Raw genomic sequence first — 60,948 nt, forward strand, 5'->3', positions numbered from 1 at the left:
GTAGAGTCCAGTGTGTGGGTAGAGTCCAGTGTGTGGGTAGAGTCCAGTGTGTGGGTAGAGTCCAGTGTGTGAGTAGAGTCCAGTGTGTGGGTAGAGTCCAGTGTGTGGGTAGAGTCCTGTGTGTGGGTAGAGTCCAGTGTGTGGGTAGAGTCCAGTGTGTGGATAGAGTCCAGTGTGTTGGGTAGAGTCCAGTGTGTGGGTAGAGTCCAGTGTGTGGGTAGAGTCCAGTGTGTGAGTAGAGTCCAGTGTGTGGGTAGAGTCCAGTGTGTGGGTAGAGTCCAGTGTGTGGGTAGAGTCCAGTGTGTGGGTAGAGTCCAGTGTGTGGGTAGAGTCCAGTGTGTGAGTAGAGTCCAGTGTGTGGGTAGAGTCCAGTGTGTGGGTAGAGTCCAGTGTGTGTGGGTAGAGTCCAGTGTGTGGGTAGAGTCCAGTGTGTGTGGTAGAGTCCAGTGTGTGGGTAGAGTCCAGTGTGTGAATAGAGTCCAGTGTGTGGGTAGAGTCCAGTGTGTGGGTAGAGTCCAGTGTGTGGGTAGAGTCCAGTGTGTGGGTAGAGTCCAGTGTGTGGGTAGAGTCCAGTGTGTGGGTAGAGTCCAGTGTGTGAGTAGAGTCCAGTGTGTGGGTAGAGTCCAGTGTGTGGGTAGAGTCCAGTGTGTGAGTAGAGTCCAGTGTGTGGGTAGAGTCCAGTGTGTGGGTAGAGTCCAGTGTGTGGGTAGAGTCCAGTGTGTGAGTAGAGTCCAGTGTGTGGGTAGAGTCCAGTGTGTGGGTAGAGTCCAGTGTGTGGGTAGAGTCCAGTGTGTGGGTAGAGTCCAGTGTGTGGGTAGAGTCCAGTGTGTGGGTAGAGTCCAGTGTGTGGGTAGAGTCCAGTGTGTGGGTAGAGTCCAGTGTGTGGGTAGAGTCCAGTGTGTGGGTAGAGTCCAGTGTGTGGGTAGAGTCCAGTGTGTGGGTAGAGTCCAGTGTGGGTAGAGTCCAGTGTGTGGGTAGAGTCCAGTGTGTGAGTAGAGTCCAGTGTGTGGGTAGAGTCCAGTGTGTGGTAGAGTCCAGTGTGTGGGTAGAGTCCAGTGTGTGGTAGAGTTCAGCGTGGGTAGAGTCCAGTGTGTGGGTAGAGTCCAGTGTGGGTAGAGTCCAGTGTGTGGGTAGAGTCCAGTGTGTGGGTAGAGTCCAGTGTGTGGTAGAGTCCAGTGTGTGGAGTAGAGTCCAGTGTGTGGGTAGAGTCCAGTGTGTGGGTAGAGTCCAGTGTGTGGGTAGAGTCCAGTGTGTGAGTAGAGTCCAGTGTGTGGGTAGAGTCCAGTGTGTGGGTAGAGTCCAGTGTGTGGAGTAGAGTCCAGTGTGTGGGTAGAGTCCAGTGTGTGGGTAGAGTCCAGTGTGTGGGTAGAGTCCAGTGTGTGAATAGAGTCCAGTGTGTGGGTAGAGTCCAGTGTGTGGGTAGAGTCCAGTGTGTGGGTAGAGTCCAGTGTGTGGGTAGAGTCCAGTGTGTGGGTAGAGTCCAGTGTGTGGGTAGAGTCCAGTGTGTGGGTAGAGTCGAGTGTGTGAATAGAGTCCAGTGTGTGGGTAGAGTCCAGTGTGTGGGTAGAGTCCAGTGTGTGGGTAGAGTCCAGTGTGTGGGTAGAGTCCAGTGTGTGTGGTAGAGTCCAGTGTGTGGGTAGAGTCCAGTGTGTGAATAGAGTCCAGTGTGTGGGTAGAGTCCAGTGTGTGAGTAGAGTCCAGTGTGTGGGTAGAGTCCAGTGTGTGTGTAGAGTTCAGTGTGTGGGTAGAGTCCAGTGTGGGTAGAGTCCAGTGTGTGAGTAGAGTCCAGTGTGTGAATAGAGTCCAGTGTGTGGGTAGAGTCCAGTGTGTGAATAGAGTCCAGTGTGTTGGGTAGAGTCCAGTGTGTGGGTAGAGTCCAGTGTGTGGGTAGAGTCCAGTGTGTGAATAGAGTCCAGTGTGTGGGTAGAGTCCAGTGTGTGGGTAGAGTCCAGTGTGTGGGTAGAGTCCAGTGTGTGGGTAGAGTCCAGTGTGTGGGTAGAGTCCAGTGTGTGGGTAGAGTCCAGTGTGTGGGTAGAGTCCTGTGTGTGGAGTAGAGTCCAGTGTGTGGGTAGAGTCCAGTGTGTGAGTAGAGTCCAGTGTGTGAGTAGAGTCCAGTGTGTGAATAGAGTCCAGTGTGTGGGTAGAGTCCAGTGTGTGGGTAGAGTCCAGTGTGTGGGTAGAGTCCAGTGTGTGGGTAGAGTCCAGTGTGTGGGTAGAGTCCAGTGTGTGGGTAGAGTCCAGTGTGTGGGTAGAGTCGAGTGTGTGAATAGAGTCCAGTGTGTGGGTAGAGTCCAGTGTGTGGGTAGAGTCCAGTGTGTGTGGGTAGAGTCCAGTGTGTTGGTAGAGTCCAGTGTGTGGGTAGAGTCCAGTGTGTGGGTAGAGTCCAGTGTGTGAATAGAGTCCAGTGTGTGGGTAGAGTCCAGTGTGTGAGTAGAGTCCAGTGTGTGGGTAGAGTCCAGTGTGTGGGTAGAGTCCAGTGTGTGGGTAGAGTCCAGTGTGTGGGTAGAGTCCAGTGTGTGGGTAGAGTCCAGTGTGTGAATAGAGTCCAGTGTGTGGGTAGAGTCCAGTGTGTGGGTAGAGTCCAGTGTGTGGGTAGAGTCCAGTGTGTGGGTAGAGTCCAGTGTGTGGGTAGAGTCCAGTGTGTGGGTAGAGTCCAGTGTGTGGGTAGAGTCCAGTGTGTGGGTAGAGTCCAGTGTGTGGGTAGAGTCCAGTGTGTGGGTAGAGTCCAGTGTGTGGGTAGAGTCCAGTGTGTGAGTAGAGTCCAGTGTGTGGGTAGAGTCCAGTGTGTGGGTAGAGTCCAGTGTGTGGGTAGAGTCCAGTGTGTGGGTAGAGTCCAGTGTGTGGGTAGAGTCCAGTGTGTGGGTAGAGTCCAGTGTGTGGGTAGAGTCCAGTGTGTGAGTAGAGTCCAGTGTGTGGGTAGAGTCCAGTGTGTGGGTAGAGTCCAGTGTGTGTGGGTAGAGTCCAGTGTGTGGGTAGAGTCCAGTGTGTGTGTAGAGTCCAGTGTGTGGGTAGAGTCCAGTGTGTGAGTAGAGTCCAGTGTGTGGGTAGAGTCCAGTGTGTGAGTAGAGTCCAGTGTGTGGGTAGAGTCCAGTGTGTGGGTAGAGTCCAGTGTGTGGGTAGAGTCCAGTGTGTGGGTAGAGTCCAGTGTGTGAATAGAGTCCAGTGTGTGGGTAGAGTCCAGTGTGTGGGTAGAGTCCAGTGTGTGAGTAGAGTCCAGTGTGTGGGTAGAGTCCAGTGTGTGGGTAGAGTCCAGTGTGTGGGTAGAGTCCAGTGTGTGGGTAGAGTCCAGTGTGTGGGTAGAGTCCAGTGTGTGGGTAGAGTCCAGTGTGTGGGTAGAGTCCAGTGTGTGGGTAGAGTCCAGTGTGAATAGAGTCCAGTGTGTGGGTAGAGTCCATTGTGTGAGTAGAGTCCAGTGTGTGGGTAGAGTCCAGTGTGTGGTAGAGTCCAGTGTGTGGGTAGAGTCCAGTGTGTGGGTAGAGTCCAGTGTGTGGGTAGAGTCCAGTGTGTGGGTAGAGTCCAGTGTGGGTAGAGTCCAGTGTGTGGGTAGAGTCCAGTGTGTGGGTAGAGTTCAGTGTGGGTAGAGTCCATGTGTGGGTAGAGTCCAGTGTGGGTAGAGTCCAGTGTGTGGGTAGAGTCCAGTGTGTGGGTAGAGTCCAGTGTGTGGGTAGAGTCCAGTGTGTGGGTAGAGTCCAGTGTGTGGGTAGAGTCCAGTGTGTGGGTAGAGTCCAGTGTGTGAATAGAGTCCAGTGTGTGGGTAGAGTCCAGTGTGTGGGTAGAGTCCAGTGTGTGGGTAGAGTCCAGTGTGTGGGTAGAGTCCAGTGTGTGGGTAGAGTCCAGTGTGTGGGTAGAGTCCAGTGTGTGAATAGAGTCCAGTGTGTGGGTAGAGTCCAGTGTGTGAGTAGAGTCCAGTGTGTGAGTAGAGTCCAGTGTGTGGGTAGAGTCCAGTGTGTGGGTAGAGTCCAGTGTGTGGGTAGAGTCCAGTGTGTGGGTAGAGTCCAGTGTGGGTAGAGTCCAGTGTGTGGGTAGAGTCCAGTGTGTGAGTAGAGTCCAGTGTGTGGGTAGAGTCCAGTGTGTGGTAGAGTCCAGTGTGTGGGTAGAGTCCAGTGTGGGTAGAGTCCAGTGTGTGGGTAGAGTCCAGTGTGTGGGTAGAGTCCAGTGTGTGAGTAGGAGTCCAGTGTGTGGGTAGAGTCCAGTGTGTGGGTAGAGTCCAGTGTGTGGTAGAGTCCAGTGTGTGGGAAGAGTCCAGTGTGTGGGTAGAGGTCAGCGTGTGGTAGAGTCCAGTGTGTGGGTAGAGTCCAGTGTGTGGGTAGAGTCCAGTGTGTGGGTAGAGTCCAGTGTGTGGGTAGAGTCCAGTGTGTGGGTAGAGTCCAGTGTGTGGGTAGAGTCCTGTGTGTGGGTAGAGTCCAGTGTGTGGGTAGAGTCCAGTGTGTGGGTAGAGTCCAGTGTGTGGGTAGAGTCCAGTGTGTGGGTAGAGTCCAGTGTGTGGGTAGAGTCCAGTGTGTGGGTAGAGTCCAGTGTGTGGGTAGAGTCCAGTGTGTGGATAGAGTCCAGTGTGTGGGTAGAGTCCAGTGTGTGGGTAGAGTCCAGTGTGTGGGTAGAGTCCAGTGTGTGGGTAGAGTCCAGTGTGTGGGTAGAGTCCAGTGTGTGGGTAGAGTCCAGTGTGTGGGTAGAGTCCAGTGTGTGGGTAGAGTCCAGTGTGTGGGTAGAGTCGAGTGTGTGAATAGAGTCCAGTGTGTGGGTAGAGTCCAGTGTGTGGGTAGAGTCCAGTGTGTGGGTAGAGTCCAGTGTGTTGGTAGAGTCCAGTGTGTGGGTAGAGTCCAGTGTGTGGGTAGAGTCCAGTGTGTGAGTAGAGTCCAGTGTGTGGGTAGAGTCCAGTGTGTGGGTAGAGTCCAGTGTGTGGGTAGAGTCCAGTGTGTGGGTAGAGTCCAGTGTGTGGGTAGAGTCCAGTGTGTGGGTAAAGTCCAGTGTGTGAGTAGAGTCCAGTGTGTGGGTAGAGTCCAGTGTGTGAGTAGAGTCCAGTGTGTGAATAGAGTCCAGTGTGTGGGTAGAGTCCAGTGTGTGGGTAGAGTCCAGTGTGTGGGTAGAGTCCAGTGTGTGAATAGAGTCCAGTGTGTGGGTAGAGTCCAGTGTGTGAGTAGAGTCCAGTGTGTGGGTATAGTCCAGTGTGTGGGTATAGTCCAGTGTGTGAATAGAGTCCAGTGTGTGGGTAGAGTCCAGTGTGTGGGTAGAGTCCAGTGTGTGTGGGTAGAGTCCAGTGTGTGTGGGTAGAGTCCAGTGTGTGTAGAGTCCAGTGTGTGGGTAGAGTCCAGTGTGTGTGTGTAGAGTCCAGTGTGTGGGTAGAGTCCAGTGTGTGGTAGAGTCCAGTGTGTGTGTAGAGTCCAGTGTGTGGGTAGAGTCCAGTGTGGGTATAGTCCAGTGTGTGGGTAGAGTCCAGTGTGGGTAGAGTCCAGTGTGTGGATAGAGTCCAGTGTGTGGGTAGAGTCCAGTGTGTGGGTAGAGTCCAGTGTGTGAGTAGAGTCCAGTGTGTGGGTAGAGTCCAGTGTGTGGGTAGAGTCCAGTGTGTGAGTAGAGTCCAGTGTGTGGGTAGAGTCCAGTGTGTGGGTAGAGTCCAGTGTGTGGGTAGAGTCCAGTGTGTGGGTAGAGTCCAGTGTGTGGGTAGAGTCCAGTGTGTGGGTAAAGTCCAGTGTGTGGGTAGAGTCCAGTGTGTGGGTAGAGTCCAGTGTGTGGGTAGAGTCCAGTGTGTGAGTAGAGTCCAGTGTGTGAATAGAGTCCAGTGTGTGGGTAGAGTCCAGTGTGTGGGTAGAGTCCAGTGTGTGGGTAGAGTCCAGCATGGGTAGAGTCCAGTGTGTGGGAAGAGTCCAGTGTGTGGGTAGAGTTCAGCGTGTGGTAGAGTCCAGTGTGTGGGTAGAGTCCAGTGTGGGTAGAGTCCAGTGTGTGGGTAGAGTCCAGTGTGTGGGTAGAGTCCAGTGTGTGGGTAGAGTCCAGTGTGTGGGTAGAGTCCAGTGTGTGGGTAGAGTCCAGTGTGTGGGTAGAGTCCAGTGTGTGGGTAGAGTCCAGTGTGTGGGTAGAGTCCAGTGTGTGGGTAGAGTCCAGTGTGTGGGTAGAGTCCAGTGTGTGGGTAGAGTCCAGTGTGTGGGTAGAGTCCAGTGTGTGGGTAGAGTCCAGTGTGTGGGTAGAGTCCAGTGTGTGAATAGAGTCCAGTGTGTGGGTAGAGTCCAGTGTGTGAGTAGAGTCCAGTGTGTGGGTAGAGTCCAGTGTGTGGGTAGAGTCCAGTGTGTGGGTAGAGTCCAGTGTGTGGGTATAGTCCAGTGTGTGGGTAGAGTCCAGTGTGTGAATAGAGTCCAGTGTGTGGGTAGAGTCCAGTGTGTGGGTAGAGTCCAGTGTGTGTGGGTAGAGTCCAGTGTGTGTAGAGTCCAGTGTGTGGGTAGAGTCCAGTGTGTGGGTAGAGTCCAGTGTGTGAGTAGAGTCCAGTGTGTGGGTAGAGTCCAGTGTGTGGGTAGAGTCCAGTGTGTGGGTAGAGTCCAGTGTGTGGGTAGAGTCCAGTGTGTGGGTAGAGTCCAGTGTGTGGGTAGAGTCCAGTGTGTGAGTAGAGTCCAGTGTGTGGGTGTAGTCCAGTGTGTGGTATAGTCCAGTGTGTGAATAGAGTCCAGTGTGTGGGTAGAGTCCAGTGTGTGGGTAGAGTCCAGTGTGTGGGTAGAGTCCAGTGTGTGAGTAGAGTCCAGTGTGTGGGTAGAGTCCAGTGTGTGGGTAGAGTCCAGTGTGTGGGTAGAGTCCAGTGTGTGAGTAGAGTCCAGTGTGTGGGTAGAGTCCAGTGTGTGGGTAGAGTCCAGTGTGTGGGTAGAGTCCAGTGTGTGGGTAGAGTCCAGTGTGTGGGTAGAGTCCAGTGTGTGGGTAGAGTCCAGTGTGTGGGTAGAGTCCAGTGTGGGTAGAGTCCAGTGTGTGGGTAGAGTCCAGTGTGTGAGTAGAGTCCAGTGTGTGGGTATAGTCCAGTGTGTGGGTAGAGTCCAGTGTGTGGGTAGAGTCCAGTGTGGGTAGAGTCCAGTGTGTGGGTAGAGTCCAGTGTGTGGGTAGAGTCCAGTGTGTGAATAGAGTCCAGTGTGTGGGTAGAGTCCAGTGTGTGTGTAGAGTCCAGCGTGGGTAGAGTCCAGTGTGTGGGTAGAGTCCAGTGTGTGGGTAGAGTCCAGCATGGGTAGATTCCAGTGTGTGGGTAGAGTCCAGTGTGGGTAGAGTCCAGTGTGTGGGTAGAGTCCAGTGTGTGGGTAGAGTCCAGTGTGTGGGTAGAGTCCAGTGTGTGGGTAGAGTCCTTTGTGTGGAGTAGAGTCCAGTGTGTGGGTAGAGTCCAGTGTGTGGGTAGAGTCCAGTGTGTGGAGTAGAGTCCAGTGTGTGGGTAGAGTCCAGTGTGTGGGTAGAGTCCTGTGTGTGGAGTAGAGTCCAGTGTGTGGGTAGAGTCCAGTGTGTGGATAGAGTCCAGTGTGTGGGTAGAGTCCAGTGTGTGAATAGAGTCCAGTGTGTGGGTAGAGTCCAGTGTGTGAGTAGAGTCCAGTGTGTGGGTAGAGTCCAGTGTGTGGGTAGAGTCCAGTGTGTGGGTATAGTCCAGTGTGTGGGTATAGTCCAGTGTGTGGGTAGAGTCGAGTGTGTGAATAGAGTCCAGTGTGTGGGTAGAGTCCAGTGTGTGGGTAGAGTCCAGTGTGTGTGGGTAGAGTCCAGTGTGTTGGTAGAGTCCAGTGTGTGTGTGTAGAGTCCAGTGTGTGGGTAGAGTCCAGTGTGTGAATAGAGTCCAGTGTGTGGGTGAGTCCATTGTGTGAGTAGAGTCCAGTGTGTGGGTAGAGTCCAGTGTGTGGGTAGAGTCCAGTGTGTGGGTAGAGTCCAGTGTGTGGGTAGAGTCCAGTGTGTGAATAGAGTCCAGTGTGTGGGTAGAGTCCAGTGTGTGAGTAGAGTCCAGTGTGTGAATAGAGTCCAGTGTGTGGGTAGAGTCCAGTGTGTGGGTAGAGTCCAGTGTGTGGGTAGAGTCCAGTGTGTGAATAGAGTCCAGTGTGTGGGTAGAGTCCAGTGTGTGGGTAGAGTCCAGTGTGTGGGTAGAGTCCAGTGTGTGGGTAGAGTCCAGTGTGTGAATAGAGTCCAGTGTGTGGGTAGAGTCCAGTGTGTGGGTAGAGTCCAGTGTGTGGGTAGAGTCCAGTGTGTGGTAGAGTCCAGTGTGTGGGTAGAGTCCAGTGTGTGGGTAGAGTCCAGTGTGTGGGTAGAGTCCAGTGTGTGGGTAGAGTCCAGTGTGGGTAGAGTCCAGTGTGTGGGTAGAGTCCAGTGTGTGGGTAGAGTCCAGCGTGGGTAGAGTCCAGTGTGTGGGTAGAGTCCAGTGTGTGGGTAGAGTCCAGTGTGTGAATAGAGTCCAGTGTGTGGGTAGAGTCCAGTGTGTGGGTAGAGTCCAGTGTGTGAGTAGAGTCCAGTGTGTGGGTAGAGTCCAGTGTGTGGGTAGAGTCCAGTGTGTGAATAGAGTCCAGTGTGTGGGTAGAGTCCAGTGTGTGAGTAGAGTCCAGTGTGTGGGTAGAGTCCAGTGTGTGGGTAGAGTCCAGTGTGTGGGTAGAGTCCAGTGTGTGGGTAGAGTCCAGTGTGTGAATAGAGTCCAGTGTGTGGGTAGAGTCCAGTGTGTGAGTAGAGTCCAGTGTGTGAATAGAGTCCAGTGTGTGGGTAGAGTCCAGTGTGTGGGTATAGTCCAGTGTGTGGGTAGAGTCCAGTGTGTCGGTAGAGTCCAGCATGGGTAGAGTCCAGTGTGTGGGAAGAGTCCAGTGTGTGGGTAGAGTTCAGCATGGGTAGAGTCCAGTGTGTGGGTAGAGTCCAGTGTGGGTAGAGTCCAGTGTGTGGGTAGAGTCCAGTGTGTGTGTATAGTCCAGTGTGTGTGTAGAGTCCAGTGTGTGGGTAGAGTCCTTTGTGTGGAGTAGAGTCCAGTGTGTGGGTAGAGTCCAGTGTGTGGGTAGAGTCCAGTGTGTGGAGTAGAGTCCAGTGTGTGGGTAGAGTCCAGTGTGTGGGTAGAGTCCTTTGTGTGGAGTAGAGTCCAGTGTGTGGGTAGAGTCCAGTGTGTGGATAGAGTCCAGTGTGTGGGTAGAGTCCAGTGTGTGAATAGAGTCCAGTGTGTGGGTAGAGTCCATTGTGTGAGTAGAGTCCAGTGTGTGGGTAGAGTCCAGTGTGTGGGTAGAGTCCAGTGTGTGGGTATAGTCCAGTGTGTGGGTAGAGTCCAGTGTGTGGGTAGAGTCCAGTGTGTGGGTAGAGTCCAGTGTGTGGGTAGAGTCCAGTGTGTGGGTAGAGTCCAGTGTGTTGGTAGAGTCCAGTGTGTGTGTGTAGAGTCCAGTGTGTGGGTAGAGTCCAGTGTGTGAATAGAGTCCAGTGTGTGGGTAGAGTCCATTGTGTGAGTAGAGTCCATTGTGTGGGTAGAGTCCAGTGTGTGGGTAGAGTCCAGTGTGTGGGTATAGTCCAGTGTGTGGGTAGAGTCCAGTGTGTGAATAGAGTCCAGTGTGTGGGTAGAGTCCAGTGTGTGAGTAGAGTCCAGTGTTTGAATAGAGTCCAGTGTGTGGGTAGAGTCCAGTGTGTGGGTATAGTCCAGTGTGTGGGTAGAGTCCAGTGTGTGAATAGAGTCCAGTGTGTGGGTAGAGTCCAGTGTGTGAGTAGAGTCCAGTGTGTGGGTAGAGTCCAGTGTGTGGGTAGAGTCCAGTGTGTGAATAGAGTCCAGTGTGTGGGTAGAGTCCAGTGTGTGGGTAGAGTCCAGTGTGTGTGGGTAGAGTCCAGTGTGTGTAGAGTCCAGTGTGTGGGTAGAGTCCAGTGTGTGGGTAGAGTCCAGTGTGTGGGTAGAGTCCAGTGTGTGAATAGAGTCCAGTGTGTGGGTAGAGTCCAGTGTGTGAGTAGAGTCCAGTGTGTGGGTATAGTCCAGTGTGTGGTATAGTCCAGTGTGTGAATAGAGTCCAGTGTGTGGGTAGAGTCCAGTGTGTGGGTAGAGTCCAGTGTGTGTGGGTAGAGTCCAGTGTGTGGTAGAGTCCAGTGTGTGGGTAGAGTCCAGTGTGTGGAGTAGAGTCCAGTGTGTGGGTAGAGTCCAGTGTGTGGGTAGAGTCCTGTGTGTGGAGTAGAGTCCAGTGTGTGGGTAGAGTCCAGTGTGTGGATAGAGTCCAGTGTGTGGGTAGAGTCCAGTGTGTGAATAGAGTCCAGTGTGTGGGTAGAGTCCAGTGTGTGAGTAGAGTCCAGTGTGTGGGTAGAGTCCAGTGTGTGGGTAGAGTCCAGTGTGTGGGTAGAGTCCAGTGTGTGGGTATAGTCCAGTGTGTGGGTAGAGTCGAGTGTGTGAATAGAGTCCAGTGTGTGGGTAGAGTCCAGTGTGTGGGTAGAGTCCAGTGTGTGTGGGTAGAGTCCAGTGTGTTGGTAGAGTCCAGTGTGTGTGTGTAGAGTCCAGTGTGTGGGTAGAGTCCAGTGTGTGGGTAGAGTCCAGTGTGTGAATAGAGTCCAGTGTGTGGGTGAGTCCATTGTGTGAGTAGAGTCCATTGTGTGGGTAGAGTCCAGTGTGTGGGTAGAGTCCAGTGTGTGGGTAGAGTCCAGTGTGTGGGTAGAGTCCAGTGTGTGGGTAGAGTCCAGTGTGTGGGTAGAGTCCAGTGTGTGAATAGAGTCCAGTGTGTGGGTAGAGTCCAGTGTGTGGGTAGAGTCCAGTGTGTGGGTAGAGTCCAGTGTGTGGGTAGAGTCCAGCATGGGTAGAGTCCAGTGTGTGGGAAGAGTCCAGTGTGTGGGTAGAGTTCAGCATGGGTAGAGTCCAGTGTGTGGGTAGAGTCCAGTGTGGGTAGAGTCCAGTGTGTGGGTAGAGTCCAGTGTGTGTGTAGAGTCCAGTGTGTGTGTAGAGTCCAGTGTGTGGGTAGAGTCCAGTGTGTGTGGGTAGAGTCCAGTGTGTGGGTAGAGTCCAGTGTGTGGGTAGAGTCCAGTGTGTGGAGTAGAGTCCAGTGTGTGGGTAGAGTCCAGTGTGTGGGTAGAGTCCTTTGTGTGGAGTAGAGTCCAGTGTGTGGGTAGAGTCCAGTGTGTGGATAGAGTCCAGTGTGTGGGTAGAGTCCAGTGTGTGAATAGAGTCCAGTGTGTGGGTAGAGTCCATTGTGTGAGTAGAGTCCAGTGTGTGGGTAGAGTCCAGTGTGTGGGTAGAGTCCAGTGTGTGGGTATAGTCCAGTGTGTGGGTATAGTCCAGTGTGTGGGTAGAGTCGAGTGTGTGAATAGAGTCCAGTGTGTGGGTAGAGTCCAGTGTGTGGGTAGAGTCCAGTGTGTGTGGGTAGAGTCCAGTGTGTTGGTAGAGTCCAGTGTGTGTGTGTAGAGTCCAGTGTGTGGGTAGAGTCCAGTGTGTGAATAGAGTCCAGTGTGTGGGTGAGTCCATTGTGTGAGTAGAGTCCATTGTGTGGGTAGAGTCCAGTGTGTGGGTAGAGTCCAGTGTGTGGGTATAGTCCAGTGTGTGGGTAAAGTCCAGTGTGTGAATAGAGTCCAGTGTGTGGGTAGAGTCCAGTGTGTGAGTAGAGTCCAGTGTGTGAATAGAGTCCAGTGTGTGGGTATAGTCCAGTGTGTGGGTAGAGTCCAGTGTGTGGGTAGAGTCCAGTGTGTGAATAGAGTCCAGTGTGTGGGTAGAGTCCAGTGTGTGAGTAGAGTCCAGTGTGTGGGTATAGTCCAGTGTGTGGTATAGTCCAGTGTGTGAATAGAGTCCAGTGTGTGGGTAGAGTCCAGTGTGTGGGTAGAGTCCAGTGTGTGTGGGTAGAGTCCAGTGTGTGGTAGAGTCCAGTGTGTGGGTAGAGTCCAGTGTGTGGGTAGAGTCCAGTGTGTGGGTAGAGTCCAGTGTGTGGGTAGAGTCCAGCATGGGTAGAGTCCAGTGTGTGGGTAGAGTCCAGTGTGTGGGTAGAGTTCAGCATGGGTAGAGTCCAGTGTGTGGGTAGAGTCCAGTGTGGGTAGAGTCCAGTGTGTGAATAGAGTCCAGTGTGTGGGTAGAGTCCAGTGTGTGAGTAGAGTCCAGTGTTTGAATAGAGTCCAGTGTGTGTGTGTAGAGTCCAGTGTGTGGGTAGAGTCCAGTGTGTGAATAGAGTCCAGTGTGTGGGTAGAGTCCAGTGTGTGAGTAGAGTCCAGTGTGTGGGTAGAGTCCAGTGTGTGGGTAGAGTCCAGTGTGTGGGTAGAGTCCAGTGTGTGGGTAGAGTCCAGTGTGTGAATAGAGTCCAGTGTGTGGGTAGAGTCCAGTGTGTGAGTAGAGTCCAGTGTTTGAATAGAGTCCAGTGTGTGGGTAGAGTCCAGTGTGTGGGTAGAGTCCAGTGTGTGGGTAGAGTCCAGTGTGTGGGTAGAGTCCAGCGTGGGTAGAGTCCAGTGTGTGGGAAGAGTCCAGTGTGTGGGTAGAGTTCAGCATGGGTAGAGTCCAGTGTGTGGGTAGAGTCCAGTGTGGGTAGAGTCCAGTGTGTGGGTAGAGTCCAGTGTGTGTGTAGAGTCCAGTGTGTGGGTAGAGTCCAGTGTGTGGGTAGAGTCCTTTGTGTGGAGTAGAGTCCAGTGTGTGGGTAGAGTCCAGTGTGTGGGTAGAGTCCAGTGTGTGGAGTAGAGTCCAGTGTGTGGGTAGAGTCCAGTGTGTGGGTAGAGTCCAGTGTGTGGGTAGAGTCCAGTGTGTGGGTAGAGTCCAGTGTGTGGATAGAGTCCAGTGTGTGGGTAGAGTCCAGTGTGTGAATAGAGTCCAGTGTGTGGGTAGAGTCCATTGTGTGAGTAGAGTCCAGTGTGTGGGTAGAGTCCAGTGTGTGGGTAGAGTCCAGTGTGTGGGTATAGTCCAGTGTGTGGGTAGAGTCCAGTGTGTGGGTAGAGTCGAGTGTGTGAATAGAGTCCAGTGTGTGGGTAGAGTCCAGTGTGTGGGTAGAGTCCAGTGTGTGTGGGTAGAGTCCAGTGTGTTGGTAGAGTCCAGTGTGTGTGTGTAGAGTCCAGTGTGTGGGTAGAGTCCAGTGTGTGAATAGAGTCCAGTGTGTGGGTGAGTCCATTGTGTGAGTAGAGTCCATTGTGTGGGTAGAGTCCAGTGTGTGGGTAGAGTCCAGTGTGTGGGTATAGTCCAGTGTGTGGGTAAAGTCCAGTGTGTGAATAGAGTCCAGTGTGTGGGTAGAGTCCAGTGTGTGAGTAGAGTCCAGTGTTTGAATAGAGTCCAGTGTGTGGGTATAGTCCAGTGTGTGGGTATAGTCCAGTGTGTGGGTAGAGTCCAGTGTGTGAATAGAGTCCAGTGTGTGGGTAGAGTCCAGTGTGTGAGTAGAGTCCAGTGTGTGGGTAGAGTCCAGTGTGTGGTAGAGTCCAGTGTGTGAATAGAGTCCAGTGTGTGGGTAGAGTCCAGTGTGTGGGTAGAGTCCAGTGTGTGTGGGTAGAGTCCAGTGTGTGGGTAGAGTCCAGTGTGTGGGTAGAGTCCAGTGTGTGGGTAGAGTCCAGTGTGTGGGTAGAGTCCAGTGTGTGAATAGAGTCCAGTGTGTGGGTAGAGTCCAGTGTGTGAGTAGAGTCCAGTGTGTGGGTAGAGTCCAGTGTGTGGGTAGAGTCCAGTGTGTGAATAGAGTCCAGTGTGTGGGTAGAGTCCAGTGTGTGGGTAGAGTCCAGTGTGTGGGTAGAGTCCAGTGTGGGTAGAGTCCAGTGTGTGGGTAGAGTCCAGTGTGTGGGTAGAGTCCAGTGTGTGGAGTAGAGTCCAGTGTGTGGGTAGAGTCCAGTGTGTGGGTAGAGTCCAGTGTGTGGGTAGAGTCCAGTGTGTGAATAGAGTCCAGTGTGTGGGTAGAGTCCAGTGTGTGAGTAGAGTCCAGTGTGTGGGTAGAGTCCAGTGTGTGGGTAGAGTCCAGTGTGTGGGTAGAGTCCAGTGTGTGGGTAGAGTCCAGTGTGTGGGTAGAGTCGAGTGTGTGAATAGAGTCCAGTGTGTGGGTAGAGTCCAGTGTGTGGGTAGAGTCCAGTGTGTGTGGGTAGAGTCCAGTGTGTGGGTAGAGTCCAGTGTGTGGGTAGAGTCCAGTGTGTGGGTAGAGTCCAGTGTGTGAATAGAGTCCAGTGTGTGGGTAGAGTCCAGTGTGTGAGTAGAGTCCAGTGTGTGGGTAGAGTCCAGTGTGTGGGTAGAGTCCAGTGTGTGGGTAGAGTCCAGTGTGTGGGTAGAGTCCAGTGTGTGAATAGAGTCCAGTGTGTGGGTAGAGTCCAGTGTGTGAGTAGAGTCCAGTGTGTGAATAGAGTCCAGTGTGTGGGTAGAGTCCAGTGTGTGGGTAGAGTCCAGTGTGTGGGTAGAGTCCAGTGTGTGAATAGAGTCCAGTGTGTGGGTAGAGTCCAGTGTGTGAGTAGAGTCCAGTGTGTGGGTAGAGTCCAGTGTGTGGGTAGAGTCCAGTGTGTGAATAGAGTCCAGTGTGTGGGTAGAGTCCAGTGTGTGGGTAGAGTCCAGTGTGTGTGGGTAAAGTCCAGTGTGTGTAGAGTCCAGTGTGTGGGTAGAGTCCAGTGTGTGGGTAGAGTCCAGTGTGTGGGTAGAGTCCAGTGTGTGAATAGAGTCCAGTGTGTGGGTAGAGTCCAGTGTGTGAGTAGAGTCCAGTGTGTGGGTAGAGTCCAGTGTGTGGGTAGAGTCCAGTGTGTGAATAGAGTCCAGTGTGTGGGTAGAGTCCAGTGTGTGGGTAGAGTCCAGTGTGTGTGGGTAGAGTCCAGTGTGTGTAGAGTCCAGTGTGTGGGTAGAGTCCAGTGTGTGGAGTAGAGTCCAGTGTGTGGGTAGAGTCCAGTGTGTGGGTAGAGTCCAGTGTGTGGGTAGAGTCCAGTGTGTGGGTAGAGTCCAGTGTGTGGGTAGAGTCCAGTGTGTGGGTAGAGTCCAGTGTGTGAATAGAGTCCAGTGTGTGGGTAGAGTCCATTGTGTGAGTAGAGTCCAGTGTGTGGGTAGAGTCCAGTGTGTGGGTAGAGTCCAGTGTGTGGGTAGAGTCCAGTGTGTGGGTAGAGTCCAGTGTGTGGGTAGAGTCGAGTGTGTGAATAGAGTCCAGTGTGTGGGTAGAGTCCAGTGTGTGGGTAGAGTCCAGTGTGTGGGTAGAGTCCAGTGTGTGGGTAGAGTCCAGTGTGTGTGTAGAGTCCAGTGTGTGGGTAGAGTCCAGTGTGTGGGTAGAGTCCAGTGTGTGAATAGAGTCCAGTGTGTGGGTAGAGTCCATTGTGTGGGTAGAGTCCAGTGTGTGGGTAGAGTCCAGTGTGTGGGTAGAGTCCAGTGTGTGGGTAGAGTCCAGTGTGTGGGTAGAGTCCAGTGTGTGGGTAGAGTCCAGTGTGTGAGTAGAGTCCAGTGTTTGAATAGAGTCCAGTGTGTGGGTAGAGTCCAGTGTGTGGGTAGAGTCCAGTGTGTGGGTAGAGTCCAGTGTGTGGGTAGAGTCCAGCGTGGGTAGAGTCCAGTGTGTGGGAAGAGTCCAGTGTGTGGGTAGAGTTCAGCATGGGTAGAGTCCAGTGTGTGGGTAGAGTCCAGTGTGGGTAGAGTCCAGTGTGTGGGTAGAGTCCAGTGTGTGTGTAGAGTCCAGTGTGTGGGTAGAGTCCAGTGTGTGGGTAGAGTCCAGTGTGTGGAGTAGAGTCCAGTGTGTGGGTAGAGTCCAGTGTGTGGGTAGAGTCCAGTGTGTGGAGTAGAGTCCAGTGTGTGGGTAGAGTCCAGTGTGTGGGTAGAGTCCTTTGTGTGGAGTAGAGTCCAGTGTGTGGGTAGAGTCCAGTGTGTGGATAGAGTCCAGTGTGTGGGTAGAGTCCAGTGTGTGAATAGAGTCCAGTGTGTGGGTAGAGTCCATTGTGTGAGTAGAGTCCAGTGTGTGGGTAGAGTCCAGTGTGTGGGTAGAGTCCAGTGTGTGGGTATAGTCCAGTGTGTGGGTATAGTCCAGTGTGTGGGTAGAGTCGAGTGTGTGAATAGAGTCCAGTGTGTGGGTAGAGTCCAGTGTGTGGGTAGAGTCCAGTGTGTGTGGGTAGAGTCCAGTGTGTTGGTAGAGTCCAGTGTGTGTGTGTAGAGTCCAGTGTGTGGGTAGAGTCCAGTGTGTGAATAGAGTCCAGTGTGTGGGTGAGTCCATTGTGTGAGTAGAGTCCATTGTGTGGGTAGAGTCCAGTGTGTGGGTAGAGTCCAGTGTGTGGGTATAGTCCAGTGTGTGGGTAAAGTCCAGTGTGTGAATAGAGTCCAGTGTGTGGGTAGAGTCCAGTGTGTGAGTAGAGTCCAGTGTTTGAATAGAGTCCAGTGTGTGGGTATAGTCCAGTGTGTGGGTATAGTCCAGTGTGTGGGTAGAGTCCAGTGTGTGAATAGAGTCCAGTGTGTGGGTAGAGTCCAGTGTGTGAGTAGAGTCCAGTGTGTGGGTATAGTCCAGTGTGTGGTATAGTCCAGTGTGTGAATAGAGTCCAGTGTGTGGGTAGAGTCCAGTGTGTGGGTAGAGTCCAGTGTGTGTGGGTAGAGTCCAGTGTGTGGTAGAGTCCAGTGTGTGGGTAGAGTCCAGTGTGTGGGTATAGTCCAGTGTGTGGGTAGAGTCCAGTGTGTGAATAGAGTCCAGTGTGTGAATAGAGTCCAGTGTGTGAGTAGAGTCCAGTGTGTGGGTAGAGTCCAGCATGGGTAGAGTCCAGTGTGTGGGAAGAGTCCAGTGTGTGGGTAGAGTTCAGCATGGGTAGAGTCCAGTGTGTGGGTAGAGTCCAGTGTGGGTAGAGTCCAGTGTGTGGGTAGAGTCCAGTGTGTGTGTATAGTCCAGTGTGTGTGTAGAGTCCAGTGTGTGGGTAGAGTCCTTTGTGTGGAGTAGAGTCCAGTGTGTGGGTAGAGTCCAGTGTGTGGGTAGAGTCCAGTGTGTGGGTAGAGTCCTTTGTGTGGAGTAGAGTCCAGTGTGTGGGTAGAGTCCAGTGTGTGGATAGAGTCCAGTGTGTGGGTAGAGTCCAGTGTGTGAATAGAGTCCAGTGTGTGGGTAGAGTCCATTGTGTGAGTAGAGTCCAGTGTGTGGGTAGAGTCCAGTGTGTGGGTAGAGTCCAGTGTGTGGGTATAGTCCAGTGTGTGGGTATAGTCCAGTGTGTGGGTAGAGTCGAGTGTGTGAATAGAGTCCAGTGTGTGGGTAGAGTCCAGTGTGTGGGTAGAGTCCAGTGTGTGTGGGTAGAGTCCAGTGTGTTGGTAGAGTCCAGTGTGTGTGTGTAGAGTCCAGTGTGTGGGTAGAGTCCAGTGTGTGAATAGAGTCCAGTGTGTGGGTGAGTCCATTGTGTGAGTAGAGTCCATTGTGTGGGTAGAGTCCAGTGTGTGAGTAGAGTCCAGTGTGTGGGTATAGTCCAGTGTGTGGTATAGTCCAGTGTGTGAATAGAGTCCAGTGTGTGGGTAGAGTCCAGTGTGTGGGTAGAGTCCAGTGTGTGTGGGTAGAGTCCAGTGTGTGTAGAGTCCAGTGTGTGGGTAGAGTCCAGTGTGTGTGTGTAGAGTCCAGTGTGTGGGTAGAGTCCAGTGTGGGTATAGTCCAGTGTGTGGGTAGAGTCCAGTGTGTGGGTAGAGTCCAGTGTGTGAATAGAGTCCAGTGTGTGGGTAGAGTCCAGTGTGTGAGTAGAGTCCAGTGTTTGAATAGAGTCCAGTGTGTGGGTATAGTCCAGTGTGTGGTATAGTCCAGTGTGTGAATAGAGTCCAGTGTGTGGGTAGAGTCCAGTGTGTGGGTAGAGTCCAGTGTGTGTGGTAGAGTCCAGTGTGTGTAGAGTCCAGTGTGTGGTAGAGTCCAGTGTGTGGGTAGAGTCCAGTGTGTGGTAGAGTCCAGTGTGTGAGTAGAGTCCAGTGTGTGAATAGAGTCCAGTGTGTGAGTAGAGTCCAGTGTGTGGGTATAGTCCAGTGTGTGGTATAGTCCAGTGTGTGAATAGAGTCCAGTGTGTGGGTAGAGTCCAGTGTGTGGGTAGAGTCCAGTGTGTGTGGGTAGAGTCCAGTGTGTGTAGAGTCCAGTGTGTGGGTAGAGTCCAGTGTGTGGAGTAGAGTCCAGTGTGTGGGTAGAGTCCAGTGTGTGGGTAGAGTCCTTTGTGTGGAGTAGAGTCCAGTGTGTGGGGTAGAGTCCAGTGTGTGGATAGAGTCCAGTGTGTGGGTAGAGTCCAGTGTGTGAATAGAGTCCAGTGTGTGGGTAGAGTCCATTGTGTGAGTAGAGTCCAGTGTGTGGGTAGAGTCCAGTGTGTGGGTAGAGTCCAGTGTGTGGGTATAGTCCAGTGTGTGGGTATAGTCCAGTGTGTGGGTAGAGTCGAGTGTGTGAATAGAGTCCAGTGTGTGGGTAGAGTCCAGTGTGTGGGTAGAGTCCAGTGTGTGTGGGTAGAGTCCAGTGTGTTGGTAGAGTCCAGTGTGTGTGTGTAGAGTCCAGTGTGTGGGTAGAGTCCAGTGTGTGAATAGAGTCCAGTGTGTGGGTGAGTCCATTGTGTGAGTAGAGTCAATTGTGTGGGTAGAGTCCAGTGTGTGGGTAGAGTCCAGTGTGTGGGTATAGTCCAGTGTGTGGGTAAAGTCCAGTGTGTGAATAGAGTCCAGTGTGTGGGTAGAGTCCAGTGTGTGGGTAGAGTCCAGTGTGTGGGTAGAGTCCAGTGTGTGAATAGAGTCCAGTGTGTGGGTATAGTCCAGTGTGTGGGTATAGTCCAGTGTGTGTGTAGAGTCCAGTGTGTGAATAGAGTCCAGTGTGTGGGTAGAGTCCAGTGTGTGAGTAGAGTCCAGTGTGTGGGTATAGTCCAGTGTGTGGTATAGTCCAGTGTGTGAATAGAGTCCAGTGTGTGGGTAGAGTCCAGTGTGTGGGTAGAGTCCAGTGTGTGTGGGTAGAGTCCAGTGTGTGTAGAGTCCAGTGTGTGGGTAGAGTCCAGTGTGTGTGTGTAGAGTCCAGTGTGTGGGTAGAGTCCAGTGTGGGTATAGTCCAGTGTGTGGGTAGAGTCCAGTGTGTGGGTAGAGTCCAGTGTGTGAATAGAGTCCAGTGTGTGGGTAGAGTCCAGTGTGTGAGTAGAGTCCAGTGTTTGAATAGAGTCCAGTGTGTGGGTATAGTCCAGTGTGTGGGTATAGTCCAGTGTGTGGGTTGAGTCCAGTGTGTGAATAGAGTCCAGTGTGTGGGTATAGTCCAGTGTGTTGGGTAGAGTCCAGTGTTTACACAGAGTCAGTGCAAGAGAGTTACTTAAAAAAAGGTTCAATGCAGTTAGTCTGGGTAGCCATTTGATTAGCTATTTAGCAGTCTTGTCTAGCTTTACAGTGAAATGCCTACTTACAAGCCCTTAACCAACAATTCAATTTTATGAAAAATAGCTACAAATATAAGAAATAAAAGTAACAAATAGTTAACCTCTATGGGCTAGGTGGGACGCTTGCGTCCCACCTACGTAACAGCCACTGCCAGCCTGTGGCGCGATTTTCAAAACCTTAAAAATCCTATTACTTCAATTTCTCAAACATATGACTATTTTACAGCCATTTAAAGACAAGACTCTCGTTAATCTAACCACACTGTCCGATTTCAAAAAGGCTTTACAACGAAAGCAAAACATTAGATTATGTCAGCAGAGTACCAAGCCAGAAATAATCAGACACCCATTTTTCAAGCCAGCATATAATGTCACCAAAACCCAGAAGACAGCTAAATGCAGCACTCACCTTTGATGATCTTCATCAGATGACAACCCTAGGACATTATGTTATACAATACATGCATGTTTTGTTCAATCAAGTTCATATTTATATCAAAAACCAGCTTTTTACATTAGCATGTGACGTTCAGAACTAGCATACCCCCGCAAACTTCCGGGGAATTCGCTAACATTTGACTAAATTACTCACGATAAACGTTCACAAAAAGCATAACAATTATTTTAAGAATTATAGATACAGACCTCCTCTATGCACTCGATATGTCCGATTTTAAAATAGCTTTTGGTGAAAGCACATTTTGCAATATTCTAAGTACATAGCCCAGGCATCACGGGCTCGCTATTTAGACACCCGGCAAGTTTAGCACTCACCATAATCATATTTACTATTATAAAAGTTTGATTACCTTTTGTTGTCTTCGTCAGAATGCACACCCAGGACTGCTACTTCAATAACAAATGTTGGTTTGGTCCAAAATAATCCATCGTTATATCCGAATAGCGGCGTTTTGTTCGATGCGTTCCAGACTCTATCCGAAATAGTAAAGAAGTGTCGCGCGCATGGCGCAATTCGTGACAATAAAATTCTAAATATTCCATTACCGTACTTCGAAGCATGTCAACCGCTGTTTAAAATCAATTTTTACGACATTTTTCTCGTAGAAAAGCGATAATATTCCGACAGGGAATCTCCTTTTCGGCAAACAGAGGAAAAAAATCCCAAAGGCGGGGGCGGTCGGGGTCACGCGCATAAGCCCAGTGTCCCTTGATCGGCCACTTGAGAAAGGCGATAATGTGTTTCAGCCTGGGGCTGGAATGACGACATTCTGTTTTTTCCCGGGCTCTGAGCGCCTATGGACGACGTGGGAAGTGTCACGTTAGAGCAGAGATCCTTAGTAAATGATAGAGATGGAAAAGAAGTTCAAGAAATGGTCAGACAGGCCACTTCCTGTAAAGGAATCTCTCAGGTTTTGACCTGCCATTTGAGTTCTGTTATACTCACAGACACCATTCAAACAGTTTTAGAAAATGTAGGGTGTTTTCTATCCATATGTAATAAGTATATGCATATTCTAGTTACTGGGTAGGAGTGGTAACCAGATTAAATCGGGTATGTTTTTTATCCAGCCGTGTCAATACTGCCCCCTAGCCCTAACAGGTTAAAGAGCAGCAGTAAAATAACAATAGCAAGGCTATATACAGGTGGTATTGTACACAGTCAATGTGCGGGGGCACCGGTTGTTGAGGTAATAGAGGTAATACGTACACGTAGGTAGAGTTATTAAAGTGACCACAGATAATAACAGAGATTAGCAGCAGCGTAAAAAAGGGGGGGGGGGGGGGGGCAATGCCAATAGTCTGGGTAGCCATTTAATTAGGTGTTCAGGAGTCTTATGGCTTGGGGGTAGAAGCCGTTTAGAAGCCTCTTGGACCTAGACTTGGCGCTCCGGTACCAAGAGAACAGTCTATGACTAGGGTGGCTGGAGTCTTTGACAATTTTTAGGGCCTTCCTCTGACACCTCCTGGTATAGAGGTCCTGGATGGCAGGAAGCTTGACCCCAGTGATGTACTGGGCCGTACGCACTGCCCTCTATAGTGCCTTGCGGTCGGAGGCCGAGCAGTTGCCGTACCAGGCAGTGATGCAACCAGTCAGGATGCTCACGTTGGTGCAGCTGTAGAACCTTTTGAGGATCTGAGGACCCATGCCAAATCTTTTCAGTCTCTTGAGGGGGAATAGGTTTTGTAGCGCCGTCTACGACTGTCTTGGTGTGCTTGGTCATGTTGGTTTGTTGGTGATGTGGACACCAAGGAACTTGAAACTCTCAACCTGCTCCACTACAGCCCCGTCGATGAGAATGGGGGCGTGCTGAGTCCTTCTTTTCCTGTAGTCCACAATCATCTCCTTTGTCTTGATCACATTGAAGGAGAGATTGTTGTCCTGGCACCACACGGCCAGGTCTCTGACCCTAAAGGCAGTGATCAGGCCTACCACTATTTTGTCATCGACAAACTTAATTATGGTGTTGGAGTCGTGCCTAACCATGTAGTCATGAGTGAACAGGGAGTACAGGAGGGACCTAAGTACACACCCCTGAGGGGCCCCAGTGTTGAGGATCAGCGTGGCGGATGTGTTGTTACCTACCCTTACCACCTGGGGGCGGCTTGTCAGGAAGTCCAGGATCCAGTTGCAGAGGGAGGTGTTTAGTCCCAGGGTCTTTAGCTTAGTGATGAGCATTGGGTGCACTATGGTGTTGAATGCTGAGCTGTAGTCAATGAATAGCATTCTCACATAGGTGTTCCTTTTGTCCAGGTGGGAAAGGGCAGTGTGGAGTGCAATAGAGATTTCATCATCTGTGGATCTGTTGGGGCGATATGCAAATTGGAGTTGGTCAAGGGTTTCTGGGATAATGGTGTTGATATGAGCCATCACTTGCCTTTCAAAGCAATTCATGGCTACAGACGTGAGTGCCACTGGTCAGTAGTCATTTAGGCAGGTTACCTTGGTGTTCTTGGTCACAGGGACTGGTGTGATCACGCTCTCCGTAGCCAATGTGAGTAAGACCTTTAAACAGGTCAATATTCACAAGGCCGCATGGCCAGACGGATTACCAGGATGTGTACTCTGAGCATGACCGTACCAACTGGCTAGTGTCTTCACTGACATTTTCAACCACTCCCTGTCCGAGTCTGTAATACCAACATGTTTCAAGCAGACACACAGTCATCCGGAACAGCTGATGCTCTCATGTATGTTTCAGTGATACCTGCCTCAAAGCGAGCATAGAAGTGATTTAGCTCATCTGGTAGGCTCATGTCACTGGGCAGCTCTCGGCTGTGCTTCCCTTTGTTGTCTGTAATAGTTTGCAAGCCCTGCCACATCCGACGAGCGTCGGAGCCGGTGTAGTACGATTCAATCTTAGTCCTGTATTGGAGCTTTGCCTGTTTGATGGTTCGTCGGAGGGCATAGCTGGATTTCTTATAAGCTTCCGGGTTAGAGTCCCGCTCCTTGAAAGCGGCAGCTACCCTTTAGCTCAGTGCGGATGTTGCCTGTAATCCATGCCTTCTAGTTGGGGTATGTACACCACTGATGTGGTGTACACCACTGACCTCACAGATACACACCACTGATGTGGTGTACTCCTCAATGCCATCAGAAGAATCCTGCAACATATTCCAGTCTGCGCTAGCAAAACAGTCCTGTAGCTTAGCATCTGTTTCAACTGAGCAGCTTGTTATGTTGCTTTATATATGTTGGTTCCAGACTTGGTGCACTGGAACCGCTTGCCGTGCGGTAGCAGAGAGAACAGTAGCAGAAAGAACCGTCTATGGCTTGGGTGGATGGAGTCTCTGACACCGCCTGGTATAGAGGTCCTGGATGGCAGGGAGCTTGGCCCCAGTGACATACTGTGCCGTACTCACCACATTCTGTAGCGCTTTGCGGTTGGGTACCTTGCAGTTGCCATACCAAGCTGTGACGCAGCCAGTCAAGATGCTCTCAATGGGGCAGCTGTAGAATTCTTTAGGGATCTGATGGCCCATGACAATCTTTTCAGCCTCCTGTGTTTTAATTCCATAGTGGACAACTAGGATCTTGACACTCTCGACCCGCTCCACTACAGCCCCATCCATGTGGATGGGGGCGGGCTTGCCCATCCATGTGGATGGGGGCGGGCTTGCTCATCCATGTGGATGGGGACGGGCTTGCCCATCGATGTGGATGGGGGCGGGCTTGCCCATCCATGTGGATGGGGGCGGGCTTGCCCATCCATGTGGATGGGGGCGGGCTTGCCCATCCATGTGGATGGGGGCGGGCTTGCCCATCCATGTGGATGGGGGCGTGCTTGCCCATCCATGTGGATGGGGGCGGGCTTGCCCATCCATGTAAGAGGCATGTTATGTTGCTTCGTTTATGAGGCTTGATATGTTAGTCACTAAGGACATGCCCCACTTATACACCACTGACCTCACAGATACACATAGTCACCACTGCTCTAACCCTCACAGATACACACAGTCACCACTGCTCAAACCCTCACAGATACACATAGTCACCACTGCTCTAACCCTCACAGATACACACAGTCACCACTGCTCTAACAGATAGACAGTCACCACTGCTCTAACCCTCACTGATACACACAGTCACCACTGTCTTCACAGATACACATAGTCACTACTGCTCTAACCCTCACAGATACACACAGTCACCACTGCTCTAACCCTCACAGATGCACACAGTCACCACTGTTCTAACAGATACACACAGTCACCACTGCTCTAACCCTCACAGATACACACAGTCACCACTGTCTTCACAGATACACATAGTCACCACTGCTCCAACCCTCACAGATACATACAATCACTACTGCTCTAACAGATACACACAGTCACCACCGTCTTCACAGATACACACAGTCACCACTGCTCTAACCCTCACAGATACACACAGTCACCACTGTCTTCACAGATACACACAGTCACCACTGCTCTAACCCTCACAGATACACACAGTCAACACTGCTCTAACTCTCACAGATACACACAGTCACAACTGCTCTAACAGATACACACAGTCACCACTGCTCTAACCCTCACAGATACACACAGTCACCACTGCTCTAACCCTCACAGATACACACAGTCACCACTGCTCTAACCCTCACAGATAAACACAGTCACCACTGCTCTAACCATCACAGATACATGCAGTCACCACTGCTCTAACCCTCACAGATACACCCAGTCACCACTGCTCTAACCCTCACAGATACACACAGCCACCACTGCTCTAACAGATACACACGGGATGTAGTTTGAAAGGAGGGTTTAGTTAGACTATAATATAGTCAAATCAAATCAAATTTTATCGGTCACATACACATGGTTAGCTGATGTTATTGTGAGTGTAGAGAAATGCTTGTGCTTCTAGTTCCGACCATGCAGTAATATCTAACAAGTAATCTAACAATTTCACAACAACTACCTTATACACAAGTGAAAAAGAATTATAAAAATGTGTACATATAAATATATGGATGAGCGATAGCCGAACGGCATAGGCAAGATGCAGTACATGGTATAGAGTACAGTATATACAGTCTTGGCCAAAAGTTTTGAGAATGATACAAATATTAATTTTCACAAAGTCTGCTGCCTCAGTTTGTGTGATGGCAATTTGCATATACTCCAGAATGTTATGAAGAGTGATCAGATGAATTGCAATTAATTGCAAAGTCCCTCTTTGCCATGCAAATGAACTGAATCCCCAAAAAACATTTCCACTGCATTTCAGCCCTGCCACAAAAGGACCAGCTGACATCATGTCAGTGATTCTCTCGTTAACACAGGTGTGAGTGTTGATGAGGACAAGGCTGGAGATCACTCTGTCATGCTGATTGAATTCGAATAACAGACTGGAAGCTTGAAAAGGAGGGTGATGCTTGGAATCATTGTTCTTCCTCTGTCAACCATGGTTACCATCAAGGAAACACGTGCCGTCATCATTGCTTTGCACAAAAAGGGCTTCAGAGGCAAAGATATTGCTGCCAGTAAGATAGCACCTAAATCAACCATTTATCGGATCATCAAGAACTTCAAGGAGAGCGGTTCAATTGTTGTGAAGAAGGCTTCAGGGTGCCCAAGAAAGTCCAGGAAGCGCCAGGACCGTCTCCTAAAGTTGATTCAGCTGCGGGATCGGGGGACCACCAGTACAGAGCTTGCTCAGGAATGGCAGCAGGCAGGTGTGAGTGCATCTGCACGCACAGTGAGGTGAAGACTTTTGGAGGATGGCCTGGTGTCAAGAAGGGCAGCAAAGAAGCCACTTCTCTCCAGGAAAAACATCAGGGACAGACTGATATTCTGCAAAAGGTACAGGGATTGGACTGCTGAGGACTGGGGTAAAGTCATTTTCTCTGATGAATCCCCTTTCCGATTGTTTGGGGGCATCCTGATACAAGTTTGTCCGGAGAAGACAAGGTGAGCGCTACCATCAGTCCTGTGTCATGCCAACAGTAAAGCATCCTGAGACTATTCATGTGTGGGGTTGCTTCTCAGCCAAGGGAGTGGGTTCACTCACAATTTTGCCTAAGAACACAGCCATGAATAAAGAATGGTACCAACACATCCTCCGAGAGCAACTTCTCCCAACCATCCAGGAACAGTTTGGTGACGATCAATGCATTTTCCAGCAGTGTCTCGGGGAACAAAACATCTATATTTTGGATCCACGAAACTCCCCAGACCTTAATCCTATTGAGAACTTGTGGTCAATCCTCAAGAGGCGGGTGGACAAACAAAAACCCACAAATTCTGACAAACTCCAAGCATTGATTATGCAAGAATGGGCTGCCATCAGTCAGGATGTGGCCCAGAAGTTAATTGACAGCATGCCAGGGTAGATTGCAGAGGTCTTGAAAAAGAAGGGTCAACACTGCAAATATTGACGCTTTGCATCAACTTCATGTAATTGTCAATAAAAGCTTTTGACACTTATGAAATGCTTGTAATTATACTTCAGTATTCCATAGTAACATCTGACAAAAATATCTAAAGACACTGAAGCAGCAAACTTTGTGGAAATTAATATTTGTGTAATTCTCAAAACTTTTGACCACGACTGTACATATTACCTCAGTCAATCACCAAACCTACATGTACATAGTACTTCAATCAATCACCAAACCTACATGTACATAGTACTTCAATCAATCACCCCAACTGCCCCAGTACACTGACTCGGTACCAGTACTCCTTATATATACGCTGTATATAGCTTCGTTGTCTTTATTTTATTGTTATTTTATTTGTATGTATTTGTTAATTTTCTTACTGCTTAACTGCATTGTTGGGAAAGGGCTCATAAGTAAGCATTTAACGGTAAAGTCTACACTTCTTGTATTCAGCGTGTGACAAATACAATTTGATTTCACTATCTAGCAGTCAGAACATCTGCTGGGGTGTTTCCACAGACTTCATATGGATCCATCACCCTGCTGTCTTTCTTATCATACACTTCCCCCATGCAGGGAGTTCTCAGGGACTGTCACACAATGGTTGCATCCTAAATGCTACCCTATTCCCGATGTAGTGTACTTCTTTTGACCAGGGCAAGTGGACTATATAGGGAATAGGGTGTCATTTGGGATTAAACCAATGGGATTAAACAAGACATTTACATTTTAGTCATTTAGCAGACGCTCTTATCCAGAGCGACTTACAGTAGTGAATGCATACATTTCATACATAAAAAAAATTCATACTGGTCCCCCGTTGGAATCGAACCCACAACCCTGGCGTTGCAAACACCATGCTCTACCAACTGAGTCACACGGGACTAGACCTTTCTGAGATCTAACATATAATAGGACTAACTTTGGAAATACTTTGTATTTACAGTATAGTGTATGTGGACACCCCTTCAAATATGTGGATTTGGGTATTTCAGCCACACCTATTGCTGACAGGTGTATAAAATCGAGCACACAGTCATGCCCTGCTAGAGCTGCCCTGGTCAACTGTAAGTGTTGTTATTGTGAAGTGGAAACATCTAGGTGCAACAATGGCTCAGCCGTAAAGTGGTAGACCACACAAGCTCACAGAACGGGACCGCAAAATACTGAAGGGCGGAGTGCTGTCCTCGGTTGCAACACTCACTACCGAGTTCCAAACTGCCTCTGGAAGCAACGTCAGCACAATAACTGTTCGCCGGGAGCTTCATGAAATGGGATTCCATGGCCGAGCAGCTGCACACAAGTCTAAGATTACCATGTGCAATGCCAAGCGTTGACTGGATTGATGTAACGCTCGCTGCCATTGCTGTGGAAATGCATTCTCTGGAGTGAGGAATCACACTTCACCATTTGGCAGTCCGATGGATGAATCTGGGTTTGGCGGATGCCAGGAGAACACTACCTGCCCGAATGCAGTGCCAACTGTAAAGTTTGGTGGAGGAGGAATAATGGTCTGGGGCTGTTTTTCATGGTTCGGGCCCCTTAGTTCCAGTGAAGGAAAATCTTAACACTACAGCATACAATGACATTCTAGACAATTCTGAGCTTCCAAGTTTGGGGAAGGCCCTTTCCTGTTTCAGCATGACAATGCCCCCGTGCACAAAGCAAGGTCCATAATGAAATGGTTTGTGGAAGAACTTGACTGTCCTACACAGTTCCCTGACCTCAATTCCATCGAAAGCCTTTGGGATGAATTGGAACGCCGACTGCGAGCCAGGCCTAATCGCTCAACATCTGTGCCGACCTCACTAATGGTTTTGTGGCTGAATGGAAGCAGGTCCCCGCAGCAATGTTCCAACATCTAGTGGAAAGCCTTTGGTCATTTAGTGTATGAGAGATTACCAATAGGCTACCATAACTGATACGTCAGTAGCCGTAACAGACAAATGCCAAAATGGCATGAATTCCAGGCTTGATTGCTTTTTACAACATTCTGCAATTATTATTAGTATATGTAGTGTCTCATAGTGTGTTGGTGAGCACACAGGGCCATCTAGTGTCCATCTAGTGATTGAGACGATGCTCAACAATGCATCATATTCAGCTTGTTAAAACGAGAACATCCTCAGCACTGTGTGATAATTATTTATTTTTTACTCTCATTCTCATAAATGCAACGTACCAACAGGCTACCTGTTCACACCACTCTACTGAGACATCTGGAAAACATGAAGACACAAACATATTTCATTATTCCAGCTAATTATTCCAGCTAATTATTCCAGCTAATTATTCCAGCAAAACTCAGGGAGCTCCTCAGTGGTTCAGCGGTCTAAGGCACTGCATCTCAGTGCTAGAGGCGTCACTACAGACCCTGGTTCAGCGGTCTAAGGCACTGCATCTCAGTGCTGGAGGCGTCACTACAGACCCTGGTTCAGCGGTCTAAGGCACTGCATCTCAGTGCTGGAGGCGTCACTACAGACCCTGGTTCAGCAGTCTAAGGCACTGCATCTCAGTGCTGGAGGCATCACTACAGACCCTGGTTCAGCAGTCTAAGGCACTGCATCTCAGTGCTAGAGGAGTCACTACAGACCCTGGTTCAGCGGTCTAAGGCACTGCATCTCAGTGTTGGAGGCGTCACTGCAGACCCTGGTTCAGCGGTCTAAGACACTGCATCTCAGTGCTGGAGGCGTCACTACAGACCCTGGTTCAGCGGCTAGAGGCGTCACTACAGACCCTGGTTCAGCAGTCTAAGGCACTGCATCTCAGTGCTGGAGGCGTCACTACAGACACCCTGGTTCAGCGGCTAAAGGCGTCACTACAGACCCTGGTTCAGGGGTCTGCTGGAGGCGTCACTACAGACCCTGGTTCAGCAGTCTAAGGCACTGCATCTCAGTTCTGGAGGCGTCACTACAGACACCCTGGTTCAGCGGTCTAAGGCACTGCATCTCAGTGCTGGAGGCGTCACTACAGACACCCTGGTTCAGTGGTCTAAGGCACTGCAGCTCAGTGCTGGAGGCGTCACTACAGACCCTGGTTCAGCGGCTAGAGGCGTCACTACAGACCCTGGTTCAGTGGTCTAAGGCACTGCATCTCAGTGCTTGAGGTGTCACTACAGACACCCTGGTTCAAATCCGGGCAGTATCACAACCAGCTGTGATTGGGAGAACCATAGGGTGGCTCACAATTGGCCCAGCGTTGGCTGGGAGAGGCAGTCATTGTAAATAAGAATTTGTTCTTAACTGACTTGCCTAGTTAAATAAAGGTACATTTATTTTGTATTTTTTTAACAAATATATAAGCAAGGTTTGAGTTTGCTCCATTATGCCAGTTATCCTGTAGAGATCACTGTTGTCTTTCACCAGACTGTAGTCCTATGAGGACAGATGATGTCACTGAAGCAGAGTGATCAGCTCATTCCAGAGGTTACAGTGTGTTTCAGACACCGAGACTTGGTAACTATAGTAACCCTTCTAACCAGTCGGACTGCTGCTGGTTTCTCCGGTTGTCTGTTCAAGCCTTGCTGTTTCAGCACCATAGACAGCGACATGACTTTAATCCTGTCTCTTCTCATTGGAACCTATTTAATCTACGAGAACACTGTGGTTTCTTTCTGATCATGTAGGGTCCTAGCCTATGTTTCTGGCTTGAACAGATTTATGCTTGACTGTCCCTCTACTAAACACTTGAAGGAAGGCCTATGTCCATCATATTGTATATGACTCAAGATGACAGCAGAAGTACCCTGGCCCAATCCCTCTCCATCTCTCTCTGTAGCACCGTTCTGATCCGGGCCTCACCGCCTCGGTATCTAAAACACTGCACCGCAGCAGTCTCCATTTGTAGAGCTGGGAGATCAATCTGTGACATCCACGGTCCGAGCTATGCTCCCGCTACTACTACTACTACTACTACTATTATTTCAGCATGCGCATGCGCACTGACAGCACCCAGCCGGTCGGGTGGAAGAAGTCGTATGCCGACGGATGTAATCTTGGCAGAGAATTCCCTCTTCTCCCTGGGCATACATGGTGAAACTGTGAGTATTTGGTTTTCCCGATGGGTGCTGGTCTGGTCTGGCCGGGAGAAGAGTGGGCTAGGCGGGTTAAAACGGCCTGTCACGGTGGTTGTACAGAGTGGTGGTAGAGGGCGATGGATGGATGAAGCTGGAAGCTTCGTAGAGGCTGCGTCTTTTTCTGTTCACTCTTCATCATGGCACTTTCTATTGATATGACGTTGTGTTCTGGGCTGATTATAATCCAACGGGTTCTCTGTGTTTGTCTCACACAACAGCCTATACCGTGTGGATATCTATTGGTTTTATTCTGTAATACGAGTTGTGATTGAGTGACATCAGGATTTTTTTCCTGTACGGAATCCCCCCTCCTCCTCCTCTTCCTCCTCCTCCTCCACCCCCATTCAGCTGGTGATGGTGAAGTCAGCCTACCGATATTCCTCGTATGTCAGTTCTTAATGAACCAACATACCAGTCGTAAAGAAGCTGTTTGGTAATGCTACAAATATACAAATATCGTCCCCCCATCTCCCTATTTTCCCTGGTATGGGTCCATTTTACTGGCGAACATGCAGACACCGCCCACTGGGCACATACTGGCTGAATCAACGTTGTTTCAACGTATTTTGTTTGTCAACGTATTGTGACGTGGAATCAATGTAAAAAAAATACATCGGTTTTAAAAAGTCATCAACCAGTACTGTTTTCATGTCATTTCAACCAGCGTTGTAAACATTGAAATTGGGGAAAAACGTTGATGTAACAACCAGATTAAGTCAATCTAATTACAACCCAATTCATCAGAACTATGTATACATTGAAATTGCATTGAACATTTCGCACAGAAATGTAAAAAAGATTGTTTCAATGTCATACCATGAACCTAAACACAGTAAACTGCAGTGGTATATATAATGTGGAGCCACAGTCCTTCAATTCCTGTCTGAACAGTGACTCCTACTGGTATATGAGGGGTAATGCACTTCACTGAGAACAAATCTACCATCCAGATAAGAGCTGGGATAATAAACAAAACATTTTCAACACCGACTAAACCGACCACTTATCGCAGGCATTTTGCTGATATTGTTCATTATGATAAGTAGCCTATACTAGAGAAATGTGAAGTTTAAAATGAAATAAGTTTGCTAATATGGGTGATTGTTATTAATGGGACAGTGAATGACTACAACCATCACACTGGTAGTAGTAGTTTCAAGGGGAAAAACAGTGGTGCAGGGTGTTCAATCATTATTTTTATCCTATCAATTCAGGCAATTTATTGCGATATGGATTTTTGTCCATATCGCCCAGCTCTAACCCAGATGCGTACCTCTATGTACCCTGTTTAACTTTGTAACCAATCTGTGTTCGAGTCAGCAGAGTTATCATTTAGACATTGTCTGTTGGTTAGGGATACTCACACAGTGCTTTTATCTTCCCTATTTTACATACCTGATTACATTGTGGATGTTCATTTATACTGTAATTATTATCCAACACCTGGGGATTTGAACTCAAAACAACCTCTTGGTTCACAGCTTTCAGATGTTCCTGCTACTCCACCATGTCTGTCAGTTAGCAGTCAATCTGTCTATTCTCTCATCATTGATTTTATCAATTTATCTCATCAATATAGTTGTCTAATGTTGGTGGGGCATGTGAACCTGTTTTAATGTTACTCCTTAATCACCATGAGTGTACTTTTAACAGAGCTGAGACTGACTTCAAAGTGCATTTACCCTATTGATTACACCTATCAGGTTGTTTCAGATCTACACAAGTACCTAGGGAGGAGGGGGTAGGGTTTATTCAGGACAGGGCCTAACTATACTGGCCCAATAAGTACATACCCTAGAGATAGCCCTTATTGGGACACTGGTTGGAGAGTTTGTCATTGGGGCTGGTGGCTTGAGTTTGAGACCTGCTAGCAGAATACTGTCACATTCTTAGCAATATATCTAATTCAAATTCGTTTCTCATTGAAATATGGGAATTGGAATAATTCTAGATATCTGAGTGTATCCAAGATAACTCTGTGTTGTCTTCTCGTTATTCATCCTTCCGGGGCGGTAGGTAGCCTATTGGTTAGAGTGTTTGCCCAGTAACAGAGAGGTTGCTAGATTGAATCACTGAGCTGACAAGGTAAAAATCTGTTGTTCTGCCCCTGAACAAGGCAGTTAACCCACTGTTCCTAGGCTGTCATTATAAATACGATTTTGTTCTTAACTGACTTGCCAAGTTAAATAAAGGTTGTAAAAAATGTAGAACAAATATACAGTGCATTCTGAAAGTATTCAGACTGCTTGACTTTTTCCGCATTTTGTTACGTTACTGCCTTATTCTAAAATTGCTTAAATAATTTTTTCCCACATCAATCTACACACAATTCCCCATAATGAGCAAGCAAAATCAGATTTTGAGAAACTTTTGCAAATGTATTACAAATATAAAACTGAAATAATAAATGTACGTAAGTATTCAGACCCTTTACTCAGTACTTTGTTGAAGCATCTTTGTCAGCGATTACAGCATCGAGTCTTCTTGGGTATGACGCTACAAGCTTGGCTCACATGTATTTGGGTAGTTTCTCCAATTCTTCTCTGCAGATCCTCTCAAACTCTGTCAGGTTGGATGTGGAGCGTTGCTGCACAGTTATTTTCATGTCTCTCCAGAGATGTTCGATCAGGTTCAAGTCCGGGCTCTGTCTGGGCCACTCAAGGACATTCAGAGACTTGTCCCAAAGTCACTCCTGCGTTGCCTTGGCCGTGTACTTATAATCGTTCTATTGGAAGGTGAACCTACACCCCAGTCTGAGGTCCTGAGCTCTCTGGAGCAGGTTTTAATCAAGGATCTCTCTGTACTTAGCGCCATTCATCTTTGCCTTTATCCTGACTAGTCTCCCAGTCCATGATGCTGAAAAACATCTCCACAAGATGATGCTGCCACCACCATGCTTCACCGTAGGGATGGTGCCAGGTTTCCTTCAGATGTAACGCTTGGAATTCAGGCCAAAGAGTTCAATCTTGGTTTCATCAGACCAGAGAATCTTGTTTCTCAAGGTCTGAGAGTCTTTAAGTGTATTTTGCACTTGTATTTTGCACGTGCCTTTTACTGAGGAGTGGCTTCCGTCTGGCCACTCTGACATAAAGGCCTAATTGGTAGAGTACTGCAGAGATGGTTGTCCTTCTGGAAGTTTCTCACATCTCCACAGAGGAACTCTAGAGCTCTGTCAGTGACCATTGGGTTCTTGGCCAACTCCCTGACCAAGGCCTTTTCCCCCTGATTGCTCAATTTGGCCAGGCGGCCAGCTCTTCTTTCATTTAAGAATGATGGCGGCGCCAGTGTTCTTGGGGACTTTCAATGCTGCAGAAAGTTTTTGGTACCCTTGCTTCGACACAATCCTATCTTTCGACCTCATGGCTTGGTTTTTGCTCTGACATCAACTGTCAATTGTGGGACCTTATATGGACAGCTGTGGGTCTTTCCAAATAAATTGGCCCTAGAGGCGAAAATAATTACAATTTAGCATTAATACTGGAGTGATATATGTGCAGATGATGATGTGCAAGTAGAGATACTGGGGTGCAAAAGAGCAAGAGGATAAATAACAATATGGGGATGAGGTAGTCGGGTGTGCTATTTACAGATTGGCTGTGTACAGGTACAGTGATCGATCGGTAAGCTGCTCAGACAGCTGATGCTTAAAGTTAGTGAGGAAGATATGAGTCTCCAGCTTCAGAGATTTTTGCAATTCGTTCCAGTCATTGGCAGCAGAGAACTGGAAGGAAAGGCGGCCAAAGTAAGTGTTAGCTTTGGGGATGACCAGTGAAATATACCTGCTGGAGCGCGTGCTATGGGTGGGTGTTGCTATGGTGACCAGTGAGCTGAGATAAGGCGGGGCTTTACCTAGCAAAGACTTATAGATGACCTGGAGCCAGTGGGTTTGGCGACGGATATGTAGTGAGGGCCAGCTAACGAGAGCATACAGGTCGCAGTGGTGGGTAGTATATGGGGCTTTGGTGACAAAACGGATGGCACTGTGATAGACTACATCCAGTTTGCTGAGTAGTGTTGGAGGCTATTTTGTAAATTACATCGTCGGTCAAGGATCAGTAGGATAGTCAGTTTTACGAGGGTATGTTTGGCGGCATGAGTGAAGGAGGCTTTGTTGCGAAATAGGAAGCCGATTCTAGACAACATTTTGGATTGGAGATGTTTAATTTCAGTCTGGAAAGAGAGTTTACAGTCTAAACAGACACCTAGGTATTTGTAGTTCTCCACGTATTCTAGGTCAGAACCGTCCAGAGTAGTGATGCTAGTCGGGCGGGAGGGTGTGGGCAGCAATCGGTTGAAGGGCATGCACTTAGTTTTACTTGCATTTAAGAGCAGTTAGAGGCCACGGAAGGAGTGTTGTATGGCGTTGAAGCTCGTTTGGAGGTTTGTTAGCACAGTGTCCAAAGAAGGGCCAGATGTATACAGAATGGTGTCGTCTGCGTAGAGGTGGATCAGAGAGTCATCAGCAGCAAGAACGACATCATTGATATATACAGAGAAAAGAGTCGGCCCGAGAATTGAACCACGTGGCACCCCCATAGAGACTGCCAGAGGTCCGGACAACAGGCCCTACGATTTTACACACTGAACTCTATCTGAGAAGTAGTTGGTGAACCAGGCGAGGCAGTATTTTCAGAAGCCAAGGCTATTGAGTCTGCCGATAAGAATACGGTGATTGACAGTGTCAAAAGCCTTGGCCAGATCGATGAAGACTGCTGCACAGTACTGTCTTTTATCGTTGGCGGTTATGATATTGTTTAGGACCTTGAGCGTGGCTGAGGTGCACCCATGACCAGCTCGGAAACCAGATTGCATAGTGGAGAAGGTACGGTGGGATTCGAAATGATCGGTGATCTGTTTATTAACTTGGCTTTCGAAGATTTTAGAAAGGCAGGGCAGGATGGATATAGGTCTGTAACAGTTTGGGTCTAGAGTGTCTTCCCCTTTGAAGAGGGGGATGACCGCGGCAGCTTTCCATTCTTTGGGGATCTCAGACGATATGAAAGAGAGTTTGAATAGGCTAGTAATAGGGGTTGCAAAATTTTGGCAGATAATTTTAGAAAGAGAGGGTCCAGAAAGTCTAGCCCAGCTGATTTGTAGGGATCCAGATTTTGCAGCTCTTTCAGAACATCAGCTGTCTGGATTTGAGTGAAGGAGAAGCGGGGGGTAGAGCTTAGGCCAGTTGCTGCGGGGGATGCTGAGATGTTGGCCAGGGTAGGGGTAGCTAGGTGGAAAGCATGGCCAGCCGTGGCAAAATGCTTATTGAAATTAAAGATTATCGTGGATTTATCGGTGGTGACAATGTTTCCTAGCCTCAGTGCAGTGGGCAGCTGGGAGGAGGTGCTCTTATTCTCCATGGACTTTACAGTGTCCCAAAACTTTTTGGAATTAGTGCTACAAGAAGCAAATTTATGTTTGAAAAAGCTAGCCTTAGCTTTCCAAACTGACTGAGTAAATTGGTTCCTGACTTCTCTGAAAAGTTGCATATTCGATGCTAATGCAGAATGCCACAGGATGTTTTTGTGCTGGTCAAGGGCAGTCAAGTCTGGGGTGAACCAAGGGCTATATCTGTTATTAGTTCTGCATTTTTTTAAAGGGGCATGCTTATTTAAGATGGAGAGGAAAGCACTTTTGAAGAACGACCAGGCATCCTCTAGTGATGGGTTGAGGTCAATATCCTTCCAGGATACCCGGGCAAGGTCAATTAGAAAGGCCTGCTCGCTGAAGTGTTTAGGGAGCGTTTTACAGTGATGAGGAGTGGTCGTTTGACTATGGACCCAGTACGCACGCAGGCAATGAGGCAGTGATCGCTGAGATCCTGGTTGAAGACAGCAGAGGTATTTAGAGGACAGGTTGGTCAGGATGATATCTAAGAGGGTGCCCATGGTTATGGATTTAGAGTTGTACCTGTTAGGTTCCTTGATGATTTGTGTGAGATTGAGGGCATCTAGCTTAGATTGTAGGGCAGCTGGGGTGTTAAGCATATCCCAGTTTAGGTCACCTAGTAGCACGAACTCTGAAGACCGATGTGGGGCGATAAATTCACATATGGTGTCCAGGGCACAACTGGGGGCTGTTCCTGAGTTCCTGAGTGGCCGAGTTACAGTTTTGATTTAAATCTACGGCAAGACCTGAAAATGGTTGTCTAGCAATGATCAACAACCAATTTGACAGAGCTTGAAGAATTTTGAAAAGGATAATGGGCAAATTTTGCACAATCCAGGTGTGGAAAGCTCTTAGATACTCACAGCTGTAATCGCTGCCAATGGTGCATCTACAAAGTGTTGACTTAGGGGTATGAATACTTATGTAAATGATTTAATTTTCAATACATTTGCATTTCTAAAATCATGTTTTCACTTTGTCATTATGGATTATTGTGTGTAGATGGGAGAGAAAAATATATATATTTAGAATTCAGGCTGATACACAATAAAATGTGGAAATAATTCAAGGGGTATGAATACTTCCTGAAGGCATTTCTTAGAGCCATGTCTCATGCTAACTGAATTAATGAAGGCTAACTCGTTTCGAATAGGCTATCGTAAAGCTGAAAATCAAAGATAAATGGCTGCTGTGTTACCCATCTGAACCTTTTCTTTGTGGAAATGCTCCCATTATTTTGAGTTAATCGAGGAGAAAGAGAACAACATTTGAGTCAAATGCAAAGTCTTCAAAGGCAGCATTGATCTCTTGGTCCAGAAACACCACATCAAACCTGAAAAAGCATGTGCAGGTCAAAGGCACAAAGCTGGTAGCCAAAGTTAAAGAAATGTGTGAAAGAGGAGAATTCTATACACGTTATGGTAATAAACAAAGATGAATAAATCATAATTCTAAGTGTTCTAATGAAAGTTCCATATAAACAATCTAAATGGCAATAATGACATTAACATATTGAGAGCAGGGTGCCTCCTCTAGTGGGTCACAAACCAAGGCCACCAACACCCTAAAAACTGTCCCGATAAGGGATATGTATAGTGAGGCCCTGTCCTGAATAAACCCTACCCCCTCCTCCCTAGGTACTTGTGTAGATCTGAAACAACCTGATAGGTGTAATCAATAGGGTAAATGCATTTTGAAGTCAGTCTCAGCTCTGTTAAAAGTACACTCATGGTGATTAAGGAGTAACATTAAAACAGGTTCACATGCTCCACCAACATTAGACAACTATACAGAAAGCCCTTCAATTGATGAAATAAATGGATCAAATCAATGATGAGAATAGTCAGATTAACTAATACCTGAAACGGACATCTGAGTACCGTGAACCAACGTTGGGAGTTCAAATCCCAGGTGAGGACATGTTGAATAATAATTACTGTATAAATGAACATCCACAATGTAATCATGTATGTTAAAAACAGTATGTTAAAACACTGTGTTAAAAACACTACTTTAACTATGTTAAAACACTATGTTAAACAGTATGTTAAAACGCTGTGTTAAAAACACTACGTTAAACAGTATGTTAAACACTATGTTTAAAACACTGTGTTAAAAACACTGTTAAAAACACTATATTAAAAACACTATGTTAAAAATGCTATGTTAAAAACACTATATGTTAAAAACACTATGTTAAAAACACAATGCTAAAACACTATGTTAAAAACGCTATGTTAAAAACGCTGTGTTTAAAACACTATGTTAAAAACACTATGTTAAATGTTAAAACCGCTGTTAAAACGCTATGTTAAAATTCAATGTTAAAACACTATGTTAAAAACAGTGTTTTAAAAACACTATGTTACAACACCATATGTTAAAACACTGTGTTTAAAACACTGTGTTAAAAAAACAATGTTAAAAACACTATATGTTAAAAACACTATGTTAAAAGCACTATGTTAAAGACACTATATGTTTAGAACACTATATGTTAAAAACACAAAGTTAAAAACACTATGTTTAAAACACCATATGTTAAAAACACTGTTAAAAGCACTATGTTAAAAACACTATATGTTAAAAGCAATATATGTTAAAAACACTATATGTTAAAAGCACTATGTTAAAACACTATATGTTAAAAGCACTATATGTTAAAAACACTGTGTTAAAAATGCTGTGTTAAAAACACTATGTTAAAAACACTATGCTAAAACACTATGCTAAAACACTATGTTAAAACACTATGCTAAAACACTATGTTAAAACACTATGCTAAAACACTATGTTAAAACACTATGCTAAAACACTATGTTAAAACACTATGCTAAAACACTATTTTTAAATACTATGTTAAAACACTATGTTAAAACACTATGTTAAAACACTATGCTAAAACACTATGTTAAAACACTATGCTAAAACACAATGTTAAAACACTATGTTAAAACACTATTTTAAACACTATGTTAAAACACTATGCTAAAACACTATGCTAAAACACTATTTTTAAACACTATGTTAAAACACTATGCTAAAACACTATTTTTAAATACTATGTTAAAAACACAATGCTAAAACACTATGTTAAAAACGCTATGTTAAAAACGCTGTGTTTAAAACAATATGTTAAAAACACTATGTTAAATGTTAAAAACGCCGCTGTTAAAACGCTATGTTAAAATTCAATGTTAAAACACTATGTTAAAAACAGTGTTTTAAAAACACTATGTTACAACACCATATGTTAAAACACTGTGTTTAAAACACTGTGTTAAAAAAACAATGTTAAAAACACTATATGTTAAAAACACTATGTTAAAAGCACTATGTTAAAGACACTATATGTTTAGAACACTATATGTTAAAAACACAAAGTTAAAAACACTATGTTTAAAACACCATATGTTAAAAACACTGTTAAAAGCACTATGTTAAAAACACTATATGTTAAAAGCAATATATGTTAAAAACACTATATGTTAAAAGCACTATGTTAAAACACTATATGTTAAAAGCACTATATGTTAAAAACACTGTGTTAAAAATGCTGTGTTAAAAACACTATGTTAAAAACACTATGCTAAAACACTATGCTAAAACACTATGTTAAAACACTATGCTAAAACACTATGTTAAAACACTATGCTAAAACACTATGTTAAAACACTATGCTAAAACACTATGTTAAAACACTATGCTAAAACACTATTTTTAAATACTATGTTAAAACACTATGTTAAAACACTATGTTAAAACACTATGCTAAAACACTATGTTAAAACACTATGCTAAAACACAATGTTAAAACACTATGTTAAAACACTATTTTAAACACTATGTTAAAACACTATGCTAAAACACTATGCTAAAACACTATTTTTAAACACTATGTTAAAACACTATGCTAAAACACTTTTTTTAAATACTATGTTAAAACACTATGCTAAAACACTATTTTTAAATACTATGTTAAAACACTATTTTTAAATACTATGTTAAAACACTATTTTTAAACACTATGTTAAAACACTATGCTAAAACACTATGCTAAAACACTATTTTTAAATACTATGTTAAAACACTATTTTTAAATACTATGTTAAAACACTGTTAAAACACTATGCTAAAACACTATGCTAAAACACTATGCTAAAACACTATGTTAAAACACTATGCTAAAACACTATGTTAAAACACTATTTTTAAGCACTATGCTAAAACACTATGCTAAAACACAATGTTAAAAGACTATGCTAAAACACTATGTTAAAACACTATGCTAAAACACTATGCTAAAACACTATGTTAAAACACTGTGAGAGTATCCCTAACCTTGCCAACAGACAAAGAGCTATGACTGGATCAGTGGTTCACCAATCAGGGCCTTGATTGGCTCGGTAATGTGATGTGTACGGATTTTTTCTTTGGACACAAATGTTCTTGCAACGTTCCAATGAAACATGTCCAGAACATTAATATATTAGTATGTTCTGGGTAAGTTCTGCTTGATATTAAGGAAATGTTTTTTTGAAAACATTCCTTGCATATCATGGGAACATTCATATGAAAACCTTAGTTAATGATCTAATGAGTCTCTTAAGGGAACGTTCTCTAAAGTTGGGGGAATGTTTGTTGTTAGCCGGGGTTGGGTTTATGTAGGCTACATTGACATCTGATTTGCCAAACACCATCATGTTGCGCAAATCAAACTTTAAATGCACTTCAAATAAAGTTTGATTTGATGTAGTCTTTAACTTAGATTTTTGGTTGAGATGGAGATGTGAATCCAACATATTAAAAACTTGTAGATTACATTTGAAATCAACCAACCATCCTTAATATACAAGACAATATCCAAAGGAAAGTGTATTATTAATATCATGACTTTGTCATCCTATATATAGGGCGAATGATAACGACTTATAAGCTTCCAAAGATTCAATCAACCATGGATGAATGATAGTATATCTAGCTTCACGTTGAAATGATGGTGTTGGGCAAATCACATGTCAATGTAGCCTACATAAACCCAACCTCACTCTGAATGTACTTTCACATACAGCCTGTGTAAGAAAAGTTAAAGAAGTTCCTTTCAACTATTCAATGTTATTTAGGTAGTTTACACAAATGAGTATGGAGGCTGACCAATGTCTAAATGTGTTGGCATGATAGGTCCGCTGAAATGTACACAGCTTGTTTCCGAAGCCAAGCAGAATCTGTAGAGGGAGTTCATCTGGATGGTAGACGTGTTCTCAGTGAAGTGCATTACCCCTCATATACCAGTAGGAGTCACTGTTCAGAAATGACTGTGGCTTCATATTTTATTTCAATATGCCTCTTTATTTAGGTTGATGGCATGACATTGAAACAAGATCTAATCAAATATAAAATTCTACAATTTCAACCACCCCAATATACAGTATATTGAAGATAGGATGAAAAAGATATGTAACGTTTCTATGTGGAATTTTCAACATATACAGTTGAAGTCAGATGTTTACATACACTTAGGTTGGAGTCATTAAAACTCGTTTTTCAACCACTGCACAAATGTCTTGTTAACAAACTATAGTTTTGGCAAGTCGGTTAGGACATCTACATTGTGCATGACACAAGTAATTTTTCCAACAATTGTTTACAGACAGATTATTTCACTTATAATTCACTGTATCACAATTCCAGTGGGTCACAAGTTTACATGGACTGAGTTGACTGCCTTTAAACAGCTTGGAAAATTCCAGAAAATTATGTCATGGCTTTAGAAGCTTCTGTTAGGCTAATTGACATAATTTGAGTCAATTGGAGGTGTACCTGTGGATGTATATCTAGGCCTACCTTAAAAATCAGTGCCTCTTTGCTTGACATCATGGAAAAATCTAAAGAAATCAGCCAAGACCTCAGAAAACAAAATGTAGACCTCCACAAGTCTGGTTCATCCTTGGGAGAAATTTCCAAACGCCTGAAGGTACCACGTGCATCTGTACAAACAATAGTATGCACGTATAAACACCATGGGACCACGCAGCTGTCATACCGCTCAGGAAGGAGACGCGCTCTGTCTCCTTGAAATGAACGTACTTTGGTGCTAAAAGTGCAAATCAATCCCAGAAACACAGCAAAGGACCTTGTGAAGATGCTGGAGGAAACAGGTGCAAAAGTATCAAAATCCACAGTAAACGAGTCCTATATCGACATAACCTGAAAGGCCGCTCAGCGAGGAAGAAACCACTGCTCCAAAACCACCATAAAAAAGCCTGACTACGGTTTGCAACTGCACATGGAGACAAAGATCGTACTTTTGGAGAAATGTCCTCTGGTCTGATGAAACAAAAATAGAACTGTTTGGCCATAATGACAATCGTTATGTTTGGAGGAAAATGGGGGAGGCTTGCAAGCCAAAGAACACCATCCCAACCGTGAAGCACGGGGGTGGCAGCATCATGTTGTGGGGGTGCTTTGCTGCATGAAGGACTGGTGCACTTCACAAAATAGATGTCATCATGAGGAGGAAAATTTATGTGGATATATTGAAGAAACATCTCAAGACATGAGTCAGGAAGTTAAAGCTTGGTCGCAAATGTCGGGAAGTTTTACTAGGATTAAATGTCAGGAATTGCAAAAACTGAGTTTAAATGTATTTGGCTAAGGTGTATGTAAACTTCCGACTTCAACTGTACATAGGTTAAGTCAAAGTATATACAGTTCTTTCAAAAAGTATTCAAACCCCTTGACTTATTCCACATTTTGTTGTGTTACAGCCTTTATTCAAAATGTATTAACCCTTTCATACGTACCATCACACGGGTGTGATCGTTCTACAGTGGTCCCTGCAGCGTACGATCACACCCCGTGTGATTAGAATGCTTATTTAGAACGGCCAGTTTCGAATGACGCAACAATCAGCATTTGAGCCACACTTTTTTCAGAAACTATTTACACAAACACAGTCCTTACAAAGTTATGTCCAGAATGTGAGCAGTTTATTTTTGGATGAAATGTTCAGATATTCACAGAAGTATCTATAGCATAACACAATCATCCTAACTGGAAAAATGTAGGCTACATTTGTCCTAGCGTTAACTGAAGAAAGATTGACGCAAGCCGTCATATTTTCGAACTCTCGGCTGACAAACTACAATATGAATGAGCTAATAGCAATTACTGTGTATAATTAATTACATCATGGGTGAGCTCACCGTTGATCAAAATAATTGAGTAAAACACTTTCTAGAAATCGAAAGTAATCCGAAGTTGATTAGTGCTTCTACCTCTTTATTGCTTGCTGTTTGGGGTTTAGGCTGGGTTTCTGTACAGCACTTTGAGATATCAGCTGATGTAAGAAGGGCTTTATAAATACATTTGATTGATTGATTGTTTCAGCGCGCAGCCATGCTTTTTTTCCTCAATGAAACCAAAGATAATAAGAGAAGACAAGATGAGTTTGGTCTGTTTATAGTATGCATGTTGAAGGGGTGTGTCGTCTACCATCGTTCACATCCCACCATTCACTTCTTGAAGTTCTCAAAAAATGTGTGAACCCTTACTCACCTCATTTTGTTATAGCATCTTTGGTCAGACAGACGATTACAGTGAAACCCAGAATGCATTGTATGTCAACAAACATGGCTCCACACATAACTGGAATTAGCTTAGCTCATCATAATCAGTACAACCTTCAAAAAAGTATTTTACACACATACTATGTGCCCATTACAATCTATGCAAGAATCGGAATGCATGATTTATCACCGGTAATTGAAAAACATGTGAATAAAACAGTAAATATATCAATAATTACCTCACAAAACATTTTCTGATAGTGATTTATTGATATAAATGGCGCATGCAGGCAGTCAATCACGTAACCTCACACTCTGAGCCATTCAGTGTTGTTGTTTAAGTCTGTAGCTAATGAACTAAGCTGTAGCATTAGCAATGTCTTTCAAAAGGAGACAACTCACAAATGCGGAAATTCTGGAGATTTTTAAAATTCTGACAATGAGTGTGACTCTGAAAGTCAGGAATCAGATTCTGACAGTGTCAGTGAGGAGCTGCCCCCCAGCCATTGAGAACCCTGAATCTAAGGACCCCTTGTCCACTGACCAAGTCCCAGGTCCCTTTGAAGATGCTGGTGGTGATGGAGGCAGACCGACCGTGGATGAAGTACAGGAGTTCTGTGGTAGCTGGAAGGCCGCCAGCCATTTCACCCCTCCTGGCCCTGCTGTTTGCGTTGATGAGTCCCAGTCTGGAGTGCAACGCCCCTTCCCATTTCCCTCTGAGGCAGAGTGCTTCAAGTTGTTTCTGACAGAGGAGCTGGTGGGAGACATAGCAGAGACCAATCGCTATGACTTGGAGCTACAGGAGAAGAGAGAGCCAGAAGTGGAGTGAGGGGGGGACACAACCACAATTAGTGAAATGTATACCTTCCTGGTGACTGTCCTTCTCATGGAGATAGTAAAGAAGAACTCCCTAAGAGAATACTGGAGCACAGATCCTATGTTTACAACTCCCTTCTTTGCCACCCTCTTTTCCCAAGACTGCTTCTTAGTTCTGCTGCGATGACTGCATTTCATCAATAATGCTACTGCCATCCTAAATGACCCGTTATACAAAATAAGAAATGTCAACAGCTGGCAGTAAAGTGGCATGACAAACGAGATATCCATGTCCTCTCCGCTGTCCATACAGCAACCATGTCGGCCACAGGGAAGGTGGACCACCTGATGGGAGAGAGAAAAATCAAACCAGACTGCGTGCTTGACTATAACTTCAAAATGGGGGCAGTGGATAAGGCGGACATGATAAACAGCTTTGTGGAATGCACTCAGAAAACGACCAAGTGGTATAAGAAGATATTTTTCAATTTTTCCAGGGTAGCTTCAAAATACAACAAGCCAATACTTCTCTGACGCAATTAGCATTGTAGCTAGCTATCTAAGCATTGAGTATAACACCATAAAGGTTATGAAATGAGTAATGTTACCTCGCGTGTCCGCGATTATAAGGAATATACACCAAAATATTATGCTACAGTAGAAACGACATAACACGACATGCAGAAACTATTATAATGTAATAAGGCACTTACTTTGATAGAAACCAAAGTTATTATTTGTAACGAAAACAATTATGACTGCGATGCAGGCAACAGAGGGAAAATGTGAACACGTGTGTATAGGACGGGAGATGAGAAAATGTCTGTAGACTTGAACTGCACAAACAATTGGGAAGTGTTTGTGGAATTTTGTCCGGGTCAGAAATGTCTAAAAAATGAGTTGGTCCGCAAAAGTAAAAAGGACCATTTTAATGTGAATGAATGAGGCGGAACACACCTCAATGTAAACTGTTCTTAGAAAATAAAAATAATTTGAAATTGACAAGTTGAAAACAGCCTATAAATAAAAACAGGCTGCGGATGAAATGGACTGTTGCATAACAATCACATTCTGGAATGGAGAGAACGTTCTAACTCACGCTGAGGCGACCGTTAGAGATAATGGAACTAAAGCATGAAAGGGTTAAACATTTGTTTTCTCTCACTCATCTATACACAATACCCCATAATGACAAAGTGAAAACATGTATTTAGAAATTTTAGCAAATGTATTGAAAATAAAATACAGAAATATCTAATATGTATTCACACCCCTTTGCTATGACACTCTAAATTGAACTCCGGTGCGTCAAATTTTCTTTGATCGTCCTTGAGACATCACTAAAACATGATTGGAGGTACATGATTTAGATACATGATTTAGAAAGAAACACACCAGTCTATATACAGTGAGCTTGAGACAAGGACACATGTTTAGTTGTTTTGCCTCTGTACTCCAGCACTTTGAAATGATACAATGACTCAAGTTGAGTATTTGGTCCCATATTCCTAGCACCCAATGACTACATCAAGCTTGTGACTACAAATTTGTTGGATGCATTTGCTGTTTGTTTAGGTTGTTTAGATTATTTTGTGACCAATAGAAATTAATGGTAAATAATGTATTGTGTCATTTTGGAGTCACTTTTATTGTAAATAAGAATAGAAAACGTTTCTATACACTTCTACATTAATGTGAATACTACCATGATAATGGATAATACATTAATCCTGAATAATGATGAGTGAGAAAGTTAGACACACAAATATCATACCCCCCCCCAAAAAATGCTAACCTCCCCTGGTATAGTAATGGTGAAAGGTTAGCATGTCTTGGGGGTATGATATAAAATGCTAATCTCCCCTGTTATAATAATGGTGAGAGGTTAGCATGTCTTGGGGGTATGATATAAAATGCTAACCTCTCCTGTTATTGTAATGGTGAGAGGTTAGCATGTCTTGGGGGTATGATATAAAATGCTAACCTCCCCTGTTATTGTAATGGTGAGAGGTTAGCATGTCTTGGGGGTATGATATAAAATGCTAACCTCCCCTGGTATAGTAATGGTGAGAGGTTAGCATGTCTTGGGGGTATGATATAAAATGCTAACCTCCCCTGTTATTGTAATATTGAGAGGTTAGCATGTCTTGGGGGTATGATATAAAATGCTAACCTCCCCTGTTATTGTAATGGTGGGAGGTTAGCATGTCTTGGGGGTATGATATAAAATGCTAACCTCCCCTGTTATTGTAATGGTGGGAGGTTAGCATGTCTTGGGGGTATGATATAAAATGCTAACCTCCCCTGTTATTGTAATGGTGAGAGGTTAGCATGTCTTGGGGGTATGATATAAAATGCTAACCTCCGCTGTTACTGTAATGGTGAGAGGTTAGCATGTCTTGGGGGTATGATATAAAATGCTAACCTCCCCTGGTATAGTAATGGTGAGAGGTTAGCATGTCTTGGGGGTATGATATAAAATGCTAACCTCCCCTGTTATTGTAATGGTGAGAGGTTAGCATGTCTTGGGGGTATGATATAAAATGCTAACCTCCCCTGTTATTGTTATGGTGGGAGGTTAGCATGTCTTGGGGGTATGATATTAAATGCTAACCTCCCCTGTTATTGTAATGGTGAGAGGTTAGCATGTCTTGGGGGTATGACATAAAATGCTAACCTCTCCTGTTATTGTAATGGTGAGATGTTAGCATGTCTTGGGGGTATGATATTTGTGCATCTGTAACTTTCTCACTCATCATTATTCAGGATTAATGTATTATCCGTAACCATGGTAGCATCCACATTAATGTACATAGTGTACATGTTTAGAAACATTATACTCTTATTTACAATTTATACGAAATTGTTTGACCACAGAGGTAGCAAAACTGTATTTCAAATCGATGATACTCCCCCACTTAACATACTGCTTGACTAGTTGGACCCAAGCTTGCTATACAACATTAAAACCTATTCAGTCTGTCTACAAACAAGCTCTCAAAGTGCTCGATAGAAAGCCCAATAGCCATCATCACTGTTACATCCTCAGAAAGCATGAGCTCCTGAGTTGGAAAAATCTTGTGCAATACACCGACGCATGTCTTGTATTCAAGACCCTAACCCTAACCCTAACCCTAGCTCCCCCTCCACTCAGTATTTTTGTAAAACAGAAAACCCAAACATATGGCAGCAGATCCACAAGGTCTGCCATGAGAGGTGACTGTATAGTTCCCTTAAGGAAAAGCACCTTTAGTAAATCTGCTTTCTCTGTGAGAGCTTCCCATGTCTGGAATACACTGCCATCAGACACACATAACTGCACCACATATCACACTTTCACAAAATGCATGAAGACATGGCTAAAGGTCAATCAGACTTGTGAACATAATCCCTAGCTGTGTATTGCCGCTTTCCATGTTGTCTGTTGTCTGTAGCTTGTGAGGTGTGGAAACACTTTGTTTTTATGGATTTTGTCTTGTTGCTTTTTGTTCTATGTTGCTCTGTCTGTATGCTACATCTTGCTTGTCCTATGTTGCTCTGTCTGTATGCTATGTCTTGCTTGTCCTATGTTACTCTGCGTGTGCTCACTGTTCAATGATTGTCTATATTGTAATTGTTTTTAATAACCTGCCCAGGGACTGCGGTTGAAAATTAGCCGGCTGGCTAAAACCGGCACTTTTACTGAAACGTTGATTAATGTGCACTGTCCCTGTAAAAATAAAATAAACTCAAACTAAACTCAAACAATAAAGGTGACTCCAAAATTACAATATATTATACTGAACTAAAATATAAAATGCAACATGCAACAATTTCATTGATTTTACAGTTCAAATTAGGAAATCAGTCAATTGATATAAATTCATTAATTAGGTTGTAGTTTAGCTCCCGAGTGGCGCAGCGGTCTAAGGCCCTGCATCTCAGTGCTATAGGTGACACTACAGACCCTGGTTTGATCCCAGGCTGTATCACAACCGACCGTGATCGGGAGTCCCATAGTGCGTTGTCCAGGTTAGGGGAGGGTTTGGCTGGGGTAGGCCGTCATTGTAAATAAGAAATTGTTCGTAACTGACATGCCAAGTGAAATCAAGGTTAAATAAAACAATCTATGGATTTCACAATGGGCCTCATTCAAATTGCCATCGATAAAATGCAGTTGGGTTCATTGTCTGTAGCTTATGCCTGCCCATACCATAACCCCACCGCCACCATGCGGCACTCTGTTCACAACGCTGACAGGAAACTGCTGTTCCACACAACGTCATACACATGGTCTGCAGTTGTGAGGTTGGTTGGAAGTACTGCCACATTTTTAAAAACGACATTGAGGCGGCTTGTGGCAGAGAAATGATCATTTAAGTCTCTGGCAACAGCTCTGGTGGACATTCCTGCAGTCAGCATGCCACTTGCACGATCCCTCGAAACTTGAGACATCTGTGGCACAATTTAATGGCCTTTTATTGTCCTCAGCACAAGGTGCACCTGTGTCATGTTCATGCTGTTTAATCAGTTTCTTGATATGCCACACCTGTCAGGTGGATGGATTATCTTGGTCAAGGAGAAACGCTCACTAGCAGAGATGGAAACAAATTTGTGCCCAACATTTGAGAGAAATAATCTTTGTGTGTATGGAACATTTCTGCGATCTGGGGACCAACACTTTGCATGTTGCGTTTATATTTTAGTTCAGTGTATTTCCCATTCATTTCTATTGGGCACAAAATAATCTCAAACACAACCTAAACAAACAGCAAATACATCCAACAAATGCATAGAGTCACGAGCTTGATGTAGTCACCCTTTGCTATGAATATGGGACCAAATACTTAACGTTTTACTACTTTAATAGACATAAGTGAATTTGTCCCAATACTTTTGGTCCCCTAAAATGGAGCCAATACGTACAAAAGGTTCTGTAATTTCGAAACGGTTCACCCAATATGGATGAAAATATCCTCAATATTATAGTTGACAGTCTGCCCTTTGTCCTCATAGTCATTGCATCATTTCAAATCCAAAGTGCTGGAGTACAGAGCCAAAACATCACGTCTCACTGTCCCAATACTGTTGGAGTCCACGCTAGGGTCCCAACAGAGCATGTCATAGCAGAAACTATGCCATGAAGTCCAAGGAACTGTCCGTAGATGCTCTAGCGACATTATCAGGACCATACAGTAGAGCACTGATGGAGCTCTAGCTTTGTGTTACACATATTGCAGGGCCAGATTGGTTGTAGTATTACTGATGCTGTTTTAAAGATTAATACTGTATAATATAAACCTAGTCTTAGCTCATTTGCATGTCATCACATGACTGTTATTACAATATTATGCAGCAGCGTTCCTCCTCTGTCTGTCTGTCCTTAGCCCCATGGAATCAGCCCTGTCTGTCTGTCTGTCTGTCTGTCTGTCTGTCTGTCTGTCTGTCTGTCTGTCTGTCTGTCTGTCTGTCTGTCTGTCTGTCTGTCTGTCTGTCTGTCTGTCTGTCTGTCTGTCTGTCTGTCTGTCTGTCTGTCTGTCTGTCTGTCTGTCTGTCTGTCTGTCCCACTGCTCTGTGTGTCCCTCTAGCCAATGGGATCTAACCCTCTCTGTCTCTGTCCTCCAGCCAATGGGATCTAACACTGTGTCTCTGTCCCTCCAGACAACGGGTTCTAACCATGTGTGTCCCTCCAGGCCATGGGATCTAACCCTCTGTATCTCTGTGTCCCTCCAGGCCATGGGATCTAACCCTCTGTCTCTCTGTGTCCCTCCAGGCCATGGGATCTAACCCTCTGTATCTCTGTGTCCCTCCAGGCCATGGGATCTAACCCTCTGTATCTCTGTGTCCCTCCAGCCCATGGGATCTAACCCTCTGTATCTCTGTGTCCCTCCAGCCAATGGGATCAGAGCGTATGGAGATGCGAAAGCGGCAGATGTCGGTGCAGCAGGAGTCGATGGCGGTTGGCACGGCACCGACCCAGCAGGACCCTAACCAGAGCCAGAACCAGGGGAGCCAGAACCAGGGGAACCAGAACCAGGGGAACCAGAACCAGGGGAACCAGAACCAGGGGAACCAGAGAGGGAACAACGCCTGTTGTTTCTGCTGGTGCTGCTGCTGTAGCTGTTCCTGGTACGAACTGTATGGATTCATCCCAAATAGCACCCTATTCCCTTTATAGTGCACTGCTTTTGATTAAAATCCTATGGGGAATAGGGTGCCATTTGGGACGCACACTGTCATGCAATTCTAGTAGTGTATCACACACCCAGCATGGCTCCACACAGCACCCTTCATCAAAACATCACCCTTCATCACACAGCACCATTCATCACACAGCACCATTCATCACACAGCACCCTACATCACACAGCACCCTACATCACACAGCACCCTACATCACACACCCAGCATGGCTCCACACAGCACCCTACATCACACAGCACCCTTCATCACACAGCACCCTTCATCACACAGCACCCTACATCACACAGCACCCTTCATCACACAGCACCCTACATCACACAGCACCCTTCATCACACAGCACCCTTCATCACACATCACCCTTCATCACACATCACCCTTCATCACACAGCACCCTTCATCACACATCACCCTACATCACACAGCACCCTACATCACACAGCACCCTACATTACATCACCCTTCATCTATACAGCACCCTACAGAACATCACCCTACAGATCATCACCCTACAGTACAGCACCCTATAGTACAGTACCCTATAGTACAACATCACACATCACACAGCATCTACACAGTTGACTTGATGTGGGTCATTATGAGGTTGATAGGGTCAGTGAAGACATGTATAACCTCCTGACTACTAGTCTGATCTCTGTCCTGTTGCCCACCGTTCTCTCCTGTAGGAACGAGGAGCGTGAGGAGAGGAACCGGCGGGCGTCCTACGACCTCAAAGCTGAGGGGACGGCCGACTGCGAGGACAGGTTAGTCACAGCAGTATTCCTGTGGAGAGAATGTGAAAGATGAGTTCTGTTGAGTTACTCACCTCCAGTCCAAGTTTGTAGCCCTGCGTTAGTACATTGGATAACTGATCAAGGGCTTAATGGTTAGCAGTGTGTTAGTGCCATACCTGGTGTTGGTGAAGCTGGGTCAGACCCTGTAAGTCCAGTGTGTTAGTGCCATACCTGGTGTTGGTGAAGCTGGGTCGGCCCCTGTACGTCTGGCGCTGTCTTGTGCCCGCTGTTGTTCTCTGATTGGTATGTGTTCTCTGCAGCCCCCCTCCCACTCTGGAGGAGGTCCGTTCCTGGGCCCAGTCGTTTGACCGACTGATGTCGTGCGCTGCTGGCCGAGTGGCGTTTAGGTTGTTCCTGTGTACAGAGTTTAGTGAGGAGAACATGTTGTTCTGGCTGGCTTGTGAGGAGTTCACCAAGGAAACCAACAAGACCTCCATTGAGGAGAAGGCACGGGTCATCTACGAGGACTACATCTCTATCCTCTCACCCAAAGAGGTGAGTAAGACTTCTCCTCCTCCTTCTTCATGTGATATTATATGTACCGTAAATTCCGGACTGTAAGCCGCAACTTTTTTCCCACGCTTTGAACCCCGCGGCTAAACCTGTTATGGCTAGGGGGCAGTATTTTCACGGACGGATAAAAAACGTACCCGATTTAATCTGATTAGTACTCCTGCCCAGAAACTAGAATATGCATATAATTATTAGCTTTGGATAGAAAACACTCCAAAGTTTCTAAAACTGTTTGAATGGTGTCTGTGAGTATAACAGAACTCATTTGGCAGGCCAAAACCTGAGAAGATTCTGTACAGGAAGTACCCTGTCTGACCATTTCTTGGCCTTGTTGATTATCTCTATCTATTACAGGGGATCTCTGCTCTTACGTGACACTTCCTACGGCTCACATGGACTCTCAGAAGGCGGCAAAATGCTGAATCGTGGCTTTGCAGGCTCTGGCTGAAACAAAGTAGCGCGTTTGGATAATGGCTGGTTACAGTACTGTGAGACTCAGGCGCGTGCCCGCGTCGACCGAAAGCTTTGTTTTCTTTCCTCTGTTTAGCTAAACGGAGATTCCCGGTCGGAATATTATCGCTTTTTTACGAAAAAATGGCATAAAAATGGATTTTAAACAGCGGTTGACATGCTTCGAAGTACGGTAATGGAATATTTAGAAATCTTTTGTTACGAATTGCGCCATGCTCGCGACCCTGATTTACCATTTCGGATAGTGTCTTGGAACGCACGAACAAAACGCCGCAATTTGGATATAACGATGGATTATTTTGGACCAAACCAACATTTGTTATTGAAGTAGCAGTCTTGGAAGTGCATTCTGACGAAGACAACAAAGGTAATGAAACTTTTGTAATAGTAAATCGGAGTTTGATCAGGGCTAAACTTGGTCGGTGTCTAAATGGCTAGCCGTGATGGCTGGGCTATGTACTGAGAATATTGCAAAATGTGCTTTCACCGAAAAGCTATTTTAAAATCGTACATATCGAGTGCATAGAGGAGTTCTGTATCTATAATTCTTAAAATAATTGTTATGTTTTTTGTGAACGTTTATCGTCTGATTATTTCTGGCTGGGTACTCTGCTGACATAATCTAATGTTTTGCTTTCGTTGTAAAGCCTTTTTGAAATCGGACAGTGTGGTTAGATAAAGGAGAGTCTTGTCTTTAAAATGCTGTGAAATAGTCATATGTTTGAAAAATTGAAAAATTGAAGTTTTTGTATTTTTGAGGAATTTGTAATTCGCGCCACGCCTATCATTGGATATTGGAGCAGGTGTTCCGCTAGCGGAACATCTAGATGTAAGAGGTTAAACAATGACGCGGCTAATATATGGATTTTTCCCGCTTTCAATTTTTAATTTTTTTTAAAACACATTCTGTGACGTGCTCAGTTTTTTGGCGGCATGAAGCTTTCATTAGACCAATGAAATTGCCGAACATGTTAAGGTCAAACAACGTTTTTGTTTACTGTTTAGATTAAATCGAGCGCTCTAAAACTTCCCATCATTCTGATTACGGTAGTCATTTTGTCACCCTCCTCATGGCAAAGACACGGAGAAATGCATATGATGCAGCTTTCAATTGATCTGGCTGTTGGAAAAGGAAATAGAGCTGCTGCACGGGAGTTAATGAGTCGATGATAAGACGTTGGAAACAGCAGCGTGAGGAATTGACTCAGTGCAAAAAGACAACTAAAGCTTACTGCTCATTTTTTATTTTTTGTTACAAGCCGTGTTTCGTTAAAGCCTATTTATTTTTGTTACAAGCCGTGTTTCGTTAAAGCCTATTTATTTTTGTTACAAGCCGTGTTTCGTTAAAGCCTGTGTAAAGTTAATTTGTTTCAATGTACCGGTAGGCACCTGCGGCTTATAGACATGTGCGGCTTATTTATGTTCAAAAAAATAAATAAAAAAAATTCAGTGGGTGCGGCTTAATAGTCCGGAAATTACGGTATCTAGTCTCTCCATGCTGTGTTTCCCCAGGTGAGTCTGGACTCACGTGTTCGGGAGGTGATCAACAAGAACATGTTGGAGCCGTCGTCCCAGACCTTCGTTGATGCTCAGGTGCAGATCTACACGCTGATGCAAAGAGACTCCTACCCCCGATACATGAACTCCCCCGCCTACAAGAACCTGCTCAACTCCCTCTCAGAGCAGGCCCCTGAGTCCTAACTCAGCACTCTCAGAGCAGGCCCCTGAGTCCTAACTCAGCACTCTCAGAGTAGGTCTCCGAGTCCTAAGTCAATACTCTGTGTCCTAGAGTCTTAGGTGACAACAAACCTGGGATCGTCTCTCTTTTCTCATTTTCATTTGGTTTGAATGTTAGTGTAGAGAAGGGGTGGCCAACCTTCCTCCTGGAGAGCTATAACAGCCTGTACACCCAGTAGCTCTCCAGGAGTGTAGAGGATGTGAAGCGGGCCTCTGACCTGACCTTGCCCTGCCCCCAGGACCTGGCTACGCGCTAGAGAAGCGTCACCTGACTAAAGACACTCAGGGTTCTACTGTCTGAGAAGTCTACTCGCCTAGGGCTCTACTATTCTGAAGGCTCTATTCTACTGGGCTCAGCTCCTCTGAGGGTGAGGGCTCTACTCTCCCGAGGGCTCTACTCCCCAAGGGCTCTATTCCCCCTAGGGCTCTACTGTCCCGAGGGTTCTACTCCACCTAGGGCTCTACTGTCCTGAGGGTTCTACTCCACCTAGGGCTCTACTGTCCTGAGGGTTCTACTCCACCTAGGGCTCTACTGTCCTGAGGGTTCTACTCCACCTAGGGCTCTACTGTCCTGAGTGTTCTATTCCACCTAGGGCTCTACTGTCCTGAGGGTTCTACTACACCTAGGGCTCTACTGTCCTGAGGGTTCTACTCCACCTAGGGTTCTACTGTCCTGAGGATTTTACTTCACCTAGGGTTCTACTGTCCTGAGGGTTCTACTCCACCTAGGGTTCTACTGTCCTGAGGGTTCTACTCCACCTAGGGCTCTACTGTCCTGAGGGTTCTATTCCACCTAGGGCTCTACTGTCCTGAGGGTTCTACTCCACCTAGGGCTCTACTGTCCTGAGGGTTCTACTCCACCTAGGGCTCTACTGTCCTAAGGGTTCTACTCCACCTAGGGCTCTACTGTCCTGAGGGTTCCACTCCACATAGGGCTACTACTGTCCTGAGGGTTCTACTCCACCTAGGTCTCTACTGTCCTGAGGGTTCTACTCCACCTAGGGTTCTACTGTCCTGAGGGTTCTACTCCACCTAGGGTTCTACTGTCCTGAGGGTTCTAATCCACCTAGGGCTCTACTGTCCTGAGGGTTCTACTCCACCTAGGGCTCTACTGTCCGGAGGGTTCCACTCCACAGCGGCTCTACTCCCTTAAGGCTCCATTCCCCCCAGGGTTCTACTCCACACCACCATTACTGCTCCAGATCAACACACTCCAAAGGAATATTAATATTCATGTAAGGTTTGTTTTAGAAAAAAATTATCTACATTTTATTTGTGTACAAGTTATTTTATTGTGTGTTATGATTGTTTATTTTTTTTATAATTGTTTGGACGGACAAATGACGCCTACTTGTGGGCAATAGTGTATATATTTATGCGTTTGTAAATAGACAAAAGGGAATTGTGGGTAAACTGCATATGAGAATCAAGTGAGTGTCCCATTTGACACCCTATTCACTATATAGTGCACTACTTAATGGGCCCTGGTCTAAAGTAGTGAACTATATAGTGCACTACCTAATGGGCCCTGGTCTAAAGTAGTGAACTATATAGGTAATAGGGTGCAGTTTGGGACTTTACTCAAGTCAAGTCTACGTTATACATTTATTTCCTCCAAAATGGCTCCCTATCCCCTACATAGAGCACTACTACATTATAATCTATGGGAATAATCAAATCAAATTCTATTCGTCACATGCTTCGTAAACAGGTGTAGACTAACAGTGAAATGCTTACTTATGGGCCCTTCCCAACAATGCAGAGAGAGAAAATAGAATAATTATAGAAAAGTAATAACATACAATAATAAAAGTAATAATAAATACACAATGAGTAATGATAACTAGGCTATATACACAGGGTACCAGTACCATGTCAATGAGTAATGGTAACTAGGCTATATACACAGGGTACCAGTACCAAGTCAATGAGTAATGATAACTAGGCTATATACACAGGGTACCAGTACCATGTCAATGAGTAACGATAACTAGGCTATATACACAGGGTACCAGTACCAAGTCAATGAGTAATGATAACTAGGCTATATACACAGGGTACCAGTACCAAGTCAATGAGTAATGATAACTAGGCTATATACACAGGGTACCAGTACCAAGTCAATGAGTAACGATAACTAGGCTATATACACGGGGTACCAGTACCGAGTCAGTGTGCAGGGGTACTAGGTAGTCGAGGTAGATATGTACATATAGGTAGGGATAAAGTGACTAGGTAACAGGATAGATAATAAACAGTAGCAGCAGCGTATGTGATGAGTAAAAAAAAGTTATTGCAAAAAGGGTCAATGCAGATAGTTAAATAGTTAACCAATAGCTACCCGGACTAACAATCTGATGGCTTGAAGGTAGAAGCTGTTCAGAGTCCTGTTGGTTCCAGACTTGGTGCATCGGTACCACTTGCTGTGCATTAGGAGAAAGAACAGTCTTGTTTAGCTTGAAGGTAGAAGCTGTTCAGGGTCCTGTTGGTTCCAGACTTGGTGCATCGGTACCACTTGCTGTGCATTAGGAGAAAGAACAGTCTTGTTTAGCTTGAAGGTAGAAGCTGTTCAGGGTCCTGTTGGTTCCAGACTTGGTGCATCGGTACCACTTGCTGTGCATTAGGAGAAAGAACAGTCTTGTTTAGCTTGGGGGTAGAAGCTGTTCTCGGGGTCCTGTTGGTTCCAGACTTGGTGCATCGGTACCACTTGCTGTGCATTAGGAGAAAGAACAGTCTTGTTTAGCTTGGGGGTAGAAGCTGTTCAGGGTCCTGTTGGTTCCAGACTTGGTGCATCAGTAGCGCTTGCCATGTGGCAGCAGAGAGAACAGTCTATGTAGCAGTAGTGTTTGACAATTTGTAGGGACTTCCTCTGATACCACCTGGTATAGAGGCCCTCGATGGCAGGGAGTTTGGCCCCAGTGATGTACTGGGCCATACGCATTACCCTCTGTAGTGCCTTGCGGTCGGATACCAAGCAGTTGCCATACCAAGCAGTGATACAGCCAGTCAAGATGCTCTCAATGGTGCAGCTGTAAAGCTTTTTGAAGATCTGAAGGCTAATGCCAAATCTTTTCAGCCTCCTGAGGGGGAAGAGGCATTGTCGTGCCCTCTTCACGACTGTGTTGGTGTGTGTGGACCAGGATAGATCTTTAGTGATGTGGACACCGAGCAACTTGAAGCTCTCAACCCGCTCCACTACAGCCCTGTTGATGTGAATGGGGGTGTGCTCAGTTTCCTGTAGTCCACGATCAGCTCCTTTGTCTTGGTGAAGTTGAGGTTGTTGTCCTGGCACCACATTGCCAGGTTTTTGGCCTCCTCCCTATAGGCTTTCTCATCATTGTGGGTGATCAGGCCTACCACCGTTGTATCGTCAGCAAACTTAAGGGTGTTGGAGTTGTGCTTGGCCACACAGTCGTGGCTGAAAAGGGAGTTCAGGAGGGGACTGAACCTGTGTTGAAGATCAGCGTGGTGGATATGTTGTTGCCAATCCTCACCACCTGGGGGCGGCCCGTCAGGAAGTCCAGGATGCAGTTGCAGAGGGAGGCGTTTAGTCCCAGGGTCCTTAGCTTAGTGAGCACTATGGTGTCTCCTATCCAGGGACTGTCCAGGACCAACCCTGCTTAGCTTCAGAAGCAAGCCAGCAGTGGGATGCAGGGTGGTATGCTGCTGGTTTCTGGGATGATAATGTTGATGTGAGCCATGACCAGCCTTTCAAAGCACTTCATGGCTACAGATGTGAGTGCTACGGGTCGGGAGTCATTTAGGCAGGTTACATTAACGGTATTACAGACATGGAGAGGTTGAAAATATCAGTGAAGACACTTGCCAGTTGGTCAGCCCATGCTCTGAGTACAAGTCCTGGTAATCCGTCTGGCCCTGCAGCCTTGTGAATGTTGACCTGTTGAAAAAGTCTTACGCACATCGAATACGGAGAGTGTGATCACACAGTCGTCCTGAACAGCCGGTGCTCTCATGCATGATTAAGTGTTACTTGCCTCAAAACGCGCACATAAGTAATTTAGCTCGTCTGGTAGGCACGCATCACTCGGCAGCTCACGGCTGGGCTTCCCTTTGTAATCCGTAATAGTTTGCAAGCCACATTCGACGAGCATCAGAGCTGGTGTAGTAGTCCAGTTAGGGCTAGATGATGATCCGTTAACAGTAGTCCAGTTAGGGCTAGATAGTGATCTGTTAACAGTAGTCCAGTTAGGGCTAGATAATGATCTGTTAACAGTAGTCCAGTTAGGGCTAGATAATGATCTGTTAACAGTAGTCCAGTTAGGGCTAGATAATGATCTGTTAACAGTAGTCCAGTTAGGGCTAGATAATGATCCGTTAACAGTAGTCCAGTTAGGGCTAGATAATGATCCGTTAACAGTAGTCCAGTTAGGGCTAGATAATGATCCGTTAACAGTAGTCCAGTTAGGGCTAGATAATGATCCGTTAACAGTAGTCCAGTTAGGGCTAGATAATGATCCGTTAACAGTAGTCCAGTTAGGGCTAGATAACGATCCGTTAACAGTAGTCCAGTTAGGGCTAGATAACGATCCGTTAACAGTAGTCCAGTTAGGGCTAGATAATGATCCGTTAACAGTAGTCCAGTTAGGGCTAGATAATGATCCGTTAACAGTAGTCCAGTTAGGGCTAGATAATGATCTGTTAACAGTAGTCCAGTTAGGGCTAGATAATGATCTGTTAACAGTAGTCCAGTTAGGGCTAGATGACGATCTGTTAACAGTAGTCCGGTTAGGGCTAGATAATGATCCGTTAACAGTAGTCCAGTTAGGGCTAGATGACGATCTGTTAACAGTAGTCCAGTTAGGGCTAGATAACGATCTGTTAACAGTAGTCCAGTTAGGGCTAGATAATGATCTGTTAACAGTAGTCCAGTTAGGGCTAGATAACGATCTGTTAACAGTAGTCCAGTTAGGGCTAGATAATGATCTGTTAACAGTAGTCCAGTTAGGGATACATGATGATCTGTTAACAGTAGTCCAGTTAGGGCTAGATAATGATCTGTTAACAGTAGTCCAGTTAGGGCTAGATAATGATCCGTTAACAGTAGTCCAGTTAGGGCTAGATAATGATCTGTTAACAGTAGTCCAGTTAGGGCTAGATAATGATCCGTTAACAGTAGTCCAGTTAGGGCTAGATAATGATCCGTTAACAGTAGTCCAGTTAGGGCTAGATAATGATCTGTTAACAGTAGTCCAGTTAGGGCTAGATAATGATCTGTTAACAGTAGTCCAGTTAGGGCTAGATAATGATCTGTTAACAGTAGTCCAGTTAGGGCTAGATAATGATCTGTTAACAGTAGTCCAGTTAGGGCTAGATAATGATCTGTTAACAGTAGTCCAGTTAGGGCTAGATAATGATCTGTTAACAGTAGTCCAGTTAGGGCTAGATAATGATCCGTTAACAGTAGTCCAGTTAGGGCTAGATAATGATCCGTTAACAGTAGTCCAGTTAGGGCTAGATAATGATCCGTTAACAGTAGTCCAGTTAGGGCTAGATAATGATCTGTTAACAGTAGTCCAGTTAGGGCTAGATAATGATCCGTTAACAGTAGTCCAGTTAGGGCTAGATAATGATCCGTTAACAGTAGTCCAGTTAGGGCTAGATAATGATCCGTTAACAGTAGTCCAGTTAGGGCTAGATAATGATCCGTTAACAGTAGTCCAGTTAGGGCTAGATAATGATCCGTTAACAGTAGTCCAGTTAGGGCTAGATAATGATCCGTTAACAGTAGTCCAGTTAGGGCTAGATAATGATCCGTTAACAGTAGTCCAGTTAGGGCTAGATAACGATCCGTTAACAGTAGTCCAGTTAGGGCTAGATAACGATCTGTTAACAGTAGTCCAGTTAGGGCTAGATAACGATCTGTTAACAGTAGTCCAGTTAGGGCTAGATGACGATCTGTTAACAGTAGTCCAGTTAGGGCTAGATAATGATCTGTTAACAGTAGTCCAGTTAGGGCTAGATAACGATCTGTTAACAGTAGTCCAGTTAGGGCTAGATAATGATCTGTTAACAGTAGTCCAGTTAGGGCTAGATAATGATCCGTTAACAGTAGTCCAGTTAGGGCTAGATAATGATCTGTTAACAGTAGTCCAGTTAGGGCTAGATAATGATCTGTTAACAGTAGTCCAGTTAGGGCTAGATAATGATCCGTTAACAGTAGTCCAGTTAGGGCTAGATAATGATCCGTTAACAGTAGTCCAGTTAGGGCTAGATAATGATCTGTTAACAGTAGTCCAGTTAGGGCTAGATAATGATCCGTTAACAGTAGTCCAGTTAGGGCTAGATAATGATCTGTTAACAGTAGTCCAGTTAGGGCTAGATAACGATCTGTTAACAGTAGTCCAGTTAGGGCTAGATAACGATCTGTTAACAGTAGTCCAGTTAGGGCTAGATAATGATCTGTTAACAGTAGTCCAGTTAGGGCTAGATAATGATCTGTTAACAGTAGTCCAGTTAGGGCTAGATAATGATCTGTTAACAGTAGTCCAGTTAGGGCTAGATAACGATCTGTTAACAGTAGTCCAGTTAGGGCTAGATGATGATCTGTTAACAGTAGTCCAGTTAGGGCTAGATAATGATCTGTTAACAGTAGTCCAGTTAGGGCTAGATAATGATCCGTTAACAGTAGTCCAGTTAGGGCTAGATAATGATCCGTTAACAGTAGTCCAGTTAGGGCTAGATAATGATCTGTTAACAGTAGTCCAGTTAGGGCTAGATAATGATCCGTTAACAGTAGTCCAGTTAGGGCTAGATAATGATCCGTTAACAGTAGTCCAGTTAGGGCTAGATAATGATCTGTTAACAGTAGTCCAGTTAGGGCTAGATAATGATCCGTTAACAGTAGTCCAGTTAGGGCTAGATAATGATCCGTTAACAGTAGTCCAGTTAGGGCTAGATAATGATCTGTTAACAGTAGTCCAGTTAGGGCTAGATAATGATCTGTTAACAGTAGTCCAGTTAGGGCTAGATAATGATCCGTTAACAGTAGTCCAGTTAGGGCTAGATAATGATCCGTTAACAGTAGTCCAGTTAGGGCTAGATAATGATCTGTTAACAGTAGTCCAGTTAGGGCTAGATAATGATCTGTTAACAGTAGTCCAGTTAGGGCTAGATAATGATCTGTTAACAGTAGTCCAGTTAGGGCTAGATAATGATCTGTTAACAGTAGTCCAGTTAGGGCTAGATAACGATCTGTTAACAGTAGTCCAGTTAGGGCTAGATAATGATCTGTTAACAGTAGTCCAGTTAGGGCTAGATAATGATCTGTTAACAGTAGTCCAGTTAGGGCTAGATAATGATCTGTTAACAGTAGTCCAGTTAGGGCTAGATAATGATCTGTTAACAGTAGTCCAGTTAGGGCTAGATAATGATCTGTTAACAGTAGTCCAGTTAGGGC

At 45.9% G+C, this 60,948-nt stretch overlaps 1 protein-coding gene across 1 annotated transcript; it reads left to right on the forward strand.

The window, feature by feature from the left end:
• Positions 1-29,949: 29,949 nt before the first annotated feature.
• Positions 29,950-55,218, forward strand: LOC106592360 (regulator of G-protein signaling 20-like). The gene is made up of 5 exons (XM_045693774.1): positions 29,950-30,033; positions 49,708-49,943; positions 50,664-50,780; positions 51,071-51,305; positions 53,307-55,218. The coding sequence occupies exons 1-5, from the start codon at positions 29,971-29,973 to the stop codon at positions 53,493-53,495; spliced, it is 840 nt and encodes a 279-aa protein (XP_045549730.1). The 5' UTR covers positions 29,950-29,970; the 3' UTR covers positions 53,496-55,218.
• Positions 55,219-60,948: the final 5,730 nt, after the last annotated feature.

This window comes from Salmo salar, chromosome ssa14, assembly GCF_905237065.1.
Source record: "Salmo salar chromosome ssa14, Ssal_v3.1, whole genome shotgun sequence".
NCBI lineage: Eukaryota > Metazoa > Chordata > Actinopteri > Salmoniformes > Salmonidae > Salmo > Salmo salar.

Coding starts and splice junctions, on each gene's coding strand:
- LOC106592360 (XM_045693774.1), top strand. CDS start 29,971: ATGCCGACGGATGTAATCTTGGCAGAGAATTCCCTCTTCTCCCTGGGC. Junction 30,034..49,707: donor TGGGCATACATGGTGAAACT/GTGAGTATTTGG, acceptor GTGTCCCTCCAG/CCAATGGGATCAGAGCGTAT. Junction 50,781..51,070: donor ACGGCCGACTGCGAGGACAG/GTTAGTCACAGC, acceptor TGTTCTCTGCAG/CCCCCCTCCCACTCTGGAGG.